The sequence below is a fragment of the Mauremys reevesii genome, linkage group 2 (genome assembly GCF_016161935.1).
Source record: "Mauremys reevesii isolate NIE-2019 linkage group 2, ASM1616193v1, whole genome shotgun sequence".
NCBI classification, from domain to species: Eukaryota; Metazoa; Chordata; order Testudines; family Geoemydidae; genus Mauremys; species Mauremys reevesii.
Window position 1 is genome coordinate 18,747,590 of NC_052624.1, and position 72,089 is coordinate 18,819,678.

Sequence of the window (72,089 nt, forward strand, 5' to 3'; positions counted from 1 at the left end):
GATCTCTTGTGTAGCCGCTCTGTGCCGACAAGAAAGTGCTCTCCGGCTGACATAGCGCTGTGCACATGAGCACTTATGATGGCATAATTTATGTCACCCAGGGGTGTGGTTTTTTTCCCACACCTCTGAGTGACATACATTTTGCCAACATAAGTAGCACTGTAAACATGGCCTTAGGCACCTAATGTGGCACTTAGGCGCCTAAACTAAACTTCTTTGTGAAGCTAACCCTACATGTCATCAGACCTTTATAACATGATCCCCAGAGCAGGATTTACAACAGTAACTACAGAAGGAGTGCTCATTCGTATAGTCAGCTGTAACACATGGTTGGCACTACATAGCTATTGAGACCTTCTGTGGCTGAAGCATATAGCAGGGATCGGCAACCTATGGCACGCGACCCAACAGGGAAATCCGCTGGAGAGCCAGGACGGTTTGTTTAGCTGCAGTGTCTGCAGATTCAGCCGATTACAGGTTCAGCCAATCGCAGCTCCCACGGGCCGCGGTTTGCCATGCCAGGCCAATGGGGGCTGCAGGAAGTAGCGCGGGCCGAAGGATGTGATGGCCACCCATTCCCGCATCCCCCATTGGCCTGGTACGGCGAACCATGGCCAGTGGGAGCTGCAATCAGCTGAACCTGCGGATGCTGCAGATAAACAAACTGTCCCAGCCCACCAGCGGATTTCCCTGGCGGGCAGCATGCCAAAAGGCTGCCGATCCCTGGCATATAGCTTCACTATTTGTGCCACTCAACAGTGTTTCTGAAAAGTTTAGGTTCTTCTGCAGTCTTGCTTTACGAACTGGACAATAGTGATTTCATCTCATCTGAACAGACACTGATGCCTCACATCGACGTTGCAGGAGAAAATCTATTGGAGAAAATTCTTCTCCCACATGGCATATTTCTGGGATACTAATAGTTGATTTCTTCCCCTTTAAGGATTAGAGAGGTATAATGTAGCTGCATTCAAGTCCACAGCAGTAGGGCTGCTCTTCAATGCTGCCAGACGTGTGGTGGCCCCAGCCTAGAGGCACTGGACCCTCCTGTTCAATATAAAGCCAGAGTGGATGGGTGAGTGCCAGTGGCCCCCAATACTTGTGAGGGATGCAGCAGGCACCCCCCCATAGGCTACAATAGTAGCTGCAGCCTGGCTATGCAGGTGAAGATTCTGCCCTTCCCCCCACACATTTCCCATGGGCAAAGACTTTTCACTCATGCTTTGCTTGCAGGATCAAGATTTGGACCTCAGAATATTTGCATGAAATCCTGCGTTTTCCTGCCAGGGTTAGGAGTTCCTCTGCCCACCCCCACCCCCGCCCCACATATGCCTCACTTGAAAGTTACATTCCTCAGCCAGCCACATCACATTAGTCAGTGTGAGGCTGTGGGCCAGATACTTTAGTTCTGCAAAGATCGGGGCACAGCCTGCATCATCTTCAGAGGTCCTGAAAGTTTTGTCATTGAGTTCAGAAGGATGAAGATCAGGCCCCTAGTGTGTAGTCCTAGACCTCTGGTACCCAAGGTCACAGCTGTGTCTAGGTATCATGGAGGAATTAAGGTGAGACAGAGTGTCAATTGTTAGTCTGCTGTTGCACTTTTCCTGTTCCATCACAAGTAGTTTGTGGGCCTAGCTCATCTCTGTGGAAAAATATCTGATGTACAGGACTGCAAAGCCCTTGAGATTCCCCTCACCGAGCTGCTACTGGATCATTCTGTCCTTATAACCAAGCCCTTCCCTTTCTGTTGTCAGGTGTGCCCATGCCTCAGTTTCCCTTGCAGAGCTTGTCTTGATTTCCCCCCTGTTCTGCAGTCTGCCTCTTATACTAGGGAAATTCTGGGTGGTTTTTGGTGGGGGGTGGGTTTCCTGGCCAAACCATAAAGTTCTACCCTTCCACAGCAACAGAAAGAGTTCAAAACAGAACAGCCCTTCACCCTTCTTGTGCACATTCTCCTTCACCCACCCCCAGCTTGACAATCTTTTACCCCACTGACACAGAACTAAGATCCCCTCACCCTTCCTGGGTTAAACAGTCTCTTAGCCCTCCCCAGGCTACCCAGTTCCTTCCATGGCTCTCCCCAGGCCATAGCTTCAACCCTACTTTGATGCAGGAAGGTGCAGGTGGAGTTCCTCCAATTCTCACTGGAATTCTCTGTCGGGGAAGCACAGGTGCGTACACCAAGATTCAAGCCCACACTTGCTTGTAACATTGCTAGGTTACCTCAGGCCTTTTCCTTGATGTGCTTTATCCCTCCATGGAGTTCCTTGCTCTTCTCCAGTCTGTCTCTAGGCCTCCTACCAGCCTATTTCTCACAGCCCCTCCTCGGCTCTTATCCCAGTAATCTTGGGAGAGTACTACACTCCAAACCCACCCCGGTCCCTCGTCTCTCCCAAATTAAGCCAAGAAGAAATGAGGAAGTTATTAGAAAACAGATATTGGGTGGGGGGGTGGGGGCGGGGAGACTTTCCAACTCTAAGGCTAGTTAAGCACTGAAACAGGTTACCTACAGAGATTGTGGAATTCCTGTCACTGGAAGTTTTTAAGAACAGGTTAGACAAACACCTGTTAGCGATGGTCCAGGTTTACTCGGTCCTGCCTCAGCGCCATAGTGAACTGGACTAGAGGACCTCTCGAGGTCCCTTCCAGCCCTACATTTCTATGCTTCCAAGACCTTTCATTATATTCAATTATTTGAGATCTGATCTTAATGTTAAGTTCCTGGACTTCACCTCACATCAGTCTCTTTCCCCTGACTACGTTCCCCCAAAAGCCCCCAGGGACTGCACAGAGACCAGGACTATGCCTGGCCTATAGGATCTTGTAGAAAAGTGGACTCCCAGCTGGCACACCTTCTCATGGCTCGGTGTGGCATAGCAGGCTCTCCTCCTCTAGCATCAACAACCACTCTGGGCATGCAGTGATCTCATGACTCAGTCCTCTGGCCAGGTCACTTTTAGTCACTTCTAAGTTGAACAGAGAGTCCAATAACTAAACTCAAATAAACATCACTCTTCACCCTGACCCAGCTCACTCCACCACAGCCGCTTCACTCCTGCCCAGGCTCTACAGGGCTCTGCTCCCTCTCTTGCACAGAGCAACACCTCCCAGGGCTTTTTCCCTAGAGGCCAACTCCAGACTCAATAGTCCTCCCTTTCCACACCACTGTTTCCAATGGACTGGTAGGGGACCCCAGGCCCTCCTTCTCCTCTGGTTTCTAGTCCATGGACCCTAGGGCAAGTGGCAAAGATCTGCTCCCTCAGACTCATCACAGCCTCCTTGGACTTCTTCCTACATTGGCCTTCGTTCTGGTCCTTTCCCATAGCCCCTCCCTGGGCTCATGGTCCCCCTGCCTCTCTCTAGACCTTTCTTTCACACTCTAACAGCCAGTGAGGGACTGCTGAGTTCTTCCCTTCACTCGCTGCCCCCTCCCTTTCATCTGGGCTTCCTCCCTTTATGCTCACCCCCAAACTGGGCTTCATCTCCAGCTGGGCCTGGCCCACCTTACAGGTGTGGTCAGGTGCATTGATAGCCCTGTCTTCAGTTAACTCTTTCATTACCTATGTTGGGTACAAACCCCATCACAGCTCCCTTAAGGGACCAGTGTTCACTCTGTTACAATTCCCCTGTGGAATAGTCAGGGAAATCTGGCTGTAGAATTTGCCACTGAATCCACCCCTTGCTTCAGAACTGCATTCCAGAAGTTGAGCTTTCATTAAACAAACAAACAAACAACCCAAATCCTTCTAGCCCCTATGGCTGTAAAGAACAGTTTTAAAAGGTCAGCTAAGTGTAACTAACACAGTGCTGTCCTTGAGAGACTGCAGGCAACCCGAAACTATAGTTCGGGGGCGGACCTTTGCTTCTCATCTCAGCAAACTTTTAACTCTGAAACCTACAGATGATTATTTAAATATCAATGTTGTTAATTATTTCATTTCTGCTCACTTTAGTAGAAACACTCATCTTGTGTATTTATCCAATAATTCCAAACAGCCTCTGATGCCATCCCATGTTCCAAAAGCCCCACCTCCTCTACCCAGCTGCCAAAACCTCCAGCTTCCTCCCTGATAACTTCTACAATGTAGCTGTGAGTCATCAATACAGCATTCTAAAGCACAGGGGTTCTCAAACTCGGGGGAGGGGGGGTTGCAAGCTGTCAGCCTTCACCCCAAACCCCACTTTGCCTCCAGCATTTATAATAGTGTTAAATATATTTTTAAAAAGTGTTTTAATTTATAGGGGGGGGGTCACACTCAGAATAAAGTTGCCACAGAATGTTTCGTCTCAACCTCACCAGAGTGCTGAAGAATTCAAGAACCTTGCTGCTGGGCTTAGGTACAATTTACCACGTAATACACCAGGTCTTGGCTATACTATGGTTGCAGAATTCTAGAAGCAACTGGGTCACTTTGCGGCACAATGCATGTTTAGTATTCTCCTAGGTTGGGGACAGACCCCTGGGTGGCTGCTTAGGAAGAGGTGTGCCAGGCTAGTTCAGAGAGCAGCTGCAGGTAAAGTGGAAAACTCAGTGGAATTACTCTGGATTGACACCAGTGTAACTGATAGCAGAACATCATCCTATAAATACGCATAACTTTAAGCATGATTAGGAGGGTGGGGGAAAGACTACAAATATTGCTGGAAAAAAACTGCTGGAAATTGTTATGGAATCCTCTCTTGTGCATAGACTGTAGCTAGCAAATCAATTTGCATACTTACATTTTCGTGACTATGAATTTTTCTAAAATCGTTTGTAGTCCATGAGGCATTTACGTTTTCTCCTATAAGCAACCAGGGTCACCTTCCCTTTTGAGTTGACTCGTGTCTCTTCCCAGATGCCTAACGTAGAGGAACATAGAGCAGGATTTTGAGCAATATCCATCCCATGCTTTGCTCTGTCCTGGTAAGCCAATCCCTTGGAGTTGTTAGAGCTCTGCTGAAAACATTTTCCTGAAATGTAGACAGCACTTGATTTTGTAGTTCACTAATCTGGCAATGTCTGGGAAACCAATCCTGAGGTGTCATGCAGAGCAGAATTTGATTTGTTATACAAAAGAGAAAACCAACACAATTATATACTCTGCTGTCTTACCTAGCAATAAGCATATAGAACAAAGACCAAACCTTTCAAAAGTGTCTTTTGCAACAGGAGATCTTGTCTGGGCTAGCATTCCCACGCAGCACTCTACCACAGGGAGATTATTTTCAGATTTATTTTTTTCATTCTGTAGAGAGAGCTAACATGCTGAGTAGCAATTGCTTCCCTGGAGCACTCAGATATCCCTCTTAGAAAGGCCTCAATCCAGCAAAGCCCTTACTCATACTCATAGACTTAAGGTCAGAAGGGACAATTATGATTATCTAGTCTGACCTCCTGCACAATGCAGGCCACAGAATCTCACCCACCCACTCCTGTAACAAACCCCGAACCTATAACAAACCCCTAACTTTAGCATGTGCGTAATGTTAAACGTATCGGTGGCCCCACTGAAGTCAATACAGAAGTCAATGCGACTACTCGCATGCTAAACATTATGCACCTGCTTAAGATGTTAAGCTTTGCAGGCAGAGAAGAGTAGTGGTAACAGACTAGGGCTAGGATTTCAATACAAAGTTTTGTCACCAGAGCGATGTCAGTCAGGAGTGTAACAAAACCACATAGCCCTAGTGACAGAGCTACGCCAGCTAAACCTCCAGTTTAGACCCAGCTATGCCAACAGAAGTGAGTTTATGTCATTCAGGGAGGTGGTATTACTCTGCTTGCAGAACTCCTCTTTCTGATGGCATATGCTGTGTCTACACTAGGGGGTTCTGCCGGTGTAGCTGTTTCAGCCAAGCCTGTGTAGTGCAGACAAGGCCTAACAGAGGCAGAGTACTAGCAGCAGAGGTTCAGATCCTGGTGACCTTACTCTGTTGTACTCAGTCAAAACTCCCTTGGGCCAAACCCTACACTCCCTACTTCAAGCTTACTCAGGGAGAACTCATGCTGATGGGCTGTGTAAAGATTGAGTAAGGACTTCAGGATTTGGACCAAGCAGTAGCAAACAGCAACGGCTACAACTACAGTGAGTAGCAGAAGATAATCATGTCTAGTAGCAGGCTCAGATCCTGAAGTCTTTACACAGGGCAAAAGCCTAAAGTCTCGTCTCAGTCTTTATTAACGTCTTACTCAGGGCTTGTCTACACAATGACTCAGTGTGTGGCAGGCCAGGGTGTGAATTTGCAGCACACTAGTCCACTGTGTGGTCCCTACGAAAAAGTTCCATAGTACACTTGGACATACTCCTGTTTTCAACTGGAATGTGTCAAAGGGCACTACAGAACTTGCAGTGCACAGTGAGAGTCCACACAGTGCATGGCAGGGCAGGGTGCTGTCGATTCACAGCCTGGCTTGCCGAACACCGAGTTGCTGTGTAGACAAGCCCTCAGACAAAATGCTCATTGGTGTCCTGAAGTCCCTGCTCTGTTTTTTCTCCATCCTTATTCGGGCAAAACTCCACACTGATATAATAAGAGCTTTTCCTGAGTAAGGACTGAGAAAAATATGAGCAAGGACTTTAGGACTAGGTCCAATAGTAATTGGTGGTGTTCGCTATCAATCAGGTTTTGACACGGTGACTTCAATGAGAGTGTGGACTGAATAAAGCTTGAGTACAGACTTCAAGATCTGGCCCAGTAGTCAAAGACTAGCAGTCAACATTGAAGCCAACAAGGCTGCATGAGTGTAACTGAGGACAAAATTTGGACCAATATATTTAATTTGGGTTTATTATTATTATAATTTGTATTTAAATAGCGCCTGGAGGCCCCAACTGAGAGGGGACCCCATTGTGCTAGGTGCTGTACAAAGGCATGGTAAGAGAGTCCCTGCTTTGAAGAACTTACAATCTAAATAGCCAGGACAGACAAAGGTGGGAAAGGAAACAGAGCCACAGAGAGAAAAAGTGACTTGCCTGAGGTGACACTGCAGGCCAGTGCTGGAGTTCAGTATACAGGCCAGGCCTCCTGAGTCCCAGCCCAATGCCCCATCCACTGGATATTACGACTTCTGTGACGTTATTGATATAATCTTGGACCATATAGAACATGGTTGCAACCAAGGTCCTGTAGTGGCACCAAATCTGATGTAAAGGGGGTCATATAAGGTGTCTAAGACCAGGTTATGGGTTGCTGGTTATGATCATGCTGTCTATATGTATGTATCATGTTGTAGTTGAAGTTATGAGTATTGGCTCTATACTGTCTGTATTTCAAATTTGTGCTGTGCTTCTGGGAAACATCACAGACAAGTTGGTGTTAGCTCTGCCGAGCCTGCTTGATGGCCCATTAAGGACCATCAGCTACACAACTGACCCATTGAGAGAAGGCAGATACGCTTTGTAACTCAGCAAAGTATGCAGGAACTTGCCCATGTGACTCCAGACTCCATTTTGCTGTAATTTTCCACAGTAAGGACAAAGAGGTAAGTACACCTGGAAAATACTATAAAAGGCTGATGCCTCACCTCCATCTTGTCTTCAGTCCTGCTTCTTACCTCTGGAGGAACTTTGCTACAAACTGAAGCTCTGAACAAAGGACTGACTGACCCGTCCCAGCAAGGGATGTACTCCAGAGACTTGATTTGAACCTGCAGTTTACTCCATCACTGCTACAAGCCTGAAACTAAGAACTTTGCCATTACTGTATGTAATTAATTCCATTTAACCAATTCTAGCTCTCATCTATATCTTTTTTCCTTTTATGAATAAACCTTTAGATTTTAGATTCTAAAGGATTGGCAACAACTTGATTTGTGGGTAAGATCTGATTTGTATATTGACCTGGGTCTGGGGCTTGATTCTTTGGGATTGAGAGAACCTTTTTCTTTTATTGGGGTGTTGGTTTTCATAAACATTCATCCCCAGGACAAGTGGCACTGGAAAACTGGAGTGTCTAAGGAAATTGCTTGTGTGACTTGTGGTTAGCCAGTGGGGTGAAATCAAAGTCCTCTTTGTCTGGCTGGTTTGGTTTGCCTTAGAGGTGGAAAAACCACAGCCTTGGGTTGTAACTGCCCTGTTTTAAGTGATTTGTCCTGAATTGGCACTCTCAGTTGGGTCCCGCCAAAACCGCATCGTCACAACTTCTCAGTATATTTGTAGTCTGGAAGGTATATGTCCCTTCTCCTTTTCTTAACATTCATAAAAAGTAAATATTTAAAATAACAGAGCTCCAGTTTTGAAGAACATCACACATAGTAGCAGAAGATCCAGCCATATTAAAGCCAATGTCTGGGAGTCACCAAAATGCCTGCATTGTTAGAACTCAAAGTCTAGATCTGGGATTTGCATACAAGGGGTCATACAACATTATTAATGTATTAGTGCAGCCTAGGGCAAGACGTCGGGAAATATTTTTTTAGGGAAAGGATGACTGCATAATTCCTGCTAGATCTGCAGTGGGACTTAGGGAGGTAACAGCTGGATTTGGCTCACCTCTGTTTTGGTACATTTCAGCTGCAGAATTGAAGGCAGGTCCAGCTGAGCCATATGTTGACCTCGTTGAGGAATCGGGGTTTCCCATTAATTTAAAGACCTTTTTACATGTTATTAAAATCCTAGAAGGTAAAGGAGAGAGAGAGAGAGAGAGAGAGAGAGAGAGAGAAAATTAAGGTAAGAAGCTTTGCCTTAGAGGCACAGGTAAAATCTGTAACAGATGCTACACCCTATGCCTGAGCTAATTATTAAATGAGTCACCCTGGTAATAGGAAGCTTTAATAAAGGCAAGCACAGAATTAACATCTGGAAAATAATATGAGAGGAAAGAATTTTCGTATTTTGGGACTCCTTACTGGGTGGGAACTACTTGGGGAAATTGCTTTAATTGCTTGTCTGAGAGAATGAAGAGTGAATCTATTCCCAGGCTGGAAACAGCTAAGTGATTTTGTATTCCTCCCTGCTTTGCTCTTCCACTGCCATGACTTTTACACTTAGGAGCCGATCCTGCCAAGACTGATACACATACTTAACTTTACGCACGTGAGTAATCAATTCCACTGAAGTCAATGGGGTTGCTGACTGTGCATATGGCTCAACACCTGAGTTGTTCTTCGCAGGATCAGGACTTTAATAAGCTACGAGGGATAAATTGATCCAAGAAGAGAGACAGTAGCTGAGTATGTTCTGAATGGACTCTTTACCATTTGACTTGTGTATTGGTGCTGATAGACAACATAATATATTTGCAGCCAATATTCTGGCTCTCTATATAAGGTAAGTGGTGTGCATTCTCTCTGACCCCATCCCTCATCTTCCCACTCCTCACAGCCCATCCGGTCTCCACTCTGTCCATGGCAACTGGCCAGCCTGGAGAGGTCTCTGCTGGGTCAGAGGAGAGGTGATGAAGAACAGTGCTGCAGAAATGGCTGAGCTCCCCATTCACAATGAAAGGAGTAATCCAGGTACAGAAAACTCCTCCACACACACATCAATCTGGCCCTAGGGAAAACAGGATGAGATTGGGGGGGAAAATATCAGTGGTCTATTGGACTGTCTCATCGCTTAGACTTTTTACACTATGCTAGACAAAGCACTCAAGAACATTGCAGGGGAAGTCCTTCATTGACCTTTTCCATCCTGATCCCTATGATGCCATGACTTAGCATGGATGGATGGATCCTTAAAACATGCTCTTATATTTTAATGCTGTTTTAAAATGGTATTAGTTCTCCCATTTGTGGTCTCGTTAGGTGAAGCTGCTGACAACCCTTCAATCCCTCCCTTCATCCTCTCCTCTTTCCACTATTTTGTCATTCCTTCACTCCCCCTTCTCCCCTTACAAAGAGACACGTTTTATTAAATACAGTCGAACCTCAGAGTTACGAACACCAGAGTTACGAACAGACCAGTCAACCACACACCTCATTTGGAACCGGACGTACACAATCAGGCAGCAGCAGAGACAAAAAAACAAAAAGCAAATACTGTACAGTACTGTGTTAAACATAAACTACTAAAAATGACTACGAACACCATACTCTGTGTTAGGCACCGTTCAGACATGTAGCAAAGAAAACAGCTCCTGCCCCAGAGCGCTTACAGTGTAGCTGTCAGATAGGAAGTGGCAGGTGTACAAAACAGACAATCGGAGATGGAGGAGGACAAGGCAACAATATTAACAGAGTTCAGCAGTAAGATGGACGTCTTGGCTCCCCTTTTTTTAAAGTGACCCTTGGTTTCATTACAGAACAAGCCCTGCCACTCTGCTCATCATCAGCTCCTTGCAGGCCATTGGGATGCTGTTTAGTTTCAAGGTGAAGCAGGAGCTGTCTGAGATTTTGCTTATAAAAGTGACTCTGAGCAGCCCAACCACTTGCAAAGTGCAAAGACGTTTAGAGCCCTGTAGTGAGTCGGTGTAGCTCCCCTTCTGCCCAGCAGAGGGAGCTCCCTCCCAGACACCCAAGTGGGCGGAGCCACCACCACCAGTCCCCGCCCCCCGGAAGTCAAGGGGCGGGACAGGAAGTAGAAAAGCCGCCCGCCAAAGCTCAGTCAGAGCCCAGCCACCGCCAGGAGCAGACATGCCGGCGGGAGCTCCTGACTGGGAACCCTCCAGGGCCCGAGGCAGCTGTCCTGACTGGCCGGAGCTTCCTCGCACCCGGTACAACGAGGAGCCACCAGAGCTTCCCCGTGACTGGTACCCGGTGGAGCCGCTGGAACTCCCCCGTGCCCACTATGAAGAGGAGCCGCCGGAGCTTCCCCGTCCCTGCTGTTACCCGGAGGAGCTGCCTGGCTGGACTTCCCCGAGGAGCTGCCAGACCTGCCACCAAGCCCTGGGCTGGAGGAGCCTATGCAGGTTGACTGGCCTGCAGCGGGCGCCCCGGACGAGGTAAGCCCTGAGGGGGAAAGTGGAAGTAGCCCAGGGGTAGCCGACCCCTGTCAGGCTGCAGACGCAGAGGTCCTGATGTCAGTGTGTTGCGGTCAGGACCCCACTGACCAGCGGCAGTGATAGCCACTGTTAGGGCCCCGGGCTGGGACACAGTGGAGTGGATGGGCCTGTGTCCCCCCTGCCACCCCACTCACGGGTGGCAGTTTTCCCCCTCACCCAGGTGTAAGGACCTGGGCCTATACGCCTACTGTTAGTTCATTGCTCAGCCCATGCTCCAAAGGGCCTGAGCTCATTGTACTGATTACTGCTCAGCTCCTGCTCCAAAGGGCCTGAGCTCATTGTACTGTACTGCTGCTCAGCCCCTGCACCAGAGGGCCTGAGCTTTCTAACACTGTTTACTGTCGTTCAGCCGGTTCAATAGGAGACGAGGAGTGAGTGGGTGTGGCTCCCCTTCTGCTGAGAGGAGGGTCGAGCCCTGGCTAGACCGATTACAAGCCCTAACTCTAAAGGAAAACCTGCCTGACAGACCGTGCCTCTCTTCATTTGTAATAGCACTTAAACAGCTAATGCAGAAATCTTAGAATTCTTCAGAGTTATGTTTTTCAAGATGAAAATGCAAAGCTGAGCACAGGCAGATGCTGCTTTTAAATGAGATCCTCCTCCCCTAGTGTGAAGGCCTCTAGCACTTCATGGTGCGCTACAGACACCCCACAATGCACTGTTCCATGACATCACTGACAGCACTAGTCCCAAAAGCAGCTGAATTGCGTCCTGAAAGGTAATGGGCAACTACAGATTTTAGGCAGCCAAAGTATAGGAGGATGTTTGTGATGCTGGTAGACCAGGTGCCAGCTCTTGCCAAGGCTGTAGGCATCAGCTGAGCACTGACAAATTCACAGCTGGAAACCTGACAAGCTCACCTGTATGTTGGTATTGTTCAAGATAGATGTTAGATTTGTAAAGATGTGTTTAGATTCTCTAAAATAACATAAATTGCTGCATGCATTAATCTTACCTGTAATGGCCACATCCCGTGCTACAAGGTGATAAGTAAATTTGGCTTTATAAGCTTAAAAATGCCTGCTCTGAACTTGTGAACCCGGGCAGGAGGAGTGGTTCTCGGCCCATCAAGAAGGACTATCAAAACGAAATGCGCTTTTGTGGAACATCATGATACAAAGACTGGGTTAATGGCCCCCTTACATCCCTGGAGGTGCTATGTGCAAGGAAGCTCATCCCATCCGCTTGAATTGTGGAAGAAGGAAATAAAGACAGCTAACATGAAAACTCTTCGTCTCTTTGTTGTTCGGACTCTCACAGGGCTGGAGCTAGGAAACAAAAGCAGAGAGCACCCAGGGCAACCTGGGTTAGCCCTAAAGACATTCAGTGCTGACAGATTACTACAGCTGTGCCACCTTTTGGAACCATAGAGTGTAACACATTTGCCTGCTTTAACCTGTAAATAAGGCTCTCATTTATTTTTCCTAGTTAATAAATCCTAGCTAGTTTACTATAGGATAGGCTGCATGTGTTGTCTTTGGCATGAGATCTAAGGTACAAATTGACCTGGGGTACATGAGTGGTCTTGTGGGACTGGAAGCAACCTGAATCTTTTGTGGTCTTTTGCAGGGCCGTCCGTAGGCATATGCAGCTGTGTAGGGCACCATGAAATGTTAGGCACTAAATTGCCCCCAATTTCATGGTGCCGTAGGTAGCTGTGTGCTGCATATGTGGCAGCACCAGCCACGGCGACCAGCCCTATCTCTCGGTCGGGGTCCCCTGCAAGGGGGCAGGGCTGTCCTTATGGGGGAGTGGGGCCCTGGACAACTCCCTCTGCCCTGCCTCTTACCCTTCCCTCCTGCTCCACCCCCAGCCCACTCCCATTCCAACCTCTTCCCCCAGGGACTCCGGACTCACCAGCAGTGGCACGAAGTGGAGCAACCCGGCCCCAAACCACTCCACTCCGCCAGCTCCCAGCTGCAGAGCTGCACTTCCCTTGCCCTGGCCCCCACCATGTTGCTCGGGTTGGGGAAAGGACCGTCCCTGGCTCTCACTGGCGGTGGGAAGCGGAGCGTTGCAGTTGGGAGCTGGCAGAGTAGAGCGGACTGGGGCCAGGCTGCTCCGCTTCCTGCTGCTGACGGTGAGTGGGGGGATCCCTTCCCCCAAGCCCCCGAATGACACAGCTGGGGCCAGCGCAAGGGAAGCAGAGCGGGCTGCTCCTGGCCCCCTGCTAATCCCCCCAGACCACTCTGGGCCCGTGGGGCCCCCAAAAGTGCCCCCCCACAGCTCCTGCCTCACAGACCCCAGTTGTTGTGGCACAGGTGGGCCATGGAGTTTTTATAGCATGTTGGGGGGAGCCTCAGAAAGAAAAAGGTTGAGACCCCCTGGTGCAGCCTGAGAGTGCACATGTACACACAGGTACACACCATCACCTTAAACACCTCATTGTTACATTTTACAAACAACTTGACATGATCATTACAATGGCTCCTGGAGGAGCTTTATAATTGAATTGGAGGCTGCCTCGTTCCCATTCCCGGCGATTACAAGAGACCCACTCCGCTTCCCTTCCCGGTCCCCTGTGACGCCCCAGGGGCTTGGGGGCTCACCCAATCATTCAATTAGCATGGCCCTCTGGGACCTGCGGCCACCCCCCAGCCTAATGACCAAGGGGAGGGATTTTGTACTGGCCAGAACTGAGCGGGCTGGTTAAAGGAATTGCCGCAGGCTCTCCGCTGGTGAGAAATAATAATTCGACGTGCAAATATCGAGATAATGCAGCGACAGCGACAACCCCAACAGCAGGGGGTGGGGGGCGGCTACGCCGGAACAGCAACCAGCGGGCAGGGCCGGAACGAGAACGTGGCACGTTTGTATTAACACTCGGCCCCCGGGAAGTGAGCGCAGCCCCGCCCCGCACCTGTCCACACACGCAGCGACTGAGCCCGTTGGGGGCTCTCCTGGGCTGCGCTCCTGTTTAGCTTGGGGGGGCTGGGGAGCCTTTGCGCAGAGGGAGGAAGTTGCCGGTATTGCCCTCCCCTCCTCTGGCAACGTGGGACTTGTTGATAAAGGACAAAAGCCACCTGACCCCCTCCCCAAGGTAACCCCAATCGCTTGGGTGCTGCAAGGGACGCGGCAGCTCTTCGCTCGCCCCGTGCATCGCCGGGACCCGTGCGCAAGAGAAACGAAGTGAGAGATTCAAACCTACAGTCCCCAAGCACACGGGAGCGGGCGGGGGGGGGGAGTTTTCTCAGCTCCCCAGCCGTGTCCCAGCGAAGCCAGCCTGCTGCTTCTCGGGCTCTGCTGGAATCTTTTTGGAAAACAAACCTCGCTGATCTTGTCATCGATCAGCCCTCAGAGGGGCTAGCAGCGATATTCCGGTGATGCTGATCAGCCCCCAAATCTCTGCTTGTGGAGGTCTCTTCCCTCTTGGGTGTTCGGGGGTCGCTGCTAGTACAGCTCCCCCCCCGCGCCACTTTATTGCCCTGTGTATACATCCGCCCTCCCGATGAACACAGACCCAAACAAACCCAGGGCCAGCGGAGGAGAACATGCAAGGGGTTTCCCCGGGGAATGGTGGCCGCCCCCGAGCACCTGTCGGTTTATCAGTAGCGAAAGGGGCGCAATAAACAGCGGGGATTTTTCTCCCCAGCTCGCGCCACGCTCCCAAGTTGTGGGTCGGCGCCTGTGGAAATGCTGCGGAAGAGACTCGGGTGCTCAGCCCTATCGAGACGGGCGTTCTTTAAAACGCTCCCTTTTGCAGGGACGTGGGGTTGTTTTCCAGAGTCTTCGTGTCTGGTTTTAGGGGGGGGATATTTCCCCCCTTTCAGTGAAAAATATCGACGGTCTTTTTCTAAGCGATTTCCTTATTTTTAATAGGGTTTTAAAGGACCGTTTGTGGGGAAACGATTTTATGTAGGGGATGTCCCCGTTCCGGTTACCATTAATAAACTCATCTCTAATAGATTTTTATAATACTCCATTTCCTTTTAGTCTTCCTAACATGGTCAGAAACCTTGTCTAGTGAACTAACTTGTGCTAACACGACAATCCCCAGCTCTAAATGCTTCGCCAGTTCGACACTCCGCAATAACCACTGCTCAGATTCCCAGCTCCGTGACATCGGTGTCAATCCGGAGTGACTACAGAATTAAACCACTGTTCTTGAGGACAGAACCCGTTCCCTTCTCTTGCAGATATTATGTGCGCTCCACAGGCATACGCGCTACTTCACATCCTGCTGTCGTGTTAGCTTGATTGCAATCTATAAATAAACGAGCACTCCGGTCATTAACCGTAGCATTTCTTCCCACTGTTTACATGACCCGTTTGCAGAAATCTAGAGGGGTGCAACACACGAAAGCGAGAGACTGGGGACACGTAAACCAGAGCACGGTTGCTTGTTTACAGATCAGATGCCAGCAGACGATGGAGCCTGCTCCTTAGCCCATCTGTTCTCTCCTCTCCTTGTATTGGAAACACTGACTGGGCGTTGAAGTACCAGAGCGGTTCGCCAACCTGTCACTCCTGCTTCATTCACTCTTTGTCCTGGGCTGTGCTGAGCAGGCGTCCTCTATCCCCCCAAACGACTCGAGTCCGTCCCCTGCTGGAGAAAGGCGGGAATGGAGCATTATAACATACTGTACTGTAGCAATTATGTTGTTATGGGGAGGGGAAACTCGTGGAGAGGCAGTGAGTGCAGTTTGGTTTGTCATTTAAAAACATTCTGAAACGAAATTGAATGTTCCTAAATAATGCAATCATAATCAGCCTTTTTTGCTGGGGGTTGTGGGGGGGAGACGTGTATAATGGCTAACAATGGATTAGGAGGACTCTACGCTTTCAAAATTGCCACGCAACTTCTCCCTGGGTATAATTAGACCCGGGTATCGCTAGTCTTTCTGCCCATTCACTCCTTTATTTGATTCATAAAGAAATGCAAACATGTTTGCTGCGTGGTAAGCCACTAAAACGTACCCTAACAACGCTCATTGTTGATTGGCTTAAAAATAATGACTCGCAACTCCAGCTTGGAGCCTCTACGGTTGTAACTGACTTTTAAAGACAAACAAACAAACACACAAACAAAAAGCCCTCACAAAAATCCATGTTGGCTTGCTAAATTATTGCTGCACACACAAATACAGGTGGTTAATAAGAACAAACCAGATTAGAACCTACCAGGGCTTCGTCCCATTTGGTTTTGTTCTAAATGGTTTAATGTGTTTTTCATTTCTTCCAATATGATGCCAAGCGAGGGCTGTTCATATCTCAGTTTCTATCATTTCCGCTTTGGGAAACTATTCCTGGTAGCACGAAGTCTGTTTCTCAATCCCAATTCAATAGGGTTTATCAATTTTCCACCACACAATTCCACTCTTTGGTATTGTCTTATGAAAAAGATATTTACACATACTCCTGGGGCAACATTTTCTTTTTGTTGAACCTTTCTTATAAAATGAGGAAACTTTTCTGTCCCTAAGTGCGACGACGCTGTGAATTCAGAAACTGTATTATGTAGAACTAATATTCCAACTTCCCAGCGATGGAACTTGAAATAGCAAAGTGTGTGTGTGTGTTTAATGTGGTAACAATTTCTCAGGAGCCTTTCCAGCCTCTCTAGCCACAAATTCATTTGTTTAAGGTTTTGAATATAATACATGGGAAGCTAAATGAATTTCAAATTGTAATGTTTATGGTTAATTTGAAATCTATCACTTGTTAGATAATCCTGTTAGTTGCTTGCAAAAACAAGGGACCCCTTGTTGTATAATCAGTAATTATAACCGGCGTTTTATGTTAAATTATATCTAATAGGCAAGACAAGAAGGGGAATGTATTTTCTGATTGAGTTTTATTCGTCTGTAAGAAAGAAAACTCTTGTCTACAGTGAGGAGATTACTGAAATTATCCACCTCGGAAATAAAAGTAATTGGGGATTTTAGACCTGGGGAATTAGGAAGAAAAAATGTGACATTCCTGTAATTTCCTACTAATGAATGTTGCATCCTAAACTCATATTGGCTTTAATAGTATTACAGAGATTTATGACCATTGGATTGATTCAAATCCTTGGGAGCTGCTTTATTCCTGAACCCTGTCGGGCTCGGGGAGTGATCTGTTAATGACACACAAATACCTATCAGCCGGACGTGGAGCCCCTCGCTGAAAAGAGGAGCGAGAGGGAGCGAATGGGGTCCCAGGTGGGAAGGCGATGGGGAGGCGGAAGAGTGAATTCATTTTCACTGGGGGGGGGGAGACTTTTCCAAGCCAGCCTTCGTGGGCAGCCATCCTTCTGCGATGGGAGAAGGGTTTAAATGGAGAGCTGCCAGGTGCTGGGTCAGAGTCTGGCTCTGGCGAGGTCATCGCGGATGTGGTTGTGCTAAGGGACAACCGACCATCCCCCCACGCGTGTCACCAGGGAGTGGCCGTGCTGGGGGGACTGAGACACCAGCCCAGGTTCTGCTGCCTTCCCAGGAGCCAGGCGTTTGTTGGGGGGGAGGAGGGGGGGGAGGGGCGGTGGTTGTTGTTATGCCTTGTTGTTGTTACAGTGTTTCTCGTCTCTGGCTGCTGCTCTTTGCCGATTCACTGGCTTTGACTGCAAAGCTGCTGGGAGAAGTGGGGGCGGGGGGGGGGGGGGAAGGGAGCGAGACAGAGAAACCCTGCTTCCAGCCCAGTCTTGCAGCCTCCCAGCAGGGCAGGACTGCTATTTTGAAAGCTGGCTCTCCCCTCGGGGGTGCAGGATCTGAGGGTCAAGTGTCACTTCCTCTCCCAGTCAATCTCCAATATTCCTTGTAATGTTTTTAAATGGATGAATTCATTACACAGGGACATGTGAATGGGGCGAGGAATCCATCACAATGTTCAATCAATAGCGTCCACTGATGGTTCATTTTGCACAGTGAAATATGATAGTGTGAGACCGGAAAGGGGGGGGGCTAATCAATATTGTTTGGCTTTCTCTCCTCCCGCCCCGCCAAAGGTCATTGTAACACGGGGGGTAATAAAGAAATTGTCCTTTTCATTTCCTGGGTGTGCGTGTTTTTAAACAAACACTGGGGCGTTGGTGACACCAGAAATACTATTTCTAATAACACACCCTGGGCTAGGGGAGAGACCCCAACTGGAACAGCATATTCGTCTACGGTGCCATGAAGCCCGTATTTTGTTCTCAGTGAAATAGCCGGAATGGCGATTGAAAAGGCTCCCTTGTGGTGCAGAGGAGCAAACGAATTGCAGAAGGAACATGTTCGCATTTCTGAGTTGAAACCGCTCTAAAGATGCGAAACAAACAGGGTTGCCAGAGGAACTGTGAAGAACGTAGGAGCTGTATCGGAATACTTCCCGAAATATTTTGTGTTACGATAGTTAAGATCATGCATAGAAACGAGATCCCTCTTTATTTATAGATCAGGTGTTTGGGTTTAATCCTGTCCAGAAAGGTATGCAAAGAACACACCGTCATCTCTTCATGGAATAGGAAAAGTGGCGTTAGATGAAGGTTAGGTTGCCAAATCGTATCAGACTAGTTCCTCAATTCCCAACTACTCATCCCCTGACTCAGAATTTCTTGTTCTGATCTATTCTGTGGGCTTTCATCAATCAGAACTTTTAATGCCTCCGTTGTTTCTTTGACAGTTTATTTCACCATTTGCTTAATCAAAACATCCAGCATCAGACTAGTCAGTGACACCACAGGGAAGTGCCTGGCCAGTAAAAAAAAAAGCTTCCTTTTAGTGAAAATAAAACTCAATGACACTGGAAACATCAAGATTTGTCATTTCACTTACAGGGTGAACTCAGCCTACCTATAACGAAAAGAAACATGGCAATGTCTGTTCAACCAGGAGACTTGGACCGACAGTTTAGGTGTGTAAATATCCTTCTACACGTCTAAGGATCTATTTCTACACATTGCAGAAAAAGTGGCATGTGCCTAGCCAGTATAAGTAGAAAGTTAACTGTACACGGCCATCAGTTATTCTTACCCTGTCTCCAGACCTAGAGCAACGTGAGACACTGGGAAGATAACCCACCCCCCCAGCAACTTTTGTTCAGTACTGGGTTTGGGGGTAAAATGCTTTCCTCCTGGCATCTCATTGAATGTAGGGAATCAGCTGTGTTGTGAAACGTTTAGAACAGATCAGAGTCTGTACTTCACCTTCCAGGAGAACCTTGACAGGAATGCTGAAGGCAACTCAGGAAAAAAATCAGATGACTGATGTTGTTGTAGCTACCTGTAGTTTGACTTTGCCAGTGGCTTACTCCCTAACCACCGCTCATGCACTTGTTGTGACCATGGTATGATAACCCTCAATGTTGCAATGCACAGACTGATAAGGGTGAGCCAGCACCTTGAGCCACGCTAAGACATTTAATAGCCAAAGAGTTATATTAAACTGTTCCAGGAAGCAGTTTAAAAATGAATGTATTTCGTTTTCAGCTAAATGCAATGTAATGAAGTATTCACTTCAGTACTCAGAGCATGACAGTTAATTATTTGTGGATCGGATCCTCTGGATATACATTATTTTGATCTCTTACAACTTCCACTTGTTTACTAACATCATTATTTATTCTTTCGTATGGTGTGGCTTTATTTAATACATTGAAAATACAGATAGTCTGTTTCCTAACGTAAAGCAGACCAACAAAAAAATCTGTTCCTTATACCATTCTCAGTAACTTACGTTACATAACTGATCTGTACTAAAGACAATAAATCATTTGTTTAACTATATAGGAACTGGTCTATATTTATAGTTCTAGGAGTGTATGGTACCTAATGGTAAATTGAAATGCACTTTTCTTTGTAACTTTTTTTAATCTTAAAATTATTCTTTCATTAGCTATTCCTAAAAATGTGACAATGTTTAAACGTCAGAGTTATTGTAAATATGTTTAATCAAATAGACCCTTGAGGAAATTTCGCTCTATAAACATACAATCTGGTCCTTTAAACATGTCTACAATCAGAAAATCTAATTAAAAACTAATAGGACTGCCATGTTTTGTTAATTTTTCTAACTGCCTGTATAAATCGCTGAACCAAGCTTTTTCTACTGCGAAGCAAGTTCATTTCATTTTTTACATATTAGATGGGAGATTTCTCCTGCCTGCCAGCACTTCAAACATGATGTGTCCGAATGGGAAGCAAATGTTGTTTCAGCAGGAAAGCAGTAATAACAAACCCATTTATGCAAGCACATTAGAGCAGGCGGAATCATGCCTCTTAGTTAAAATTTTTGAGCCAGAAAATTAAAAACAAATATTTAACTTTGCAATTTTGAACCCCTGGCTGCAACTGCTGTTAAACTTTTACAATGCATATTCAATGAATTAAACCCAATCTATATACTAGCCCAGGGAAATGGTTTGAATGCAATTAAAAAAAATAAGAGTTTGAATCAATTCCTTTCTACAACACGTAGGGTATCCATAGAGGACGACAGCTGATCTGTATGTAACTTTATCAAGGGGTGACCTGTTCTTTAATCATCTCAGCGACCGTGTTGAAAACACACAACAACTGAATTGGTTTGAGGATGTTGCATTTCGTCGTCGTTTAGTGGTTTTTCACGAGGGTACGAAGGGAAGGATCGTAAGACGGAGCGTCGCCGAGGCGCAAGAAGGTTTTGTTCGCGAAGGAAGCGTTATGCCCAGGCAAGGGGGAGCAATGAAACCATTGCTAGGCAGAGAAATGTACATTCTCCACCCTCGCTGCTGCTTGATTGTGACTATTGCTAGATGGACTCGTTCTTATCACACAGACACGCGCTGATCGTGATCCCCACTGATAATTTTTCTCTCCGCCAAGGACACTGGCGGGCTGGATCACAGCTGGAAAAGAACAAGATTGCTAGAATCCGGCTGGAGTCAAGTACAAACCCACAGCCAGGCTGCCCGCGCAAAAATAATACAGAAAGGGACGCGGGGAGCCACATTCCTTCCTTCCTTCCTAACTTTGCAAGCCCCATGTTTGTCCTTTTCCCGTTCGTGCCGCCTGACAGTGTAATGTGCTTTCAAAACCAAACGTGCCTCTTTAGAGTCACTTATTGGGTCAAAATTATGGTTATTTTTCGGGGGGTTAAAAAAATCTCTCTCTTGATTTCCCTCGTACCAAAGTGAAGAGGGCACCATTTGGTTTTAGGGAAATCTAAATAAAGATTTTCTTTTGACTGCAGAACGATACTTATAATTTTGACCCATGTTTCCTGCCATTTTTTTCACTTGTAACCGTGAAGGTTTTTTTTTAATCCAATCGGTAAAAGAATAATGAAATCTGCTCTTATTTTCTTAGCCCTGTCCATCTGCTGACCAACCGTACTGGAATCGGATTAGTCAGGATTCGAATCACAGAACGGATTCTTCTGTTCCTTTCTTTGTTCTAGTAATATCAGTTCCCAGGCCAATAACTCATAGCTGGGGGTGGGAGAGGCCGACTGGACTTTGGGCCTACCAGAACCTGCCTGATGCTGGGAATCTCAATTCTTGTGTTTAAAAAAGAGAAAAAACAAGATAGTGTCTTCCACAAACTATGGGAGAGGAGCGAAAAATCTCCTGTATAATAATGATTTATCCATAAGCACATCATCATGTTTGTATAGTCGTGCAGGATGGGCATGTATCCAGGTAGTGCAGATATATGTGCAGATATTTTAACATACGTAGATCGAGGTACATGTATCTGTATGTAAGCTATATTCAACTATCGCAGTTAGGAGCCAGTGTCATGATAGACAGACAGACAGATTCGTTTGTCTTGTTTATTTAGTGTTCATAGATAGACATACCATATAACGAAATGATCAATCTTCGTGATTTCTGCTTTACCCCACAGTTTTTAAGAACTCTACCCAGGCCATCTCAGTTCTCCACCAGTAGCTGAGACCTGTCAGGTATTCGCACATGTAACACCAGGCTCAGGTAGGGTATTGTGACTGTTAGCTGGCACGTCAATCACTGGTCCCTGCATGGCCTGACAGACAAATATCCGGCCAGGCCGGATTGACCACAGCCAGCTCTGACACTCGCCCCAGCTCCTGCAGTGTGCAAACTCCCAGGGATAGAGAAGCTGAGAGCAGAGAAAATTAAAATGTCACAAATAGTATTGAACTTGGAGCCAGATAGCAGAGACGTGACTGAAGCTAAAGCTCCTCAAGGATTTTCTGGCTTAAAGATACAGGTATCTCCGCAAAGTGGACCAGAGAGATGCAAGCCCTTACTCCAAACCTTGCCTGCAGAGATGTAAAATTAAAATGCCAGGCAAGCAGTGCAGGTCAATGGACTAAAGTCGCCCCAGATTTGCTCACATCCAGGCAGAGCAGGGAGATGGGTGAAGGTGTAATAATACAAATCCCCAGCATTGTGCCAAGTGGTTATTGATTTATTTTTACAAGCCGCGATCAAGCGTGAGTTTGCAAACTAAGTCCGTTATAAAAATGAAATCAGCAAGAGTTGGTGGGGAAAGAAAAAGAGGCATCACCTTGCTTGACTTCTATAGGTCGTGCCAGGTAACATCAAAATGGAAAAGACTTTTCTTTCCATGGCCCTGATGAGTTTCCACTAAGCTAATTACAAAGGGGCCCACCAACGCCTGTGCACGAGATACACCAGGCAAAGCACAGCCGCACAAACTGAACAGACACATTTAGACAACAATTAAATGGTAGAAAGTAAATACAAAACAATCTGCAGCTCACAGCACATTCCTTTGATCAGCTTCGAAGCATTTTGTTTGCATTTAAATCATGCCATCTACACTCCCTGTGTACATACAATTCATTGTTGTTAATGTATCTTCTTCCCTGCCACATTTTTTCTACTTGACAATCTACCCTGTAAATATTTTCAAGTTAACAGGGCTGATATCACAACAAAGCATTGAGGTTACAGCAGGGTTCACATAAGCACACCAGGTTTTACCTGCAACCTAAAACAAGCTTCCCCTGACCACTACTAAATACAGTGTTTTAGAAAAGGTTATCAATGCTATTCAAGGAACGTGGCTTATTGAAGTGGGTAGTTTGTCTGCGTCAGTTATTATGGCTGATTTTTTTTCTCGTCACTATTTTATTAGTGTGTAAATTTCATGCGATGCCACATTCTAGTTACTCTTAGATCTTGAAAACCTTGACTTTAAAGCCCAGTTACTTCTGCTACCGAAGGCTTCAACTTTTTTCAATCTTTGTTGTTCATTATAAATCATCGTTTAAATTCCCCTTACAGAAAACGATTTGTTCAAGACAATGGCATGCGCTGTCTGCCGAAGCCGAGAACCTGGGCAAAAAGAAAATAAAAAGGCCAAATAAATGCATTCCTTTCATAGTAACCAAACTCCTACTTTGCTGCCTTTTTCACCCAGACAATCCGCTAGTTAACTGCACTGAAGCTCTTAGGGGTTTTAATGGAGGGGGGTTGGCTTTAGAGGTTTTTTTTTTAAATACAACTTTTGTTTGGGGTTTTTTGTTTGTTTGCTTTTTTGTTTAAAAAAGGAACTCGCCGCTGAAAAAGCTATTTATTGTTTTGGTAATTGCTCTTCCTGTCCTTACATCGAGGGAACGCCAGGGGGCAAGAGGCGTTAACAAAGGCCTAGAGAACCGAAGCCTGGTTTTTCTTCCTCAAATAGGTTATTACACAGTACAGTGGCAGGAGTCGTTTTTGCAAGGTTATAAACGTTCCAAAATTCCACACAAAAATCTTATCTCATCGTGCCCCTCTTGGGCCCAACAAACACTATCTGACAAATAACACAACCAGGCAGAAACAATATTTAAAATAAAGGTAAAGAATGGCACGCGTTATTGAACCTAGCCATTCAGCCTACTTACCTTGCTCATATTTGGGCCTAATCCTATTTTCTCCAGGCATTCTAATGACTGTGAAATGACATATTCTGTTCTTCTGGCGGACGTTTTATGTGGCAAATATATTGTTTGCGCTTTTTCTTTCGCCAGAGGTGGAGAAGCTGGGATCTGTTCCTAGGGCAATGTCGGTGCAAACTGGACGCCTTAGAAGTTGTACAGGCTGCAAGGCTAGACAGATTCCAAATGAAACCACTCAAGGGAAACTTCACTGGAGACAAAACCACATTCAATTTCCTGACTCCTACTTTCCTCCCGGCGTTATTTATTTGGGCAATCGTACGTTAAACAAACGAAATAGTCAATTAAATACCCTTCACACCAGCTCATAAGACTCTTTCAGGATCCCTTTTTTTAATTTTGTTGCTTAAATAAACTATTTGGGAGGCGATTATATATATATACACACACACGTCTCCAAGTCTGGCTTGGCACCTGGTGCATTACATTGCTTGTGAATTTTGCGGACCGTTCATGCCATTAAGGCAAAAAGTATTGCTAATACCTTTCATCTTTTTCATACTTTCCTCTTTTCCAGTCCCCCTCTCCCATGTCTGAGATTTGGGGCGTGCACCCCTATCAGAGATTTCACTGGAGACAGAGACAAACCTTTTCAAATAACAACCAGATGGCAAAATACCATGATCACCGCTCCCACACCCCCAAGAGCAACGTCTGTAATACTTCTTCTGCCTGGCATTTCATTTCATTATTTATTTCTAACAAATCTGTAGGCTGGGTATCATCTCTCTTTGAAATGCCATGAACTTGGTGTTTTAAATCGAACCCGCCCGGGTATTTATTTTTTTTAGTTGCAAAACAATGGAGATTGTCCAAGGGCCCTGGGCTCGCTTTTCTGCGTGCTCACAAAGCGTTAAAGCCTTATCGAACAAAACGGCTCTGTCTGACCCCTGCCAGACAAAAGGCAACTTCCATTTTCTTCCACAGAAAGAGGGGCCAGAGACAGAGAGCAAATGTACAGTACTAAGTGAGGGGGCATGAAAGCCCCTCTCAGGGCCGGCAGAAGAGCCTTACCAGCCCCAGGTCCTGGGCTTTTTATTTTACTGCAGAGCGGGTGAGACCAAGCCCAGGTTTAAACTCTGTTGTGTCTCTAGGGGAGCTACCTGGCTCCTTCTCCTCCCCCAGTCCTTGAACCGGGCCAAGGCTGCCTCAGAGCTACAAACCTTATTAGTTCCGGAGTCTTTAACTTCGTCTACTTTGCTGATGTAATTGGCCTAATTAAGGTCAGTAAAAATGGCGCCAAAGCAAAGCACCCCCCCTGAAACTGACAGCTTCGCACACCAGCCCTTGGCCGGCTGGTTTGTGTGCAAACCGAACCTGCCTTTTCATCCCTTCCTAGCGGCTCCCACCCGGAGTAAAGGGGCCGGCCGGGGCCCCCCAGCGTCCCGAGGGGGTTCCTGGACACTCCTCTCCCTGGAGTCCATCCCAGGCGGCTTGCCCTTAGGGTGGGGCTAGGTGTGGACGCGTTTCTCTGGGATGTGTCAATTACAGGGGTTGATGTGCTTAGCGCCCCCAGGTGTGTGTGATGTATGGCACAGGATCATGTCACTTCCCTCCTACCGGGCACCCAGCCCCCCTGCGAAAGGACTTTCTCCCCTAACATAGGTGCTGCCACAGTGGCCCTGGAGCCGCTTCTGTCTGTTACACCCCCGCGGCTGTATTTTAGGGGAGATCGTGTTTCCTTAGGCTGATACTCAGGTAACGATACAAATGAAGGGAAATAATGGGGTGGGGGTGTGATGATAGATCTGTGCAATGTCTGGGTACATTTTGTCACCAGGGATATCCTCACACCGTGTCACACCACACCACACCCACCGACACACACACACACACACACACACATAGTTTGTCTTGCTCCCACGCGCAGCGCAAGGTATAACAACACACACACAGTGTCTGCTCTGACACACACCTGCACGGTGTCTCTCACACACCCCGTGTCAGAGGGGCTGGCGGGCGTGTGTTTCCTTGGGGCGCGGCTCAGCTATGCCTGCCATGTGCCCAGGCCCCGGGCGGGGAGCTCCGTGCTGTCTGCACCGAGCCGGCTGGCCGCCCCGGCCCTGGGGCTCAAGTCCCACTCACTGACCCGTGCAGGGCCCCGGCTGATCCGCAGCAGAGATACTCCCCGCGCCCTTTGCGGATCAGCCCACAAAGCTGGCACAAGGTCAGCGGGGCGAAAGCGAGTTGCTTAGTGAGTAGCCGCCGCCGCCACCTCGCCCCAGCGCGGGCGGCACCGGGCCAGACGAGGTAAGTGGGGGCTCCTAGCACAGAGGCAGATCCCACTCGAGAAGCCCCACGCTGCTGCGTGGTGGTTCTTTATCAGACAGGTGCAGTGCACCAGCAGGCTCTGACCCCTGGACCGGGGCTGAGCCCAACCTTGCCCCCCCCTCCTATCTGTTATCTGGGGATGAGCCCACATCCGCACAGCAGAACGTTGCACTTTTTGTTACTCTCAGGTAGCAACAGCAACCACGCGGCGCGGTTTTCACTCGCTTGCGGAGTGTGCGCCGCCGGGAGGCTGCTTGTGCTGGGAGATCTGCCGGGGCGGATAGATTCTGATCACTTAACACCGCGATCGGGTAGGTCGTTGCAGTCTAGAGGGATCCAAGTGCTGTGGTTTTGTGATTGTGCCTGTTATAATGTAAAGGACCCTCCCAGGTAAAAACAACAACAACAGACTCAGCTGCACCTTTCGCTGCAGAGTGGATTTGTAATAGTTATAAAGCGGGTGTCTTTTACCAGTGTCTCATAACACAAGAACTAAATTTCACCAAATGAAATTAATAGGCAGCGGGTTTAAAACAAACAAAAGGAAGTATTTCTTCACACCGCGTATAACCTGTGGAACTCTTTGCCGGAGGATGTTGTGAAGGCTAAGACTATAACAGGGTTCAAAAAAGATTGATTGATTCATGGAGAATAGGTCCATCAGTGGCTATTAGCCAGGATGGGCAGGGATGGTGTCCCTAGCCTCTGCCAGAAACTGGGAGTGGACAACAGGGAATGGATCACTTGATGGTTACCTGTTCCATTCATTCCCTCTGGCATTGACCACTGTCTGAAGACAGGACACTAGGCCGGATGGACCTTTGGTCTGACCCAGTATGGTCGGTCTTATGTTCTTATCATTTAAGTTACTTGTCCCGATTATTTCTGTTTCATTCTTGGTGCTATGTCTGTTTCTACGCAGTTCGGAGGGGGAAGGTTTCTTTTGATTTTTAATTGGTGGAGGGCTAAGGAATTTAGTGCATAATAACTGTCTCTATAACGAATCTCTGTCATTCGATTTAATGTTTAGGAAAGGAGGAACTATCTAAACAGATTATTTCCACTGGAAGAATTTATGGCTACTCCTTGGTGGTTGGTTTACAGTCTTTAAAAGGCAAGGGGTGGGGGGGAAGCATGGGAGTGTTGATGCAGCGGGACAGGAGTTTCCCCACCTGTGTTCTCCACTGCTGCTTTCAGGTCTTGTAAACACCTTGTCGGAAAGGTGACCCAGCAGCAGGGCAACACCCCTGGCCCCCAGAGCCACCGAGCAGCAGGGGATCCCGTCCTCCCCCGACACACGCAGCTCTCACACGTCCAAGTAGATGGCTCGTAAAAAGTTGCCTGTAGCTCTCACTACAGCAGCTCCACCCCCAGCAACTTCCTAGCCGCCAGCCTGGCTTCCTAGGGCTGTTTATAAAGCAAAGCAGTGGGGCGGGAAACTAGCAAATAACAATACAAACCACACGCAGGCAAGCGCGCGGCACAGGTGAGTCTCGCTTCTCCAGCCAGTACAAAGAGGCGCCGGCTGCACGCTCGGTGTCACTGACAGATCAAAACACAGAGGTAAATACCTGGGGCTGGAAACAGGCTCCTGCCAGAGGAGGCCCAGCCCCTGACACATGCATGCAAATAATAACCGCCTGCCCGGGCTAGGGCCGGAGCAATCCTGCAGTGTGGCTGGGGCTTAGTCCCAGGCTTTGCACAGTCACCCCCGAGCCCCATTGAGTCTCTGGGATACAAAACTCCGGTGCCGTCTCCCCGATTGGTGGGGGGAGGGTGGGGCTGCACGCCCTCACTCCACTGCGGGTGCCAAAGGCGGGGACGAGGGGCGGGGATCAGTCTGGGTCGCCGTCAACCCTCCCCACCCCAACACACACCCAGTGCTGGAGCAAAATAAAATCCTCCTCCCCTGTAAATGGGGGCGGTGGCTGCTGAGTCCTTCCCTGGGTGAGGCACAGGCAGAGGCCCAGGGATGCCAAGACAGCGGAGTTGGTGACTGTGGGGGGGCAGGAGGGGATCACTTCCCTTTGCGCTCAGCCAGGGGCTCCCAACCTTTCTGTGCTAAGGTGGCTGGAGTTCAGCATTAGGGGCTGGGGCTGTAACATGCCTTCCCCTCCTGATGCTCTCACTCCATCCCCTCTGTCTGGCGCTGCCGCACAAACAACTACCCTCCCCTCCCGACAGGGGGCGCAGTGCCTCATAACCTCCCCTCCCCTTTCCAGCCAGGGTGGATAACAAGGGGTGATATTTTTAATGGATTTTTTAAATTAAATTTTAACTAGACAACCTATGCTAAGACCTAAACACATTATCATCTACTCAAATAATCTCCGTTAAATACAAAACGTGATATTAAGCAGTGTTTTTTTGCTGTCAAGTTTTAAAGAAAGTCTAATCCCTCAACTGGTGGAAGTCACTAGCTAGGCACCTGGAACCAGAGTCTGTTGATGTGCTAAACTAGCTTTTTACAGCGATAGCCTCTTCTGCAGGTGCAGAGAGAATATTTAACTTCAGTTTATGCAACTAGATCAGTTCAATAACTAATTCATTCACATTTAAAAAATAAATTAGAAGTTGAAAAATCAGGAAAGCTTGTTTTCCTCTTCCAAACTATGAATAATAAAAATTTGGTGTGAGAGGACCAAATCTACTAATTCTAAAATCTTGAAGGGCATGGTGACCAGAAACAATCCCTTCAATTCCCTAATGACAGACACTTCCTTTGTTTAATAAATCAGTTATTTTTAATTGCAAAACATGTTTTGATAAACTTTTTGCTAAACTTATTTTTTCCTTATGTTTTCAGCACATCTAAGGTAATTCTATTTAAAAATTAAAACATTAAAATTATGGTTTTGTGTACTTTAATTTAATTTGAATTGGCACCCAACCAGAGCCTGATACAAATTGCAAGTAACAAATTAATGATCATCTAGTAAATAAGAAATGTTCTAAAATAATAAAAAATGTAAACATTAAGAATCTGAATAAATGTATATTAAGCCACATAATTGGTTAAATAAATATGTATAGATATAGCATATCTTCCTGGTGAACAAAAAAGTACCAAATTGAGTGTAGAGGCTCCATTTAGTTGCAAATCCACAAGTTTTAATGATTACCAGCCAACTAAAAGCAATCATTCTTTAGCAAAATAACTAGTACAAATGGAAAACACGACTAAAATCAATTATTTAAATTAAGGTTCCGAGCTAGCTGATTTAAATCAGAATTAAAATCTGTGATTTAAATCAATCCACGGTTTCTAGCTCTAAACCCCAGCTATCCATTGCCCCTTAGCTGAGCACCCTAGGAATTCATGGTTCCATCAGCCTTCCTCACAACTCTGTGCCCCAAGGCATTCCCCTAAAAGCTCCAGAGATGGACGTGAAACCACATAAGCCCAAGCCCACTGCCCACAAATCAATCTGCCTATCTATGTATCTATCTTAGGTTCTTATATGGCCCCCATTGCTGTAGTAACTGAGTGCCTCACAATGGTTAATGTAAATATCCTCACTACACCCCTGCAAGGTAGAGAAGTATTATTATCCCTGTTTGCAGAAGGGTAGCTAAGGGCTGCCCAAGGTCACATTGCTTGCCATTCTCAAAGCTCTGGGATGCACTGCCCCATGCACTATGTTACAAGGCATCCTCCAGCCCTGAGCTCTGGGGGATGCTCTGTACTGTAACCCTCAACCCCATCCCTAAAGCCCATAAATCCGTTCGTACTGCAGCAGGTCCCAGGCTGCACTGCTGTATAAGCATCAACCCCAGACCTGGGCATGCTTCCCTCTGAATCCAATCCAGCACTGCGTAGGGGGGCACTGTGCTGCAAGAGATGCTATTTTTAGATGACATCACACCTGGTGATTAAAGATCCCACTTGAAACGGCTCTGTCCAGTTACCTACTGAAACTGCCCTTGCTGGGCAGACTTCATTGGCTAGTACTATTCTCCACAAACTGCCCGTAGCTGTTCTGTAGTGTTGGTGTGCCCTGTAAAAGAGGCTGCCTTAGAGGTGGCTGTATTTTATGAATGGATAGATGTATCCTTGTCGAGAGCTTGTAAAATGTCTCTAGTGCGTTGCGATCTTTGGCTGGAAAGTGCTATGCATTTTCTTATTAGATTAGCAATCTTGGATCAAATCCTACAATTCCTGCACATGCAAAAAATCCCAGGGACATGTTCAGCTGCAACTGCATTGACTTCAGTGGGGCTTCTCCGATTTCAAAGGGAGATGAATTTGGCTCCCCATTAATATCAATGGGAGTTTTGCATGACAAAATCAGTGGTATTTGGCCTGTTATTATTTTCCTTCCTTTGGATTTCCCTAAACTTTTGTCATCCTCTATAGACATTGGGCCAAATCTTGCCTTTAGCTATAGCTGTAACTCCTTGTGCTTCCCCAGGCTTAATTGAGGGTAGACCTTGTCCTGTTGTCTGTACACATTAGACTGATTATATTCACTAGATTAACTGTATTATTTTATTGCCAATATCCATATTGATTTTCAACCCCGCTCATGCAATGTTCATTTCCAACTATTAAACTGCTCCTCTCGGATGAGTGCTTCGTGCATATACTGCAGCCACAGCACCTATCTGCTCTATGTTCAGGATCCTGGGCTCAGTGGGCTGGGGGGGTGGAAGGGGGCTGTGTGGAGGACCGCAGATCTGGAGAAGGAGGCAGTTGTGTGGACTCCTTCAACATTTTTCACAGAAGAGAATTCCCATTTTTTGACCAGCCCTACTCCATCACTCAGGCAAAGTGTCCCACTGATGTCAAAGGCCACGTATATGGTAGTGAAGTATTCTTATCATTGGTTTGCTTTTTAAATAGCTTTTAATCAACAGCTTCCTAGCCCCTGAGTGAGGCACCCTCTTCTTCAGTGGAGCTGACATATGTTCCAGTGATAAATAACGCGGAACCAGATCACATCTCCTAGATCTGCATGTAGATCATTTGCCCCCTTTCATGTGGAAGGAGGGCTCAGCTGCCATGGATCCCTGTCCACGCATTCCCACTCCATGCTTGGGAAGAGTATAGAATCAACAGGCCAGGGGGAAGGAGTGAGCAGACCAGGGAGTGACAGAGGGCCAGGCTGTACTATCTTTTCCAAGAAATGCCCCTGCATACTAAGATCCCATGGGAGTCTGTTTGCAGCAGAGCTGATGTGGACACTCAGGGACTTTGCACAGTTACTTTTGGCTTCCTTTGGGTCCTTCAGAGTCTGCCAGATTTGGGAATGAACCCAGTGGCCTTTTTCAGGGAGGGCAAACTCCATCCCTCAATGGGATGATGTGGGCGATCTTCATGAGAGGATCCTCAGGGAGAATTCCCTTTACTATGAGATGATCTGTGCCATGGGAAATCAATCCAGTTACACTGCCTTAGTCTAGCATACGTGAAATACTGCAGCATCAAATCCCCTATAGAAATCTTGCTCACCTCCAGTTTATTTAGAAAGGTTGAAAGAGCTGTCAAACACAACTCTGATGGAGAAAATAACTTTACGTGGGTGAGAAATTAGAAAAATTCTTTAAAATCTGATACTACCTGGATGAATTAATGGCCCTCAGGTGATGTCCTCACTAAGCACATATTTTAGCTTGCATTTATAACTCATATGCACCGATCTCACAGCAGGCATGTGACACTGCTTGCGTTAACATTAAGAAAATGAGCAAAGAAATCCAAACCGTAAAGCAATAGATGTGTATGTTTGCATTGCTTTGTAATAATGATGGTTGGGGATAGCTGTCTAAGGTATGGTCCCATTACCATTGTCACTGACGGTCTCAGTCTTGTTATCTTCAAAGCAGCCCTGTGAGGTAGTGAAGTGTTACCCTCATTCTTCAGATAAGAAACTGAGACACAGCGAGACTAAGGGCTAGATTCACAAAGAAACCTAGGCAGACCAGCGGCAGAGGACCATGCCTCCCTCCCATAATTTTTGGCTCAGTGATTAGGGCATCAGATGGGATGTGGGAGACCCCCCAGTTCAAGTCCTCCCTCTACCAGGGGGAGCAGGGATTTGGTCTAACCACAGGGCTGTGGGATAGTCTGCTCTGAGGTCTGTCTCCTGCTGTTTGACTGTGGATGAATAACAGACAAATTATTGGGCCAGATAGCGCATGCATGAGATTGACTCTGTAGCCTAGAAGTTAGAGCCCTCAGCTGAGGCGTGGGAGACCCCGGATCCAGTCCCCCTGCTTTAATGAAGTTCTTAATTATTTATCCAGATTGGAACAGCTTCAACCAGAGAGACTGAGGGAGCCCCACATCAGAATATCCCCATACCCCAGTGGAGAGGCACTGACTTTGTGATTTGCCGGGGGGGGTGCTCCATCCATGTTCCACCCCAGGTCCTGCCCCCACTCCACCCCTTCCCCCGAGTCCCCGCCCTGCCTCTTCCTGTCCCATTCTGTTCCCTCCACCGAGTGCGCCCTGCCTCCACTCCTCTGCCACCTCCCCCCCCAGCGCCTCCCATGCTGCTGAACAGCTGATCACTGGCAGGTGGGAGGTGCTGGGGGGAAGAGGGAGAAGCTGATTGGCGGAGCTTGTGGTGGGAGCTGAGCACCCACTATTTTTTTTCCATGGGTGCTCCAGCCCTGGAGTACCCAGGAAGTCGGCAGCTATGACCCAGTGGTTAGGGCACTCCTGAGAGGTGGAAGACCCAAGGTCAGACCCAAGGCTAAAAGTTATGAGGGAGGTCTTCATCGTCCTCTCTCCCGCAGACATTGTGTATAAGCTCACCTGTAGGGCACCGAGCTGGCTTAGACGGAGGAGAACCTATCTTTCCCCAGATCGTGACTTGCTTTGGGGTTAGGTGTCCATATGCCTGGCAGGGGCCGGCAGTGCACGTGCCCAAAGGCAGCAGCAAGGGCTCCTAGGGAACTTTTAAGTGCAATTTTAGGCACCTACAAAGTTCAGGGGGAGCTGAGCAGGGGCTCTGTGAATCCCATGAGGCCTGATTCTGGGATTTAGGCACCTCAGGCATTTTGTGAATCTAGCCCAAAGTCACACAGCAAATCTGTGGCCAAAGCAGGAATTGAATCCCCATCTCACAAGTCTCAGCTGAGCACCGTAAGCATGGGACCATACTTCTTTTGTACCATTTTAAGCAGCTACCCAGTCTCTTGGTTTTTTATTGATTTTGTATTTTCCTTGTAAAATGAACAGAGAAACAATAAAAGAATACAAAATAATACTCATTCAAGTTCCTCCAGAACAATTGATTCTTATGTGATTTCTACTGGCAGTAAAATAACAATACCTTTTATTTTTTAAAATGTTTTTACTAATGAATCTCCAAGTTATTCCCTCTGGATTTCAAGTCTTAGTATTTGTCTTTACATCTAAGCTCTCTGGGTCAGGGTCTCTCTTTATTTTATGCCTACATAAAGGCCCAAGCACGTGGGCAGTGGTAAATAAATAATAATTGAAACAAGTATAATATTGCGCTCACAGCGTATGTGAAAATATGTCCTTTTTAATGTCTGGAAATATGTATTTCCTTTTATTTAGGTTAGGTTTGAAATCAGATACTGTAATATTTTAACCACAACTGTCCTGGCCTGTGTTACCAATAACATCTCAGACAATAAAAACTGTAAGAATGTTAACATCTAATTTATTTGTCACTATCTATCCCACTAGTTTACTTTTCTATCTTGTAAAAAAAATACTACATTTATTGTAGAAAATAGTTTTGCTTATAGTTAAGGCTACGATTTAGTCAGGGATATTTATCGTAAAAGTCACGGACAGGTCACGATCAATAAACAAAAATTCATGGTCTGTGACCTGTCCATGACTTTTACGATAAATATCCCTGACTAAATCTTTGGGGGGGTGTCACTGCTGGGGGGGTGCCCCAGAGGAATGCTGCTGGCGGGTGTCTGAGGGAGGGCTGCTGCTAGGGGGTGCATCTGGGGGGGCCTCTGCTGGGGGCAGAGATGTGCTCCAGAGGCCAGTGGCCCCAACTTCCAGGGGCCACCAACAGTGGCTGCTCCAGCCACCCCGGGACTGCAGCTGGAGGCCACCAAGCACTGGCTGCTCTGGCCACCTCCAGGACCTCTGCTTAAGTGTTCCACAGGGCCAGCCACACCGGCCGCTGCTCGGGCGGTACCTGGGGCCAGCTGCCCTGGGCTACCTGAGCAGCGCTGGTGCAGCTGGCTGGGGGGCCACCCAAGTGGCTGGCTGCAGAGCTGCTCCAGTACCAGTCGGTGTGGCTGTCGCCTGGGCCAGCTGCTTGGGCAGTCCTGGAGTCAGCTACACCGGCCGCTGCAGAAGTCACAGAGGTCGTGGAAAGTCACGGCGTCTGTGACTTCTGTGACAAACATTAAGCCCTACTTATAGTTAGTTTCTCTCCCTGGTTCTCATGCACTGGCCTGATGCTGTAGTGTCTGGGCTGTGAGTACTGCAGGGGATGTTTAAATCCAAACCAAAAACATTTGCCATCAAAATTTTATAAAGTCATGAAAAAATTTGTAACCAATTGTCTTGGATGGTTTAGACACAACAAATCCTGCATCTTGGCAGGGGGTTAGACAAGATGAGTAGTGGGGGCAAAAGACATATCTGGCTTTAAGACTAAGCTTGATAAGTTTATGGAGGGGATGGTATGATGGGATAGCCTAATTTTGGCAATTAATTTGGCAATTGATCTTTGATTATCAGCAGGTAAGTCAGCCCAGTGGTCTGTGATGGGATGTTAGATGGGGTGGGATCTGAGTTACTACAGATAATTCTTTCCTGGGTACTGGCTGGTGAGTCTTGCCCACATGCTCAGGGTTTAACTGATCGCCATATTTGGGGTCGGGAAGGAATTTTCCTCCATGGCAGATTGGCAGAGGCCCTGGAGCTTTTTCGCCTTCCTCTGCAGTGTGGCCCAGGTCACTTGCTGGAGGATTCTCTGCAGCTTGAGGTCTTCAAACCACAATTTGAGGACGTCAATAACTCAGACATAGGTTAGGGGTTTGTTACAGGAGTGGATGGGTGAGATTCTGTGGCCTGCATTGTGCAGGAGGTCAGACTAGATGATCATAATGGTCCCTTCTGACCTTAAAGTCTATGAGTCTACCTCAACATCATTCTACCTCAAGATGACCCTTGTGGTTCCTTCTAACCCTATGATTCCATGATCAATTGTTTGTTAAACAAACAAACAGATTTTGACCCAAAGCTACCAGGCGGTGTCCCTTTACATTTGCCAAGCTATTTGGAAAGCCTCATGCCATAAACCTGGATTCAGCATGAAGTTGGGGCACTCGCAATGTACTAAATACTCTCATTTATGGATATATGGGTTTGAAAATAAAAGGGCTTGACCATGAGCAGTCAGTAGGGGTTAAAGATTCCTAGCACATTGAAGGAAAGCATTCAGTATTTTCTCTCCTTATTGCTGTTGTAGTACCTAAGAGCTCCAGTCACAGTGCTAGGCACTGTACGAACACAAAACCAAAAGATAGTCCCTGCCCGGAAGGGATTACAATCTAAGAGTAAACCAAGAGACAACAGATGGACACAGACAGACTGATGGGGGATTACAAGGAAACAATGAGACAATATTCCTTAAATCAAGATTTGACGACTTCTGTAACTTAGCCAGAGGTTATGAGTCTAGTACAGGAGTGGATGTGCATAGTTCTGTGGCCTGCAATGTGCAGGATGTCCAACTAGATTATCATGATGGTCCTTTCTGGCCTTTAAGCCTTAAAAAAAAAATGAATCCGAATGCCAGGGAACAGCTTCAGCATCCTAGCATGCCTAGCAGTTATCTGGTTTTTCTGTAGGCATCATAGAAAAGGATCATTCTAAGGAGAGGTCTGAAGGCGACCAATGAAGTGGCATTATGGGTGTTTCTGGGGAGCACCTCCAAAGCATGACAGGCAGCGTGGGAGAAAGCACAAAGGTGCTTGTTTGAAAACTTCTCTTCATTTGCCTCATGGGATTGGGCCCAAGCTTAGCAAAATCAAAGTCTGTGTACACCAGAGTTGCAGTTTTGTTACCAGAAGGACTGGTTCTTCACTCTGCAACCCCAGTCCTATGCCAGCGTTACTCCATGGCAGCCAACAGAATCTGACTAGCATAAACCTGCTGTAACAGAGGGCAGAATCAGCCTCCTAATGTTTCAAGCAGTGGTTACACTGGAGAGAAAGCGCTCACCTTGAAAAGGTTGGCAAGGCAGGGATTTCTTTTATTGTTCAGTGTTCGAATCAGAGCCTAGTGAACACCGCAAAACATTTCCTGGGCAGAGGCAGTCAGAGTTCAGAATAAATTTGTTTCAGTTTCACTCACACACCTTCTGCATTCACTTTCTACGAACACTTCAGTGATCACATTCTAATCACAGAAATGCTCACAAAAAGTGAATTTGGAGAACTAGTACAGGGGTGAGTTTGATTTGCTTGACACAGCAAGGATAAGGGTCCCAAAACCCCAGGCCGGTTCCCTGAAACTGAGACAATTGGACAAGTCATTCAAAGGTCTGTCTGCATCTTTCACAGCTGGGACTCTGCATTCATGTGGAGTTACAGGGCCTGGTTCTCTTCTCACACAGTGAAATTGCATTGAAGTGTATGGAATAACTCCTGGTTTATAGGGGAAGCAGGCGTGCTTTGTGTAACTAGGACAAGAGAAAATTATATCTCAGTTCCGCACCCAGCCAGTAAATCTCACAATAGCCTGAGGTTTTTTTTTAGGAAAGATGCCTTGGGCAAGGCTTGTGTGGCCCAGAAAGGAAAAAGTTTAAAATTCCCCTATCCTGCTTATCTGCAGTTTCTCCCTAGACTGCTGCCTCTTCTTGGGAAAGTAAAAGCCACAGTATGTCCATCAAGCCCTTCTCCTGATTAAGTGTAAGAGTTGCACTCGTCCCATTAGGAAACAGAAACACTACCACATGACTTACATCATCAATCAAAGTGAACGGCACTCACATATCAAGAATCCAATACTTGCAGTGAGGGAGCTGCTTGTGATTAATCCAGAGAGTGAATAAATTAGTTGATAAGAAATCACCTAGAGGAAGTCTCAATCTATTTGCAGTCACTTCCTGAGCAGAGAAAGCTACATTCATTAAGTAGAGGATTGTGCTCTGATTGGCACATGGTGTGGGTTCACTCTAACAAGCCAGGTGTCATTTCTTGATCTCTAGTCTTAGTTGCATTTTGAGCCCATGATTTATGTAGATCATGAGAAATAAAATAAAGCTGTTGGCAGTACAAAAACATTTAGAACAGCAGATTGTAATGACACTGAAGTTGGGGAAGCCCATATATGAAGCTAAGCTCTTCTCTCCGACGTATCAGTGTGACCCTGCAGCAACCACACTGGGCCAGTTTCTGGCCTCATTCATGCCAGTGCAAATCCAGATTAACTTCACTTCACAGAGGATTTACTGCAAATTGTCCATGTGTAAAGGAGATCAGAGTTGGCTCATATGGCCTGATTCTTCTCCTTCAAACAGGGTTCATACTGGCATAACTCCACTGGGTGAAATTTTGTTCCTACTACAGTTGTTGGGGCCAGGATTTCACCGATTAACTTCAGTGGAATCATTCCTGATTTACAGTGAAGCAAGTGAGAGAAGAATCAGGCCTGTTTATTTTAGTGGTGTTGCACTGGTGGTACTGAATGGGGAATTTAGCCCTTCAGACTGAGCACAGAAGGGGGCTTTCTCATGTGAGGAAAAATTATGGGTAAGATTCTATAAACAGAAATCCACATCAACACAGCATATATTGTAACAAGTGGGTGGAACACTGCACAACAAGCCCCTTTCACACTTCTTGACAAAATGTGATTCTATCTTTTCCTTTGGGCTGCCAAGTAATCCAGATACGTAGCATTTTCCAGGGCTACATTTACCTTTGTGAAAGACTGAAAAGATCAGTCAGCTATCATATTACATTAGCTGCATGTTTGATTCCTTTGCTTCTTGTAAGGGTGATGTTTTTTTTCAAGCTTTTCAAATGTCTTGCAATATTTGTCTTTTCTTATACACCAAATGTTTTGATCATATGCATAGAGACAGATCCTGGGCAGGATCAGCACAGCTCCATGGAAGTCAATGGAGCTGTGTTAATTTACCCACGCTGAGGATATGAGTCATAACATTTTCACCAAACACGAATTTCTGAATGTTCTCACAATATGCAACTTAAACTCCAGCCTCCCCAAAACACTTTATGCTTCTTTACTCTGAAACTTGGGTTGCCAATTCTGGTTGGACTTATTCCTGGAAGTTTCATCACATGACATAATCTTTAATTAAAGATTGAGCTTTAATTCCTGGAGACTCCAGGACAATCCTGGAGGCTTGGCAGCCCTATCTGAGGCCTTTCTACCACTGCCAACCATTTTCTAGGGGGACAGTATTCTCTTGCCATGTTCTGATACACAATTCAAACCTAGTTCCATTTGTATAGCTGATGGCAATGCATTGCAAAAATGTGATTTAGTATTCTCAGAGTCTAGTCTATCTTGTCAGGGATACCTGAAATGCATTGAAAATTCATTCCACTGACTGTAGTCTTGAAGGTGATGGCTCTTTTAGATGCCATTTTGAAAATGTCTATTATACACTGTTGTAATGACTACTGATTTAGGAAAGAAATTGATCTTAAGTTATCCAAGAGCCCAATCCTGTAAGGTGTGAATGTCTCCTGAGAGATGCTAGCATCCTCAGCGTCCACTGAATACACCTGGAGTTGAGGCTACTCTGCACCTGTCAGGAGGTGCTTGAAGGATTGAGTCCTAAACAAGAAACGCATACAGCTGTAGTTGGTACGAATTAAAACTGTGACTTTTGTCTTCTCCTGAAGAAACATCCTATAGAATTCAATAGAGAATTATAATCATTCTGTGGTATTTTTTAATCAAGCTATAGAATTTTACAGTGAAGATATACTTATGTATTAAATTATATTGGGTGGTTTCCAAATTGTGCAGGAAGGACATAATTCTCTGTTCAATTCTATAGTATGCTTAGAATAATTTCTATACAGGTTTCATAGAATCATAGAATATCAGGGTTGAAGGGACCTCAGGAGGTCATCCAGTCCAACCCCCTGCTCAAAGCAGGACCAATTCCCAACTAAATCATCCCAGCCAGGGCTTTGTCAAGCCTGACCTTAAAAACCTCTAAGGATGGAGATTCCACCACCTCCCTAGGTAACCCATTCCAGTGCTTCACCACCCTCCTAGTGAAATAGCTTTTCCTAATATCCAACCTAGATCTCCCTCACTGCAACTTGAGACCATTACTCTTTGTTCTTTCATCTGCCACCACTGAGAACAGTCTAGATCCATCCTCTTTGGAACCCCCTTTCAGGTAGTTGAAAGCAGCTATCAAATCCCCCCTCATTCTTCTCTTCTGCAGACTAAACAATCCCAGTTCCCTCAGCCTCTCCTCATAAGTCATTTATTTAACTTCTACAGAACCCTATTGGTTCTATCCCTTAAAATCATATAGGACTTAAGGACTGGAAATGTCTCACTTCCTATCGTGCATATTTTATTCCCCTGTAATTAGAGAGAGATTTAAGAAGCCACAGTGAATAGGAGCATAGGATTGTACTGTATTGTTATTTTAAAAAGGAAATGTCTGGACAGAGAGTGAATGAGTCTGAATGTAGGATATTGTCAAAGCTAATTATTGTTTTACCATATTTAAAATAATCTATCAATCCTCTCTTTGGAGCTGTATTTTGGAAAGGATATGTTTAGCTTTAGTTCTGTGGTGACTGGGAACCATATATTAGAGGGAAACATAAAGATGTATGAGGGATTTCAATAAGAATCAGTCTATTAGACAAATGTCTTGTGCTAAATATTTCCATTCATTAGACATAGAGTTAAAAAGTGCCCCGTAATGATGCATATTTAGAAGAGAGGAAAGAATAGATCTGGGTATTATTTCTTTTGGAAATAAGAAAAACCATGAAGTGATTTCACCTGTTTCAAAAGAGATAATAATCAATTGTTTATCTATGTCTTCTGCTGTCTTGCCAAAGAACTTGCTATTACAGAATGATCAGACAAACATTTTGTCTCATCATTCCATCGTCATGTGCAGCATTTGGCCTAGTAAGTAGGAGGGATGCTATTTGGGTTTCATTAAAGACTATTTCATATTCAAATATTGTTAAAGTATTACATTACATCAAGCCAGGTAATAATTAAACAGAGAGGAACATTATTACGTAATGGCTACTTAGGGTGTTATAGGGGCCTGAGGCAATTGCTGAGGGTCTGAGAGCCAGTGTTCAATGATAAAAACTATCTTGGAAGGGATTTACCATTGGTTATGTTGTTAATAGAAATTTTAATGCTTAAATTAGTGGTTTTATATTTATTTTCATTCATAAATGTGGCTTGAACGGAGATGTGAAGGGAGAAGAAGGGATATTACATAATTCAGTGCCTGGCATCAAGGTTTCGGTTGGGATTTTTGATCCAAAATATTTGAGAAAAAATAATCATCGTTAAACTGATATTACTGCAGTCGCTGTTGTACTGCTGTGATTTCTGCATATATCACATCCTGTATCTTCAGCTGGTATACGCTGGTGCAGGGCCATTAACTTCAAAGGAGATATACTTTCTAAGGATCTGGCTCTGCAGACCTTCTTCCCCGGGGAACCGTGTAAGCATTAACTTACAATAGATTTGCAAGGCTGAGGGAGGTTAGATGTCACCTTCATGGCTGTACTCCTAAATCCCACTCTATCGTGCCCCACTCACCAACCAGCCCGAACCCCTTGGCTTTGGTGGAGTTACACTGGTGATTCATGTGTCCCAGAGCGTTTAACAGTCAGCTGAGACTTCAACTCAAGGTCTTGACCACATACGGCCATTAAAGATCCTGCAGCAATTTCTGTAAAGATCGAGGTAAAAACCCTGGTGTCCCATTCAAATTCCAGTTCAGATAATGACATTCTGTTTGCCTACTTTCCCTCTATAGGCACAATATTTTTCTTTACTTGCTATTTTAAACTGTGTTGTAGGTGTTACAGTGAGCTGTTACATAGCTGCTGCATTCCACCCCAGGGACAGCTGCATTTCAGTGAAGGAGCTTAATCTGTCACTTACATTACTTTCACGGGTGTTGTGAGACTTAATTAGCTATCATCAAATCCAGTCCTTAAACAGGCAAACCCTGAGGTCAGTGGGAGTTCTGCCTGCTAAAAAATCACAAGATGAAGCTCTTAATGTTGGCAAAACTCTTTGAAATGCTCAGATAGAAGGTGGTACAGAAATGACAAATACTATTGTGATGCTGATTAGCATATTCGATAGACACCAAAACAACCAATCTTATGGTCTGATAGATACTGATTGTAGCGGTTGCATGATACACTATACCTAAACTTTAAAAATGTATTGGGTCAAATTCAGCCGCTCCAGTGATTTCAATAGTTACTCCGGACTTACACTGCCATAACTGGAAATAGAACCTGACTTCTTCTGTTTACCTTATCTTCCATCTCATCTTACAGCAAAATCCCACATAAGAATCTTTCCTTCCAGTTGTTTTTAGGTGCATCAGAAAAAAATCTGACTTTTCTGATCTTCAAGGACTTTTTAAGCAGGTTAATTATCAATTATACACAAATTTTCTGGTAAAAATACTGAAATATTAAAAAGGGAAGTCTGAATGCTAAGCTTTAATGACTATGCTCACTGCAAAAGGAAAGAGGGTTTTTTTTCCTGAATTATGCCAGCTAAGTAAAGCAGCTGGTGTCTCTCTTGTCAATTTTTTGTTATAAATCCACCAGCCCAATCCAGGGCATTTAAATCTTGCCTAGAGTAAATTCTTGACTTATATATTTTTTCTCTGTGTCTCTGGAGGCCTGAATCAGGTTTAGTTTTCCCTGGAGAAGCTGAGGGAAAGACTCTATAGAGCAACAAGTTGGTGCTCTTCTGTGGCCCAGTCCAGAGCTGTGGGTGCTCAGCATCTCTGAAAATCAGGTCACTTATTTAGATACCTACATACGGAGTTAGGTGTATAACTTCCGGCACTAATGCCTGAAAATTTCAGCCTTAGATTTTACTAATCCGACAAACTCCCATGGACTTCAATAAGAGATGATATGAGCAAAGACTGAGAAAGAACTTCATTATTTGTTACAATAACGTACAAAAGAATCAGTAAAACTTGCTGCACCAGCTTCTGCCCTGTTTGGAGAGCCAAGCTTCTACATTAGACGATAAACTCTGCAGGGGCGGGAGTGTGTTCTCAGCCGTGTGTATACATAGTGCCTAGCACTACTTGGCCCTGATTCCGGTCGGGGGGGGGGTCTTTCCCTGCTACCATAATATAAATTACTAACAACAATAAATGCAAAAATTCGTTGGATTCCCACACATGAAAGAGGCAGAAAAACTTCCGAGGTATCCTGATAAGGAGAAAAAAAACAGGAGTACTTGTGGCACCTTAAAGACTAACAAATTTATTTAAGCACGAGCTTTCGTGAGCTACAGCTCACTTCTTCGGATGCATAGAATGGTTCCATCCACACTGCGGTAGATCGGAAGTAACTCCACTGCAGAATCTGGCCCTTAAGTAGGGTCCCATCTGTGGGCAACCGTATAGGCAAAACACTGTATTTAGTAGAAATGTGAACCTAGAAATGCAAAAGGAAAAACAAAGATTTACAGAAATCAAAGGACAGGATCTGATAGATGGATATGTCAGAATATAATTGAGCAGGAATAACTCTTCCATTCTATGCATCCGAAGAAGTGAGCTGTAGCTCACGAAAGCTCATGCTTAAATAAATTTGTTAGTCTTTAAGGTGCCACAAGTACTCCTGTTTTTTTTCGCGGATACAGACTAACACAGCTGCTACTCTGAAACCTGATAAGGAGAGTTATTCCTGCTCAATTATATTCTGACATATCCATCTATCAGATCCTGTCCTTTGATTTCTGTAAATCTTTGTTTTTCCTTTTGCATTTCTAGGTTCACATTTCTACTAAATACAGTGTTTTGCCTATACGGTTGCCCACAGATGGGACCCTACTTAAGGGCCAGATTCTGCAGTGGAGTTACTTCCGATCTACCGCAGTGTGGATGACAGCAGAACGTTCTTTGTTCTGAAACTGCTGAGTACAATAAAGAATATTTTCAGCTGAGTGGCAGTTTATGCTCATTAAAAGTCAGGTTCTGCCTGATGCTGCTCCTCTGAAATCAATCCCCAAACTTCCATTGACTTCAACAAGAGCCAGACTTGTTCCGCCATTTGACCAAAGATAGAATAAGTATGTTTCATTTGCAGGTCCATGGAGGGGGACAGAAAATAGGGAGAACTACTGAAAAAGGACTAAATCCTCAGCACTTGCAACACCAGTTGGCTTCCATAAGACCTGAGATTGCTCAGTGCCTCTCAGTGCCTTCAATGAGAGTAAAGACGTCTGGATTTCGGCCTTGGCGACTATGTAACATCAGCCGTTTCCCAGACTCCAGCTCCACCAGTGCACAGTTTGCTGGAAGTCCGGCTAGACTTATTTGTTTTGCCTACAGCGTCAGTTGTGTCCAGGCCCCACCCTTCCAGGAGATCTGCCATCACAAGTATGAGGGTGTGCAGGTCTGCAGATCCTGGCTGGTTTGAAGATGGCAGAAAACTGGTGGATCAAACGTTTAGCCTGCAGGCTACTGTCAGTTTTCTTAAGCAAATAACTTCATACAGTTTCCAGAGAGCTGTAGTGTGGGTCTTGTGGCAGGAGACAAGCACGAATAACGACAGGAAACGTTACTGTAATAGCAAGTAGCTGGGATTGGCACAAGGCCTTTGTGGGAGTGGCGGGGAGGAGATGGAATCCCCTGACTTCTGACATGAAGAAGTAGCAGAGTCGCTCCGTGTCAAATAGTGCAGCCCCCACTAGACCCATGCTGTGCGCTGTGCTCTGGTGGATGATGGATAGTGAATCTACAGAGCAGCAGACCCACCATCCCTGACACCTTCTGGATCTCCCTGCAAGACCTTCTGCATGCGTGCGGCATGCATGTGGCAAACGAGCTGGGTGCATGCAGCAAACTGGACGTGGGGGCTTCTCAAGTTCTGCCCCTCCTCTCCAGTAGAACTGCATTGATTACAGTGCACCTGCAGCCCTTTGGAGCCATGAAGGGGAGAGCCATGTCTGACACTAAGCGCTGCTTTAGGATTAGCGATGGGCAACCTGCAAAGGTCAATATGTATGAGCATCCTAAAGAGCAGATCTGATCTCTTTGTGATCTCTCCAAACCTCTAGACCAGGGGTCGGCAACCTTTCAGAAGTGCTGTGCCGAGTCTTCATATATTCACTCTAATTCAAGGTTTTGCGTGCCGGTAACACATTTTAACATTTTTAGAAGGTCTCTTTCTATAAGTCTATAATATATAACTAAGCTATTGGTGTATGTAAAGTAAATAAGGTTTTTTAAACGTTTAAGAAGTTTCATTTAAAATTAAATTAAAATGCAGAGCCCTCCCGGACCGGTGGCCAGGACCCAGGCAGTGTGAGTGCCACTGAAAATCAGCTCACGTGCCGCCTTTGGCATGCGTGCCATCGGTTACCTACCCCTACTCTAGACTCTGCTTCTGCTTCTGGTCAGAATTGGAGAACTACCTGTGAAGATTGAAAATAATTTTTGAAAAGGTTTGTTTTGTTTCTGAGGCTGAGCAAAGGTTCAGTTCAATTCTTATTTGAGCTGCACTGGTTTGCTCAGCATCCCCGTGTTTTTAAACAAATTTGTCTAGAATTTCCACCAGTTTAAATAAAAGAAGCGTACAGTAGAACCTCAGAGTTACGAAAACCTTGGGAATGGAGGTTGTTCGTAGCTTTGAAATGTTCGTAACTCTGAACAAAACATTGTGGTTGTTCTTTCAGAAGTTTACAACTGAACATTGACTTAATACTGCTGTGAGACTTTACTATGCAGAAGAAAAATGCTGCTTTCCCTTTATTTTTTGTAGTTTACATTTAACACAGTACTGTACTGTATTTGCCTTTTCTTTTTTTTCTTGTGCTGCTGCCTGATTGCGTACTTCCGGTTTCAAATGAGGTGTGTGGTTGACTGGTCAGTTTGTAACTCTGGTGTTTGTAACTCTGAGGTTTCTACTGTAGTTGAAAAACTGAAACATCTTGAGGACAATTACATACTTATGAAGAGAAAATGCTCACAGTTTTGGCTTTGAACTATACTCTGGAGGACTGGACACCCAAGGTGCAGAGGGTATTTGCACAACGAACTCTGCCCTGTGGTGAGACTGTACAGAGGAACCATGGGTGGTGGACGCTTTACTCTAGGGGCGTCTCTGTATTCCCTGCATGCTGCAGGAATGAGATCTGTGCTGAACAGGTTGAATGCTGTGTCAGGGACACAAGATTCAGAACTTCATAGATCCAGTGGCCATGACACTTCACATAGGGTGTGTGGAGCAGCAGCTGCCTGCCCAAGGAGAGGCGGGTAAATGTCATTTTCTTTATCCCCTGCTTAGTGCCCTGCATAAAGCCCAATGTCTTGGGATTAAAAAGGTTTTGATAACAAGCAAAAGATGCTTTGTTAAAACAAAGTGCAATGTAAAATTTCCCATCACCTCTTTAGTTTCTCTTCTCTTGCCTCTCTGTACATGAAGGGGGCAAAGCAGGATAACAAAAAGGAGTATTTAGCCCTCAGCATGTTGTGCTGACTCCTTCATATCTTCAACAATCAAAGCAAATAGAGGCGCAAAAGTAGCTGCAGCCCTGAGTCTGGGGGAAGGCCTAAGACTGGATTTCTGCAAAGTTCTGCAGATTTGGTTTTCGTGACATTTCTCTCAGCAGGAAGCTCCGTGTTACAATGAAGATTTCTTTGATTCCTTGGTAAAATCTCCCAATTTCCAGTGTGCAGGGAATGGCATCAATCTCTATTGGCTGTCAGTAAAATAGGGCTGGACGGACTGTACTTCCTAAGGGACCTACGCAGCCTTTTTCCATTATGCGCAATCATCTCTGCTTTTTCCGTATATTTCCTCAAGGACCATTTGGAAAGGTTTGGCCCCAAGGTTATTCCCGGGTAAATTAGAAGTTTTGATTGTCCCGACACAGGTTCGATTTGTACGGGAATCCACGTGGAAGGTATTTAGAATCATTGGAACAGTGACGCTTCCTGAAAGTTAGAACCCTGTGGGGTGCTCAGCACGGCACAGCTTCAGTGCGGGCTGGGTCACACCAAAGCTGAATGCTTTTGACAGCCCCACCCTGCATGTAGTGACACGCACTGAAAGAGCAATTTCAATACAGAGCTAGATACGTTTAATTATATTCCTGCACTTTGTCATGTACGCTGACCCTGGCCAGGATCTGAATCTCCGTTGCCCAGTATTTTTTGCACCAAGTGAGTGTGACGTGCTGTCGGATGAGAAGAGCAGGATTTTACTCCCACTTTGCATAAGCGGAAATGGCTGTACACGGTGTATGGTAACAGTGACTCCGGTGTACACCCTCCTCTGAAATGTAACTGCTCGAATGTTATTTGTGTAAAAGACACTTTCCTGCATCAATTAGTTCCCGTTGCCTCAGAATGAGGATTCACCCCAGCAGAGGGAAGGAGAGGGTTCACCTTCCAGCAGGGAGGTCAGCTTTAATAGAAGGGAAATGGTGGTTGTTTTGTGTTGCTGTGGTTTGCACTTTGGCGGGCTTTCTGCCACGACGGATGTCTGTCAGGATTTACACTGGCATCATCTGTCACAGAGTTTGGACTGGATCTGGCCCATTATGTGCATAGATGTATTTACTGTGGTGACTGCAGTGAAAATCCTGTTCACTATTAGGGCCCAACTGTGCACCATTTAACACTTCAGTGACCACGTATGGGCAGTCACCTTGTCTTTAATGGGTCTGCTTGTGGGATGAGAGCTCACGAAGGTGAATAGAGGTTGCACAATCTGGTCCCGTGCATATGAATTCCCCTCCATGTGTCCTTCTCTCAGTATATCAGAGTGAGGATGAAAAACAGGATCTGGTTTCCCACTTGATTTGGTTTTAGGGGGGTTGAGGATGGCATTCAATTAAAACTATCAGCATTTCTGTTCAGCCACAAAAAGCAATTTTTGAGGCCAAAAACGCCTATTCAGAAACCCGACGAGCGTTTCCCACCAGGTGGAATAAGCTAAGATCAGAGCCTTGCACAGCTAGTGAACTCAGAGCGGACAGAAGCGATTTTAAAATACAAACCCTTTCTCTCAAGGCCTCATGCCCCCCAAGGAAAGTTGGCCTTCTCTGTAGGCCTCATCCCCCATGGCTCAATCTGATTGCCTGTGTTATGCAAAGGAGTCTCAGCGCGATCATTTCTGAACAGCCGAGCAATGGCAGCATACTGACGCCACACAGCTCCATGAGGCTGATCCAAAGCCCTTTGGAATCAAACGAAAAGCTCTTGTTGGCTTCTCTGGGCTTTGGATCAGATCCTGTATCCTTTGCCCCTCAGGCTCTGCCGATTCAATGCCCGCTTTGCAGGAATGCTTGGAAGATAGTGCCAGCTGGACACATGAGAGCTGCCTTGCCCTCAGCCCAAGGAAAGGGGAAGATGCTGGGCTGGGAGAACCAGTTGGTCAGAAGAAGCTCTTCCCTCCTTGTTTGTTGAGGCAATTACTTCAGAGAGAGCCAGTGCAGTCCAGAATTGGAGGGCAGGGGAGCACTATTTTTGCTCGTGCCCTTTTCCTGGAGAGCCTTGTAACATGGAAAGTGTTTCTCCCAATTGTGCCCTTTGCACAGGCTGCCCTTTGTCCGTGATCCCCTCAGGAGAGCACCACGTGCCCAGGAGGCACGGATATTGGGAAGCTTCCCCCTTAGCAGGGCTTCTCTGACTCTTGTGGCTAGTCCAGGATGCAGCAGCAAATTGCATCCAAACTGGCTGCAGCAATTCTGAGCCTATTGCGCCCACCCTGTGATCTTGACATTGGCTGCCTACGAAGTGGCAAACAGATTATAAACGGGGACTCTTGCTTTCAGCCATGTGTGTCCTAGTTATATTCAAGACTTCAGCCTTGAGCCTCATCCTGCCAGCTGCCCGTATTCATACACCCCTCAGCTGCTGGGCATTTGGCCTCTTGGGAGGATCTTTCCCTTCTGGCAGTAACACCAGGAGGAGGGAGCACAAGGAGAGGACATTTCCGCCAGTACCCCCTCATGCACATTCTCCCCCAACCTGCCATCGGGAGGGCAGGCAGTGGGCCCTGACACCAAACCCTGTGAATCCTCAAGGATCCTGGGGATCATCATGTGGCTGGGGTCATCTGCACCAAGAGCCTGTGCCTCCACTCCAGTTCTGGTCCCTGGCAGGCCCTGAGCTGCACTACCAGAGAATCCCACTAGCCCAAGACCCCTCCGGAAAGGTGCCCCCTGCTATGGTGAGGCACCATGGACAGTACAGCCTAAGGCACCACAGAGGCAGAGGGCCACACGTGGAGGGCCATTAGTTCTGCCAGTGGATCCGGGGAGCGCAATCGATCCCCCGTTGTGCCTTAAGTCAGATCATACTGCTGCTGTGGGGGAGCGCACTCTTCTTGTTCTTTATAATGACAAGGGGCAGATTTTACAAAGGCACAATTCTGTGGCCATTTGACCTGAACATGCAAGTCCCCCACTGTGAATGTTTGTCAAGCACAAGCAAAATCACATCGTAGAAACTGTGGCCCTTATGTAAGAGTGTTAGAGGTAAGTGCATGGCCCACAATACTTTGTATCTTCCCATCTGAATGCACTGGGTTTGTGCCTGCAGGTCCCATGAGTGCTAATGGGAGTGGCATGAACTAATCCCTATGCATCACAATGGGAATATGCTCCTCAGGGAACATGCTCCTTTAGATGTTTTTTTTGAGCAAAATATTTATGCAGTGAGCACATCTTCTTGCTGCACCACAGATCCACAAGAAAACAGACAGACAAGCGTATGTTGGAAAATGCCAGACCAGAGCCCCAAGTGTTTGCTAAAGTAACCATAACTGTCTGCAAGGCACTCGGCACTTAGACACGAGAAGCTGTGTCTGAATGCTTTATCCTTGTATTCAATAATTCAGTAAACCAGGGCAGAGGATTTTTCACCAATGGTTTGAAAATGAACTTTATTGCAATTCAGACAGATACCTTTCCCCCTGCAAGACCACAGGTTTAATAAACACACAGGCTTACCCTTGAGCTCAGCAGGGATCTCCAGTAAGTACTTTATGACAGATTTGCCACTTTTTTGAGACGTAGAAGAAATGCCAATTGCTGGAGCTGATAGTTTTATCAAAGCTTCTCTCGTTTAGGGTTTTGTGTGTAACCTCTCGACTCCTTGGCTTGGAAATCAGGAACTGAGCACATCAGAATCAGAGGGGAAGGATGAAAAGTCAGGCTTCCCAGAGAAAAATTAATAAGGATGCTCTGTTTGCGATGATGGTTTGGAGTAAAGAAATCTTGACACTTTAAAAAAAATAAAGCAACCAAACCTCTGTTTTTTTTATCTCCCACCCCTAATAAGGAAGAGCTCCTGTCTGATGTAAAATGAGAGGCTATTCAGAATAGATTATTTAACTTCTCCTACCCACAGTGACAAGTTCAACCAGTGCTCCCAACAATCAGTTACATTTCTGCTGGACTTGCCCTTAGGGAATTTCAGAATAGTGACTATTATCTTGCCTCTACATGTGGTGAGAATCATAGAGTCATAAAAATGTAGGAGTGGAAGGGACCTTGAGAAGTGTCAAGTCCAGTCCCCTTCCTGGAGACAGGACCAACTAAACCTAGACCATCTCTGATAGATGCTTGTCTAACCTGTTCTTAAAAACCTCCAATGGTGGCGATTCCACAACCCCCCTTGGAAGCCTATTCCAGAGATTAATTTAACTATAAATTAGAAAGTTTCCTAACCTAAATCTCCCTTGCTGCAGATTAAGCCCATTACTTCTTGTCCTACCTTCCCCAGATCCTTCTCAGCAGTGCTACCAGCTAGCCAGCAATTCCCTGTTTTGTAATTGTGCATTTTCTTCCCCGTTCCTTAGTGTAATACTTTGCACTTATCTTTATTAAATTTCATCCTGATGATTTCAGACCAGTTGTTCAATTTGTCAAGGTCATTTTGAATTCTAATTCTTGTCCTCCGAAGTGCTTGTAAACCCTCCCAGTTTGGTGTCATCTATAGATGTTATTAGCATACTGTCCACTCCATTTTTCAAGTATACAACAGTGGTTGTTTCATGTCCCTTCTATGAAATGTGCACCAAAGGTAGTGCCAACTGTTGGCCTGCGGTGCTAACAAATGCATGGAATAGGAAGTTATTACTCTGTATTATTGGCACTAGGTTTTTGCTTATAAATGTTACGTTCTCCAAAACAAGTTATTCCATGTAGATCAGTAGCTATTCTCAGAGTTTGTCTGCAGATTCTGTTGGTGAGAAATGTTGTGTGTCCCTACAGAAGGGGGCTGGTTAGTGCCATAAACATGTGGATACGCCAAGATCTGCACAGTTGTCAGTGAGCTCCTGTAAGCTTGGGCTATCTGCATAGATGTCTATGTGTGTGCCTGAAAACCCTTAACATGTAGCTCCTGCAGGAGGTGGGAACTGTATCAGTTACAGCAGACTTGGTCTGCAGTGACGTGTTCTAGTTTTGCCCTGCAGGCTATAGAGAGGAGAGTAAAGAGGGTCTGACCCACAGCCCACTCCCACTCTCACCCCACCCCTTGTGACACAGCAGACTCTGATCACTGCATGATCCCTGCAGAATGTCTCCTATGCCGGCCAAGGGTCTGGAGAGCATATACTGCAAAAGGTGTGTTCCCTCTTAGACTCTTCCCCAGGCCACAGCCATGGACATCAGCTCCCCTCCACTAGTGGAACTGGGGGAGAGCCTCTGGTTCTTATATGGCAAAACTCCAGATTTCCCTCCAGATTTGACAGAGGGATGTGAGGAGGAGAGAGTATCTTTAATGTTGTCAACACAGGGCTGCGTTCTGAAGGCCTGACCCAGAATTGCCTGAGTTTGGACAGAGTAAAAATTGAGTAAGGCCTGGAGCTTTGGCCTGCATTTTGGTGACTTGCTATTCTAACGTCTGTACTAACTCAGTGGTTAGCAGTAGGGCTCCCTGACACAATGCTGTTCCTGTATAGCAGATTTAAAAACTTGGCATCCTTAACCCAATTATAAATTTGACCTGTAAGGACAAAGAGACCCCATGCTAGTCAGTGACTGTGCTGAGCCTCCGTGCCAGACTGCCAGCGGGGGGGTTGTTCTTTCGGCTTTGGGTTTTATTTTTAGGTAGAGACCAGAGCTGCTAGTTAGCTATTGTGATGCAATGTGTCATAGAGCGAGGCTGGCATGAAAGGAGTTGATTCATAAGACTAGTAACTGTCTTTCTTAAAATAGCATAAATTAAAGACATTTGATCAAGCATTGCTGGATTGCTCAGTGGAGTGCTAATCTTTGGATGTGCTAGATGATTATCGTTCCAGTAATGCCTCAGGGTCCTAACTAAAGCTAGGGCTCCGTTTTGCTTCCAGCTGTACATACACGTAGGAAGAGACAGTCCATGCCCCAAAGAGTTAGCAAACTAGAGTCAAGATAGAGCATGGGTGTGAGAAAGGAAGTGCTATTATGCCCATTTTATAGCTGGGGAATGAAGTACGGAAATATGAAGTGATTCGCTCAAGGACACACACAAGGTTGTGGCAGTGGTGGGAGTGAAACCCAGATCTCCTAAGTCCCAGTGCTGTGAGTTAATAAGACCACCTTCCTCCCTGAGAAGAATTCCTGGTTTCAGATTGCTGTCTCTCTGGTTTAAATTCGAGTCAACAAGGCAAATTCTTCCCTGCTGTAATACCACTGATGTCAGTAGAGTTAACCAGGAATGAATTCAGTCCACTCTGTTAAACTAATCAGTTGATCAAATGCCTGAAAACTTTGATCAGATGCCTAGAGATACCAGTAACTACACGTAGTGGGTATTCACTAGTTTTGACTCACTATGGACAATTTGTCCTTGGCTATATGACTACTGATTGAAGCAACTGCAGCACAAGTGACATTGACTGTTGCATGCCAGTTTCTTCTTGGATTATTCAGATCTGCTTGTTAGCATTTCCTGGGCCCTGAGCAGTTACTTTTAATGGCTGACTGATATCCAGAGGAAGATTAATTGAATAGGTCCTCTCAAAGACAGTCTGCTCAGGACTTCTATCATTTTCACTCCATCTCTGGGGGCACATGTCAGAAAGGTTCTGAGACCACTTCTCCACTCAGTGTCTTTGATGGACAACCAATACCGTACAGTCCATTTTCATTAATGTTCAGGAAAACACAAGGATGTTGCCTGAATCTTTCTGGGCTTTGCCCACCAATGGAATAGCTACCGCAATATTATCTGTCTTTTGAAGAGCAACCAGTTCAATTTCAATTACTTTCCTGATACTTTCTGCTTGCTCTTGCTGATAATCATTTGCTAGAGTTCCAAATAGCTAAATAAACATCCAGCATGCAAGGGTCCGATCCTGAAAATAATTATGCATGTAAGGAAAATTGCTCACATGTAGAAGTGTTGGTGGGTTTGGTTCTTAAAACTACATATGTAATGGGGGCTGCCATCTTAAAGCTATTTCCCAGAAAGGTCTCCAATTAACAAAGTACTGTAGGACTGAAAAACATCCCTTTGCCATTACAAAGTGTTGAAAGCCAGAGAGTTTCAACATTGTTGTAGGGTTTTGTTTTGGTGGGACTTTTTGGGGTGAGGGGGACAGTAAGAAATTTGAATTTTTTAAAACAAAATTGGGTTTCTATAGTAGCTGGTTTAGTAAACTCACCAAAACATGTTTTAAAAATGAGACTAAAACCTGATTGCCTTATAGGAGTACTTCCCATGGAAATCATTTGGGACGTCTCTCATGAATTTGGCTCCATAGAGAACATTCCTTACAACACCTTTCTGATTTCTAGTGCTTTTCAACAGCAAATCTGACTCTTTCAATAATCCTTCTTTGCATCATCAGTTGTCAAAAGGGCAGTTTCTGTTTTCTTGTTAATGAATCTATTTTTTTTAATTGGGTACTGAAAACACTCATGAGTGCCCAACTCCCCTTTGTAATTAGCTGGAACTCTGAATGAGAATATGTTGTGTATTACATTGGACATTTTCTTTAAGCTGCCATTAAAGTTTTTTATAGCTCTATAACTGGTCCCAGATCATCATGGGACCTTTGAAAAGAGAATATTTGCACAAAAAGCTGTGGGCAATTGATCTTGAAAAGACACGTGCAGTTACTTAATGGTGGGAAAAGGTACAAAAATGACATGCTATTTAAAGACGTTTTCATGTTAAATTATAATAATAAAACTACCACTTAATTTGCTGACAATGAAATCAGGGACAACCCTTTTATAACCTAGATAAAATACCCATATTGGGAGCAGCCTCTCAAAAATGAGCAAACCTAGGTTAGAAATATGCATTTCATGGGTTTTTTTAAAGACTTGAAAAAGCATTTTTGGAGTGATTTTTTTTTACAGTTCTACACTTCTGCTTCTAAAACACCACATTGTTTGGGAAAGGCCACAGGATAAAGAGGATTAAGAGTTAGGATGGCAAATCAAGGCAGTCCTTGAAAATCAGTGGTAGAAGTAGGTTGATAGTAGGCTTCAAAAGAAAACAAGTTTAGTCCTCAGTATGATATCCATGATGTGAGACTCTGGAGATGGAAGGGATAAAGCAAGGGAAAGGAATATCCTTTGGACATCATTAGGGACGTGGTAAAAGGCTGAGGGTGAGCAGGAGAAGAAGTATGCACTATGACATTTCCTTCATTCATGTACTGATTCTGAAACCAATCAGATTTAGAGCACTGAAGAATGAAGTTGTCTGTTTATCAATGGAATAGGAAGGCCACATTAGTGCCTCATAACCTTAACCTGGAGGGACTACGTCTAGGTGAAAGAGGATAGCTACTGAGGCTGGAAAGATACTGCTTTCCCCTTGCAAGTGGTTGAGTGCCCTCAGAGAAGGCCATGGAGTTGAAAGCAGCCAGAATCTCACAGCATCAAGCCTTCAGACCTTGATCCAAGGATTACGGTTTTTGCAGGATAGACATCTATCCACTAGAGACAGGAACTGAGGCCAACCCACTCATTTCATATACAGCTGTCAAACTGATAGTATTGACTGACTTTCAGTTAACCACCACTGACTAGGCCAGGGGTGGGCAAACTTTTTGACCCGAGGGCCACAACTGGACACAGAAATTGTATGGTGGGCCACGAATGCTCACAAAATTGGGGTTGAGGTGTGGGAGGGGGTGAGGGCTGTGGTTGGGGGTGAAGGCTCTGGTTGGAGGTGTGGGTTCAGGGGTGGGGCCAGAAATGAGGAGTTTGGGGTCAGGGGTGGTTCTATGTTTTTTGCCACCCCAAGCATGGCAGTCAGGCAGCCTTCGGCAGCGTTTCTGCAGGAGGTCCGCTGGTAACGCAGATTCAGTAGCGGTTCTGTGGGTGATCTGCCGGTCCTGCAGCTTCGGCACCCGCCACCGAAGTGCTGCTGAAGCCACGGGACCGGCGGACCTCCCGCAGAAACGCTGACGAAGGCTGCCTGACTGCCGCCCTCACGGCGACCGGCAGGCCACCCCCCCGGCTTGCCACCCCAGGCACGAGCTTGCTGCACTGGTGCCTGGAGCCACCCCTGTTTGGGGTGTAGGAGGGTGCTCTGGGCTGAGATTGAGGGGTTCTGGGGGCAGGAGGGGGATCAGGGCTGGGGCAAGGGTTTGGGGTTTGGGATGCGCAGGGTGAGGATGAGGGCTCCAGCTGTGGTGTGGGCCCTGGGGTGGGGCTGGGGATGAGAGGTTTGGGGTGCAAGAGGGTGCTCCAGGCTGGGATCGAGGGCTAAGAGGACGGGGGGATTGATCAGGGGGTTGGGGTGCAGGGGGGAGGCTCAGGGGTGCAGGTTCTGGGCAGCGTTTACCTCAAGCAGCTCCTGGAAGCAATGGTATGTCCTTTCTCTGGCTTCTATGCGGAGGCGTGGCCAGGTGGCTCTGCAAGCTGCCCCATCCGCAGGCACCGCCTCTGCAGCTCCCGTTGGCCGCAGGTCCCAGCCAATGGGAACTTCAGGGTTGACACTTTGGGCGGGGGCAGCATGCAGAGCAGAGGGCCCTGGCTGCCCCTATGCATAGGAGCCAGAGGAGGGCCATGTCGCTGCTTTTGGGAGCCACCTGGAGCAGCCCCAGACCCTGGTCCACACCGGGAGCAAGAGGGCCAGATTAAAATGGCTGGTGGGCCAGATCCAGCCTGTGGGCCATAGTTTGCCTACCCCTGGACTAGGCCCATATCAAAATCTCCTTGAGGATGAAGGGTTTAAAGCAGGAGAAAAGGGGAGACCCTTTGTGAGAGCACATTGTTCTATGATCAAAAACCAGGGGCATGAAGCAAGACATATTTTCATGGAAAATGTTGTAAGCACGTGAAATCTGTGGCTTGCGTGGCAGAAGACCAAATTAACCAGCAGTGTAACTCCACGGAGGTCACTAGAGTTACGTGAGGGAGGTTTGGCCACTGAGCCTGCTCGGCACTCGCCAGACGATGACAGCCTACCAGGGCAATATTCTGTAGCCTAAAGGCTGGATGATGACTTGGCCTAGCTGCCCAGGATGGAAGGGACTAAGAACTGCCCTTCCACTGCTATATGGGCTACCTTGAGTCTGGCCACACAGGGGTTAGTGGGCGCTGTGTGCTCACTTGCTTCCCACTTATGGGCCAATGTAGCTGAGCCAGCATGGGCGGGTATAATAATTTGCAGCTGGTGAAGCCCAACAGTGAAACAGGAAGGAAGCGGGGGGAGGAATTACATATTGCTGGGTCATGCTGCCTTCCAGGGCTACTCTTGGGTTGATGAGGCTGACGTACCACCCCTTGCTCAGGATTGTGCTGGAGGTCCCAATCTAGCCCTAACCATTTCCCAGGACGTACCACATTCGCACTTTCAGACCTCTTCGTTTGCTTAAAAATCTTAACCACTGTGCTGAGAGTAGCTGCTTTCATCAGCTCAGGCTCTTATCAAACTGATGTGATTTTCTGCTCTGGTAAGAAAGGTTTTATTTTTAAAAAATCGTTTGCGATGAAAAACCATTAGTTAAACTAATGTGATGGCTCTGAATAAAAAGCCCCAGAGCTAGCTAAAGGTCTGAGCTGATATTCTCTCCATAACTCATGCCACTGTGCTTCCGGATTTCATGGGCCTGAAAACAGTGTGTGTCTTTGCTTGCCATATGTGCTGCAGTACCTGCAAACAGCAGTATGAGTTAAGGACTGATCATTGCTCTTGATTTCAAGCCACGGCTTCATTTCCTTGCAGCAATGCCTCTTCATTTCCTTACTATGGCCGATTTAAATCAGATCCTTCTTGTTATTTTAGCATATATGTTGTGGCTCATTAATCGTAAGCATGTATAGAGAAGACCTTGATCCTACACATGCACACTGTGTGTTTGGTTGACTGAGCTCAACATTAACTATTTGGAAATGAGAGGTGATCACCCCCTAAACATTTCTGCTGCTGTGATTTAAAACTGAAATTAAAAAAACATTCTAGTGGTTTTATACTATTGTCATCAAATAATAATATTGATATGGAAAAAAAGACGTAGAAAAGCATGGAAGGGAGATAGAAAGTCATGATACACAGGAAAGCAATAAGGTGGAACAATGCGGGGGGCGGAATGCTGTAATAGGGTCAATTAAATAAATATGGAAAAGAAATAATGATTGAAGATATTACCCGTGATAGAATATGCTAAGCAGCCAAGTATACAAGAAGGGGCTCGAATGCGCTCTTTGGGGCTGGGACTGTCTCTCACTAGAGGCAAGATTCTGCCATCCCTCTTCACATTGTGCCATGTTGTCACCCTTACTCAGACTGAGATGTAGATTGCGTCCCACATAATCCTAGTGACTTTAGTTGGGTTACTTGCACAGTCAAGTACCATTCAACATGAGTGAGGGTGGCAGAATCTGGTCTGACGTATACGTAAATGTATATAAGTAAGGGAACCCTGTAAACAGCACCTCGCACAATGGAGGCAGCTGGTGTTACCAGAACAAGAAGAGTAAAGAAGAAAGTGACAGGCACTACAATAAGTTTGTGGCTATGAAAAATAATTTCAGTGTAGAGTTAGATGGAGGAATTACCAGAAGTCTTCTGAGTTATAAGGTATAAACCTGAACACCTAGTGTGTGTGTGTGTGTGTGTGTGTGTGTGTGTGTGTGTATATAAACCTTTGGCAAGAACTAAGCTACGTATGCATAGTATATGACAGAGCCTACTGCCTGGCCTGATAATAAGCAACAGAAGTATTTAGTAATACTGTTGTGATTATTTCATGTTTCAAAGAGTCTAACCTCCATCCAATGTGTATTTTTCTGTTGTACGTCTCACCTGAGGCTATGTGTACCTTGCTTAGCCACTCCTGGCTGTCTTTTACTTGGAATGTGACTTAATGATTCACTGTCTTCCCTTGACTAACACATCAGCCTGGAGAATGTGCCCTCTCATGATTGTAAGGCTTGTTTAACCTCTTAGGAATAGAGGATATCCTGACACCTAATGTCTGACATAATCTATCCGGATGAGAGAGAGCTATCGGGCCACCACATCTGCTTAGATCCTTCATCTCCATGCGATGACTGTCATTTCTCACTGCAGCAACCATGATTTAGAGGTAGTACACCTTGCATTTGATATCGCGGCACAAAGCACAATACTTTCTACCATACTTACCTGATGGGAAGGTTCTTCTGTTTGTTTGCATTTATAGGGAGACACATTTCCCTAGGATTTCAAAGGGCTTTACAAACATGTGTAATAGACACTTAGCTTTATACCCATATTACAGACTGATAACCTGAGGTCAGAAAGGTTAATGGATTCGCCTGCCGTTAAAGGATTTACCCATCTAGCTAGTCAGTGATAGAGCTGGGAACAGGACCCAGGAGCACTGACTGTCCAAGCCATGTTGTAACCATTAGGCAACACTTCCTTTCAACAGAGCTCCAACTAACTAACCAGAAAAACAAGGAGAGAGGAAAAAAGCATGTGAACTACGAAGAAATGGGAAGACATGGGACACAAAACAGGTAAAATTGGTTGGTGGCAGCAAACTACTGTAGCTGTCTTTAGTATAGATGATATAACACAGCCCACTAGTCCTGCAACAGTTGAAAGATCTTTTCCATTAGAAATCTCTGGTGTGGGGGGTTCATAATTTGATCATAAAAATATCAAATGGAAAGTGAAGCGGGCAACTGGCTGGCAGCCAGCAGTTGGTGGGCAGTTGATGCAATAATTGATAAATATAGTAAGGATGAGATCTGTGCTCAGTGGTTTGAGCATTGGCCTGCTAAACCCAGGGTTGTGAGTTCAATCCTTGAGGAGGCCACTTAGGGATCTGGGTCAAAAATTGGTCCTGCTAGTGAAGGCAGGGGGCTGGATTTGATGACCTTTCAAGGTCCCTTCCAGTTCTAGGAGATTGGCATATCTCCAATTATTATTATTTTTTAGATACTTTGATGGAAGAAGATGGGCAGAAGCTGCCAAATAGGCACTAAAAATAAGAAAGTAATGAATTAAAAGCAAAACTGGGGGAAATTAGTATCAATTAGCAACAAGGAATGAAAAACAGTGACCTAAGAATGTTACCATGTTAATTAAAGTATCATCTCAATGATATTTTATAAAAGCAGCATTTTTTTAAGAAATTTTAAAGACTTGTTTAGCAGCGAGTAGCTGGCTTGGTGTGTGACCTTGAGAAACTCATGTAACCTCTCTTTGTCTGTTCTACATAGGTTCTTATACTGCATGCAATGCCATAGTCTTTGAGTGCCTTCCAGTAGTGCATTAAGCAACATGACTAACATCTGTCATATACACACATCCACACCCCTGTTGCTGTATGTCTGTTAGGGAAGGCAAGGTCACAGAAAAGCACCTTGCACTTAGAGCGGAAGGTGGTGAGATTTGGGATGGTCCTTAGTTCCTGGGGGAGTTCATTCCACAATCTTGGACTGACCCCCAAGAAAGCTTTGTCTCCTGTGCAAATGAGCTTTACCCTTATTGTAGAAAGTTCCATTGTACCACAAGAGTGAATTAATTGACCACAGTTTTCATCCTGGAGTTTAGGCAAATATTTTATTGCCCTGGGCCCATCTCAGCATCTTGAAGATAAGAACCGAGACCTTGAACTTCATTTGATAGCCTGTGGAAAACCAGGGTTGGACTTTTGGTGTATACATGGTAGCTAGTGCTGCTGAGGAGACATGCTGCAGTACCATAAGAACATAAGACTGGCCATACTGGGTCAGACCAAAGGTCCATTAAGCCCAGTATCCTGTTCTCTGACAGTGGCCAATGGCAGGTGCCCCAAAGGGAATGAACAGACAGGTTATCATCAAGTGATCCAGGCTCTGTCACCCAATCCCAGCTTCTGGCAAACAGAGGGTAGTGACACCATTCCTGCCCATCCTGGCTAATAGCCATTGATGGACCTATCCTCCAGGAATCTATCTAGCTCCCTTTTGATCCCCATTATAGTATTGGCCTTCACAACACCCTCTGGCAAGGAGTTCCTGAGGTTGACAGTGTGTTGCGTGAAAAAATACTTTCTTGTGTTTGTTTTAAACTTGCTACCTATTAATTTCATTTGGTGGTCCCTTGTTCTTGTATTATGAGGAGTAAATAACTCTTCCTTATTTACTTTCTCTATACCACTCATGATTTTATAGACCTCTATCATATCCCCCCTTAGTTGTTCTCTTCCAAGCTGAAAAGTCTCAGTCTTATTAATCCCTCCTCATACGGAAGCCATTCTATACCCTTAATCATTTTTCTGAACCTTTTCCAATTCCCATATATATTTTTTGAGATGGGGCGACCACATCTACATGCAGTATTCAAGATGTGGGCGTACCATGGATTTATATAGAGGCAATATGATATTTTCTGTCTTATTATCTATCCCTTTCTTGATGATGCCCAACATTCTGTTCTCTTTTTTGACTACCGCTGCACATCGAGTGGATGATTTCAGAGAACTATCCACAATGACTCCAAGATCTCTCTTGAGTGGTAACAGCTAATTTAGACCCCATCATTGTATATGTGTAGTTAAGATTATGTTTTCCAATGTGCATTACTTTGCATTAATCAACATTAAATTTCATCTGCCATTTTGCTTCCCAGTCACCCAGTTTTGTGAGATCCTTTTGTAGCTCTTCGCAGTCTGCCTGGGACTTTACTATCTTGAGTAGTTTTGTATCATCTGCAAATTTTGCTACTTCACTGTTTACCCCTTTTTCCAGATCGTTTATGAATATGTTAAATAGGACTAGGCCCAGTACAGATCCCTGAGGGACACCACTATTTACCTCTCTCCTTTCTGAAAACTGACCATTTATTTCTACCCTTTGCTTCCTATCTTTTAACCAGTTACCAATCCATGAGAGCACCTTCCCTCTTATCCCATGACTGCTTATTTTGCTTAAGAGCCTTTGGTGAGGGACCTTGTCAAAGGCTTTCTGAAAATCTAAAAACACTATATCCACTGGATCTCCTTTGTCCGCATGCTTGTTGACCCCCTCAAAGAATTCTAGTAGATTGGTGAGGCATGATTTCCCTTTACAAAAACCATGTTGACTATTTCCCAACAAATTATGTTAATCTATGTGTCTGACAATTCTGTTCTTTACGATAGTTTCAACCAGTTTTCCCGGTACTGAAGTGAGGCTTACTGGCCTGTAGTTGCCAGTTGGAGTTTTCCAGTCACTGAAGGCTTCATGCCCAGGTATAATATATTGTTGTAGTCCAACCAAAAGGTGACAAAGGTGTGAATAACTAAGGCTAGGTCATCATTTTCCAGGATGGGACAAGGTCTCCTAGCCAGCTAGAGATGGTAGAAACCATTACTCATGGATTCTGCTATGTAACAGCTTAGCATTGATGAGGAATCCAGGAGAACTCCTAAGCTACAGATTTAACTGACCAATTGTGGGTGTGTAGCATCAACCAATGGAAACTGCAATCTGGCTGCAAACTCTTCAAAATGCTTTCCTCTGTCCACCAGCATCACTTCTGTCTGGCATGGGTTCAACTTCAGCCAGCTGTGCTTCACCCATGAGCTGATCTCATCCAAGCACTGGGCCATCTTGAAGGTAGGGTATGGTCATCCGTGATGATGGATAAGTAGATCGGTCTGTCCTCTATATATTGCTGGCACTTGAGTCCATGTAATCTGACCGTTTCACCTAATGGCTGTATGTAGAGGTTGAATAGAATGGGAGAGAGAATTGATCTTTGTGGGCCTCTACAAGTGAGGGCTCTAGTAGTGGAGGTGCAGTTTCCCATCCCTACTCTCTGGGTGTATTACTCCAGGAAGGACTCAAACCATTTTAGTGCATTACCCTGGACCCCTGTTACCTCTCTCAGGTGAGACAATTGTGGTTAACTATCGAGTGCTGCAAGAGGCCCAGGAGGATGAGAATGGATGTCCGCTCTCTATCCATTGACAGCAGGAGATCATCCATCAGTGTTACTAAAGTGGCTTCAGTTCCATATTCTGACCTGAGTCGACTGTGCTGGATCTAGGATATTAAGTTTTTTGGCCTTGGTATTCCCATCTGTGAAATGAGGATAGTAATACTTGCCCACATTTGCAATGCAGTTTGAGACCTATGAAATATGTTAAATATCATTATTTATTAAGTGGTGACACCTTCCTCCCTCCTAGCTCACCCCGAAAGGATGCCTCTTCTGAAAATTAGAGACTGAGCAAAACCAGAAGAAAGAGTCTTCACATACCTGAGAAAGTGACCCTCTCTTTAAAAATATAAACTTTCACTAAAATTCTGGTTCACATCACATGGCTCTGCATAGCTGCTGCTGAATGCTCTCATTTTCTGACCAACCAAACTTATCAAAGCAGTGCTTCCCTCTGCAGCACATTGCATGAACTTTTCGTTTTACCTAGTTCAGGGGGAAAATTGTCTTTCCCACTAACAGATTTCACTCCATTCATTTTCTTGCTCTTTTATAAACAGAAAATTTTTTACTCCAAAATGTTTGTTGCTGTAGAACTTTTAAGATACACAAGTGGTATAAACTCTGTCAGTAAGGAGGTGAGAGTCCAGGGGAGTCGAAGTTGGAGTAAACTCATATGCTGAGGGGCTGGAACAGAGGGGAGGGGAATATGAGGGAAAGAATGTACCGGGGGTTGTAAATCAAAATAGGTCACCCCTACTTTAATCTATGCTCCCTTCTTCCTCTGGCTGTGAAGGTTACACCCTGGCAGACTCTGTGGCACAGTGCCATCTTGTGGACAGCACATGTACCTAACAGGAAGTGCAGAGGAAGTGGAGACAGGCTAGCGAGAGATGGAGACACAAGTTTTGAGGTTCTCTAAATCAGTGGCTCTCAACCTTTTTGGATTACTGTACCCCTTTTAAGAGTCTGATTTGTCTTGCATACCCACAAGTTTCACCTCTTTTAGAAACTACCTGCTTACAAAATCAGACATAAAAATACAAAAGTGTCACAGCACACCACTACTGAAAAAAAGCTGACTTTCTCATTTTTACCATATACTTATAAAATAAAACAATTTTTACCATATAATTATAAAATAAGTACAATATAAATATTGTACTTACATTTCAGTGTATAAGATATAGCGCAGTATAAACAAATCATTGTCTGTATGAAATTTTAGTTTGTACTGACTTTGCTAGTGCTATTTCTGTAGCCTGTTGTAAAACTAGGCAAATATTTAAATGAGTTGATGTACCCTCTGGAAGACCTGTGTGTATCCGCAGGAGTACATGTACCCCTGGTTGAGAACCACTGCTCTAAATAAGATACTGAATCCTGTTTCACCCATCATATTGTCAGTATAATTCTTAAACAGAGGCACTCCACTGAAATCTGAGTCTCCCTGTTTCCTCAAGAATACTAAAGACTCTTCTGGATTCTCTTACACTTCTTCAGACCAACTTACTGGCCACACACTTACCAACCCATAGTTTGAATCACCATTTACATCATTTCTGAATCTGGACCCACATCATTCTAATTTGGTATTTTGGGGATCCTGCAGTGCCTAAACACCTGAACATTCTGGATGTGTCAGCTCCTTCTATGGTTTGCAGTGATGTGGCAGCTACAGTTCTTCATTTCAGGACTGGAGTAGGGGTTGGTCTAAGAAAGCATAGGGGCTAAATATTGTCTGCTCTCTCCTACCTATCTGTGAGATCCAAATTTAAAGGAACTCACTTGTCACATTGTCGAATCATTGTTTCTATAGATTAAGTTGTTGTTTTTTTACTGTGCCTACATTTGAATTTTAGCCATTGCTTTCTCTGTTCCACTAGGCAGTCTGCTCAAGCGAGATATTTCATTTTGAATCTAGTAATCAGTATGGACCTATTTCTCTATTCCCATTGCAAGCAAAATTCCCACTGACTTCGATGGAATTTCCTTCCTAAAGGCCTCAAGTAAAACTACTAACTACATACATACATGTTTTAAAAATTATGAGAATGTTAAACTTGGAGGGATGCCAGGGCCAACTATTTGTAAACACTTTGTAAATGATCCAATTTTCCTGAGCATCTGTTCATGAATCATTTGCCAACCTTTTGGATCAGATACAGATTATTCAGATGGCTAATGCTGTCAACTAGAAAGAATGAATATGACTTAGCAATTCTCAACTGCTTTGCTTTAACTACACAACCCCTTAAAAGAGTATAATCTGTAGTCATAAAGTATCTATTATAGATACATTTTTTTTAAACTAATGTTCTCCAGGATACTAATGCTGGACAGCACATTTTAAATCAATACTGTAAGAAAACACCCATCTTTCTTTTTAACTTTTTATTAAGGCAAAGTTCCAATCAAATGTTTACATACCATATTGTATATTACTTGGGATCAGGTTAATACTCAAATAACCTGGTAAGGATGCAAAGAAACGTGTTGTATCGCAGTTCACAACTAATATACGGGAATGCAAGACTGGCATGTTAAGGATTTAAATGGGTATGAGGTAATTCAACCCCTATTTTGGAAGCAGAGCATTTTGCAGATTACTATCTGAAGCAGTGAAAGCACGGATGGTATCATGCAAGCCCTTCTTTTCAATATGTAGCACTGAGTATGATCAGTATCAAAGGCAATGAGGTTACAAAATTAAACATGAATTCCCATTCTTCTCCATCACCTTCCACACACCAATAGCATAGGTAAAGAACACTGTCATGTGACATGATTCCTTTCCCTGAATTCCTTTCTCCATGGAGTTTCAATCCTATAATGTTTCTCAAATGCTGAACAAAATCTGTTCATGCTCCACATAAGGGCAAATCCTCTGCCCAGTGCCCAGCTTGAAGAGCTGAAGGAGAGATGGGAGATGGGGAAGGAATCTTCCTCCCATCTCTCTGAAGCATGCCTCACTTCAAGGATGTTGCTTATTCCAGTCCCAAAGTTCCCTCCATCCCACCCAAGACTGGTGTCCCCTCCCTTTCACTGCTGAAATAAAGAAGCAGGAAATAGAGGCCAGTGAAAGAGCTTTAGAAAGGACTGAAGTCCATAGCAATTCAGGTTTCCTGACTTCATAATTATTTTGTGTCCCTCATTGTGGGTCCTGGTCACACGTCTCACATCCCACATTTGAGCCTTGGGGGCTTGAAGGGAATCTTTCCCCGGGCAGTGGAGTGCTTGTAGATTCTCTCCCAGAGGCTACCACAGCCCAGTGGCTGGAGCAGACTTCATGGTTACACTGCGAAGAAAGTCCCATGGCAGGGAGTCTCAGAGCCCTGGTCAACTGACTACATGGCTCGCGCTATGGGACTAAAAGGAGCCATGTAGATGTCTGGTCTCAGGCTGGAGCCTGGCCTCCAAGACCCTTCCCTTCCCCCTCACCAGGTTTCAGAGCCCACGCTGCAGCCAAAACACCTACACTGCTATTTTTAGCCTTGTAGCGGGGGCCCCATGAGCCTGAGTCAGCTGACCTGGGCTCAGAGACTTGCAGTGTCGACGTACCCATAGTCCTCTATTTGCCTCCTTATCATTGAGGGCTGTTACGAGAGGCTCCGTGTAGCAGTAGATCCTTTGGCCCTGCCTTTTCCCTCTTCTCAATCTGACCATTCTCCTGCCCACTTACCCCTACTGATCTGGGCACTGGAGAGGAGGTGTGCTCCCCTAGTGTAGGCCCTGGAATCCTGTCCCCTGTACACTGGAATCACACTAGTCCAACTGTCAAAGGAACACTAGTGGTCACAGAGGTGAGGAATGGATTTTGGGCCTACTCCTGCTTCTAATGAAGTCAATGGGACTTTTACTATTGCCATTGGTGGGAGTAAAAGCAGGCATTTTTCACAATGACCTAACCCAAATGAGTGTTCCTTAGACATCAAGGATATGATGCTGCAGCTACTCCTGCTGCTTTCCTGGGACTTGTGTGTGCAGAGAACTGGGCCGGGGGCATTAAACAACCGTACACCTCTTTTCCACCTCTGATTTCTGTGATTCTCTCTGTGTTTTCCTGTTCCATTTTCTTCATTTCCAACTGAAAAGACAATAAACAATTTCTCCTTAATGAGAAACATGAGGAATGCACAAATTAGCAGTCGCCACAAATCTGAGCAAATAGCAATTGGCTGGTAAAGCATTGTCATTGCCAAATACCGTAAGATGCCATCTACATCTCAATTAACTTCTATTTTTTCTTATTAGGTTGTGCAGAAAATCAAATTTCAATCCGTCTTTCTACCAAAGCAAACACACAGGAAAATCTTGTGTATTTAGGTTTTAAGGCTGGTATCTGCCTAGAATTCCTGGCTGATTGTAAAACAGCAGATAGAACGATTACTCCAGGAAGTTTATCATGCTCGGAAGGGAAAGCATGCCCATTATGGAATTTATTTTAATTTATTTTAATTTAATTTATTTATTTATTTTAATGGCCTAGTTTGCAAAGGTGCTGAGCACTCCCCTTCCCATCAGCTCCTATTGATGCTCAGCACTGCTGAAAATCAGGCCACCAGTCCATTGTTCTTGGGAACATTTGTTTATCAATGCATGGACAGGAATATCCGTTTATGTCAAAGGCATCCGCACATTTTTGGGAGGAGAGCAGAGCTCCCAATATTTATCCAGCATTCATGATGTAAGCTTAGACTCTTTCATATAGTGCAACCGGCCTGAATCGTTAGGCTGGCAGGGAGGGTAGCATGTGTTTGGAGACAAAACAGAAGTAGCCCCAGAAATAATGTTATATGGATTCATTATTTATATGGTATTACTGAATCTTACTGTATTTTCCAATTGATGCAGATTTGTTTTTACAGTGCCTAGCACAATGGGGCCCCATGCTCAGCTGGCCCCTCCAACCACCACAATAATCATCATAATCAGAAAAATAATAACAAGGAACTCAATTTTGTTTGGGGCCTCTGGGTGCTACTGGAATAAATCATCATCATCATAAAATGAAAAATCTGAGCTAGGGGAAGGTGTTGCCTGTAGGGAAAGATTCGGTCTGACCGTGCCAGCTTTCTGTATCTGGAACTCCTTTTGCAATCAAGCCTCTAGCACTCCCAGACTCGGGCCCATTGTTTGGCTGTCTGGCTTTTCAAATGCAATTGACCCTGCTCCAGTTTACTAAATTCCTCATTTCTTTGCCGTCTTCCTAATAATTAGAGCTGGGAGAACATGGGGAACCCTGCCTGGCAAGCAAGCTTATTTTGAAGAAAAAAAAACCAAAACCCTTCTGCCTCGGTTTTAATCAGTCAATGGAGAAACTGCCAAAAAAGCGCAGCAACCTATAAATGGGCTAATTTTATAACAAGGTCAAAAGTCTCTCCCTTTAGTCCCAGATATGAAAATGAAACCTAATGTCTCCATTAGAAACCAAACACTTGAAGCAAAAATGCAGTGAGTATGAGCTAGAACACGTTAGGTAAATACTTAGCTGGCATATGTTACAACAGGAATTTTCAAACCAGTAGTTCTGATTCTGCTCTCACAGCAGTGTAAATCAGGAGTAACTTCAATAGAATGACAGGGGTATAAAACCAGAGCAGAATGAGGCCCAGCTTTTAGAAGTACCCGTCAGTTTTTCCATATCTTCATCATTGTGACTGGTTTCTCTCAGTGTGGAGCTGCCATTGCTGATATGTCCCCAGTCTGCACCTACCTGCTGGGAACTAGGTTAGGACACAGAAAAAGGAACACATCATTTGAGTGCCTGGGAAATCAGAGATTTCTAAGTCACTGGAAGGTAAATTTTGTTTTAATGGTTAATTTAACAATGATAGATATTCATTTTTTCCCTAATAATAGAACATACTGTACCATTTGACTCAGAAAACCTCTGACTCCCCATAACATTCAAACAGAGGAAGATTCTGAAACCCTTACTCGTGCTGAGAAATGCCTTACTCCACAAGTAACCATATTCATTTCAATGGAGCTAGGTGCTAATCAACACAAGCCAGGTAGCAGAATCTAGCTCTTAGCGAGCTGCATTTTCTATGCCTGAACCTATTGACGACAGTGAGAGACTTAGGCCTTGTCTAAGCTTCCGTGGGTCAAGGATTTCACCCAGGGTATTTTTATGACAAACTCTTCTTCATAATTATATGCCATCACTAAGACCTGGTCTATACTTAAAAGCTAGGTCAACATACCTATGCCAACCTAAACCCTAGGGTAGATGCATCTATGTCAACAGAAGATTACTTATCATTTGGGGACGTGGTATTCCTAAACCAATGGAATAACCTCCTGCATGAGTGTAAGCTGCATCTACACTATGGGGTTGTGTCGACATAGCTCTGGTGCCATAGCTATCGTGGTACGGTCTCCATAGTATGGACACACCTATAAATAGCTGTTACATCACACGTGTTTCTCTTTAAGAGCCCTTTGTGTCTCAGTCCATGTGCCATGCTTCTGCCTCTGCCATTTAAGTCTCCATATATATAAGCTTCTGCTTGGTCTTGTGATTAAGACAGAGGATGGCAGCTAGTAGATCTTTGTTCTATTCTTGGCTTCATCCCAGCTTCCAGTGTGACCTTGAGTAAGTCACTTAACCACTTTGTGTCTTGGGTTTGTCATCTATTAAACTGTGACAATAGAACTCCTCTTCCTCACAGGAGTGTTGTGAGGCTACATTAATTAATGTTTATAAAGCATTTTGAAATCTCCAGACAGACGGCGCTATAGAAATATACAGCTTTTTCAGAGGTGCACAAAAATGCCCTATTTAACGTGAATTATTAATTTCCAGTCTTGTTCTGAGCCTTATTTTACCACCTCTGATGAGTAGTGGGTGTGCTGACCCTACTATTTATTAAGCACATCAGGTTTGTTTCACTATTTACCTTGTCCTTTCCCCTACATCAGTGGTTCTCAAACTGGAGTTCACAGACCCTCTCCAGGGGGTCCGCGAGTCATGTCCGGGGCCACTGGCCCTGCTGATCAACTCCTCCCCCTCCCTCCCAGCGCCTCCTGCATGCATCGAAACAGCTATTCAGTGGCGTGCAGGAGGCGCTGGGAAGGAAGGAGAGAAGCAGGGATGGGGCGTGCTTGGAGGAGGGGGCAGAAAGAGGTGGGGAAGAGGGAGGTGGGTGGAGGGGGCAGGGCCGGGTGGGGCTTTGGGGAAAGGGGTGGAGTGGGGGTGGGGCCTTGGGCTGAATGGAGGTTGAGCACCCCCGGGGAAAATTAGAAGCCGTTTTGGAGGTCTGCAACATTTTAAAAATCAAAATGGGGGTCATTTATTTACTTTGTCCACCCAATGTTTTGCCATCTGTATAGATTATGAGATTATTTTGGGACTCAGATTATCTTTGTGTACAACGCCAAGCACAATGGGGCTCTGGTCCTCTATCAAAGACCTAGATGCCACCAGAATAGAAGTAATAAAGAATAATAATAGTACTAACACTTGGAACAACTTGAAATGTACCATTTCCAACTTGCTCTTCATCACAAACTTGATCAGGGAAATGGTAGGAATCTCGTGAGCCAAGTTTCATGTGACTGAAGGGGTTTGTTTACCAACATTAAAATCTGTAATAAGACATTCATCACAAAGGATGTCATAATGTCAAGATATTTTCAATTGCCTGATAAGTGGCTGTGTTCATTCATCAGGACAGGAATATTTACGTTCAGCTACTTGTTCCTAAAGTACTGTTCTTAAGAAAGTCAGCGTTCCATTTTCTGCTTTTTTGTTCTTTTGTTGAATTAACAATAAAAAGTGCATTTTTGTTTGTTTTTAAAACAACAAATTTCTGTAGACTTGCCTGACTGCATTGCTTCGTTGGCATAAAAATCTCTGTCCCCAGACAGGACCCACTCACAGAAAGAGGCACTTGCTTTCAGTGTCTGCTTTATTACCTGATGCTAGTATAAGCTGTGTATTATAAAGAGGAACCCTGCCTCTGAATTAGGGATTAGGTTATGAGAGAAATAGGAGTTTTTACTTCAGTATCTCAATAATTTATACCCTCACAGCCAGGTCATTCTCTTGTGCTCGCCATAGTCAAGCCTGTGCAACCACAATATCAGAAAAAGGGCTTCAGTTCCGTGGCCACATTTTAAATTAATGGCTTAGCCAGTTGCAGACCCAAGATCTGCAATTTGCAACGAGCAAGAAGCCACAGATAACTCTGAATAAATACAACCCTCTGACTTGTTTTGGAATGAGAAGTAAAATATATTCGGAATCCTAAATGAATTGCTTAGCCACAACCTTTGTATTTTGCGTGCTGAAACATGACTGATTTTGTGATGGAAATGTCCCATTTACTCGCATGATCCAACATAAAGCTGTTTAGCAACATCATCATAACCATGTTTCTTTCTTTGACAAAGCCTGACTTAATCTGAAATAAAAATGGAATGATATATATGAAATAAAAAGTAAACCAATGCCTTCAATTATTGTAGCTTTCTAGTCTATAGGAAAACTAGTTGAAATGAAATGCTTCATATGTAATGGCAATAGGGAAAAAACTTTTTTCTGATGCTTATTATGAAACTATACATAGAAAGAACCATGAGCTGGGTGTGCTCCTTTCAATGAGTTGGGTGACTTGTGGTTTTGTCCCTAAGAATAGAAAACGCACATACATACAAGGCCAGATTGTTCTCTCCGTTATATTGATTTAATTCTTAGTGGGGTTACATCCATTTTACACCAGCTCATGCGAGATCAGAATCAGACCTGAGAGCGTTACTTTGGATTTACACTGTGTAAATGAGACAAAAACCTGGCCGATGCAGTATCAGAGAGGAACTATGAGAGATGAGATGTACTGCTATAGTTTTATATTGAACCCATTTTTAAACGTTATTAGTGTTATAATTCTATGAGAATCGGGGTAACACCAGGGTCCAAGTTAGTTGATCTAATGCTCTCCTGTTTCTCCACTGAGTAATCGACTATGAACACTGTACTTTGCTCTATTTTCAATTAAATGCTTTTAACATGCATAGTTGGAATTATAGTTTGAGATCTAATAAAGTCCAGTTGGAAGGAGGACATAGGTGATCACTGATAACCATCGGTCTCATTCTGTTGAGGTTACAACAGTGGGGAAAATGAGGATGCAGGAAAAATAATTGTACAGGAAATATTCTAAAGTGTGAGATCCATTCTTTAGCAGCTATAATATTGTCTCTCATCTCAGCATCTGAATATAATAATCCACAATGAAGTAGTGAGGTAAGAGGAAGTTTGTGCGGGGCAGAAGTAAATTGGTGTTTTAAAAGGAGGTTTTGCCACTGACAGTGAGGAACACGATCTATGATACCCAGGCAGTCCTGTGCTTCTGCCACATCTCTTCTCCATCTGAACAGGGTCCCTCTTGTTTCTCATCAGACATAATAATCCTCCTGCAATAGTCTAATGTAAAAATATAAAGCGCTTACTGACAAAGATAAAATAATATTTCCTTCTAAAAATCAGGATACAAAATGAAAACAGAGAGACACAGACCCAAAAACAGTAGTAAAAAAAGACAAAGCTGAAGCACAGAACTGAGGGAAAGGAACTTTCATTCTCAAATGGTGACAGCTTGAAGTTGTGTTGTGTCTTGCTAACTACACCAGCAACCTTTGTGGGTACAATCAATCTGCCTCTGTAATACTTAAATGCACAATGTTGGTCGCTGCAGGCCTGATCCAGCTCCCATTGGAGACTTTCCACAGAGGTCACTGGAAGCTGGGCTGGGCTTTGGATGCACTGATGGGTACTGTTAGTTACACGATAAGCAGATTCCCACCGAGCTGCAGTGGGGAAAAGGATGTTTGTGCCCAACAGGGATGAGTGCCCTCAAGTGAGGGGTGCTGTTACAGAGACCCACTGAATCTGTGGCCCACTGAGTCCCAGATCGTTTGTTGTGTCCTTAATGTCTCACTCTCCTCCCTATATAGAGAGATGGGAAGCAGGATAAGTGACCCTGGGCTTTTTAATCTATCAATAAAGTCACTAAACTGGGGTCTCCAAAGACACAGGCAGGAGCATCATTCAATTAAGCGCTGTGCATAGAGCTGACGTTACACTGGTCAGAGATGCTGAGCCTGGCCAGGCAGGGATGGCATCAATGGAGTGGGGGGCGGGGGTGGGAAGAGATTCTTCTCCCCCACCCCCCAACACCCGCCTGGGCCTTTTCAAATGCGCTGCCCCATTCAGAGGGGATTTCTCCACGCCAGGCCGATCAGGAGGATTAAAGAGCAATTAAACCTGATAAATGATCTGCCTGAAACATTTTTTTCAAAGCATCCACTGTGCTGAGGCAAAGTCCCTGTCGCTTCATTTCCCCTGTGAAGGGAGATGAGGGCAGATCAAACACCCGGAGACCTAGTGACCTCCTCAGCACAGGTTTAGCAACAACCCACAGCAACTGTGAGGATACACTCGGCTCTCTCCCTCACCCACCCACCCACCACACCCCGGATCAAATTAAATCAATCCTCTCCTCCCCCTCGGGAAGGGATTTTGCCTTTAGAAAATGCTGGGGGTGTCTTTAAAGCT

The 72,089-nt window shown here is 45.2% G+C and overlaps 2 long non-coding RNA genes across 3 annotated transcripts; one reads left to right on the plus strand and one right to left on the minus strand.

The window, feature by feature from the left end:
- Positions 1-20,181: 20,181 nt before the first annotated feature.
- LOC120398879 lies at positions 20,182-25,146 on the minus strand. Its single transcript, XR_005594766.1, has 4 exons — positions 24,911-25,146; positions 23,694-23,897; positions 21,657-23,142; positions 20,182-20,703 (listed from the first exon to the last, which is right to left on the minus strand). It is a non-coding gene; the product is annotated as an uncharacterized LOC120398879 (long non-coding RNA).
- Positions 25,147-25,331: 185 nt separating this feature from the next.
- Positions 25,332-58,638, plus strand: LOC120396910. Of its 2 annotated transcripts, none has more exons than XR_005593523.1 (4): positions 25,332-25,445; positions 57,578-57,716; positions 58,044-58,131; positions 58,556-58,638. It is a non-coding gene; the product is annotated as an uncharacterized LOC120396910 (long non-coding RNA). The 2 variants fall into 2 exon arrangements; XR_005593524.1 differs by lacking the exon at positions 25,332-25,445 and adding an exon at positions 25,911-25,997.
- The last annotated feature ends 13,451 nt before the right edge of the window (positions 58,639-72,089 follow it).